The 71,467-nt window shown below is 33.7% G+C and overlaps 6 protein-coding genes, 1 long non-coding RNA gene and 2 pseudogenes across 9 annotated transcripts; 6 read left to right on the plus strand and 3 right to left on the minus strand.

Annotated features, from left to right (window-relative positions):
• Positions 1–1,020: 1,020 nt before the first annotated feature.
• LOC121223729 (probable receptor-like protein kinase At5g24010) lies at positions 1,021–4,306 on the plus strand. The gene has a single exon (XM_041105989.1). The coding sequence runs from the start codon at positions 1,105–1,107 to the stop codon at positions 3,736–3,738; it is 2,634 nt and encodes an 877-aa protein (XP_040961923.1). The 5' UTR covers positions 1,021–1,104; the 3' UTR covers positions 3,739–4,306.
• Positions 4,307–8,290: 3,984 nt separating this feature from the next.
• Positions 8,291–12,151, plus strand: LOC107912238 (probable receptor-like protein kinase At2g23200; annotated as a pseudogene).
• LOC107912239 (uncharacterized) lies at positions 12,092–13,257 on the minus strand. Its single transcript, XR_001688106.2, has 3 exons — positions 13,010–13,257; positions 12,601–12,740; positions 12,092–12,487 (listed from the first exon to the last, which is right to left on the minus strand). It is a non-coding gene; the product is annotated as an uncharacterized lncRNA (long non-coding RNA).
• A 2,845-nt stretch (positions 13,258–16,102) lies between these two features.
• LOC107912236 (chitinase 10) lies at positions 16,103–17,216 on the plus strand. The gene is made up of 2 exons (XM_016840318.2): positions 16,103–16,623; positions 16,726–17,216. The coding sequence occupies exons 1-2, from the start codon at positions 16,163–16,165 to the stop codon at positions 17,090–17,092; spliced, it is 828 nt and encodes a 275-aa protein (XP_016695807.2). The 5' UTR covers positions 16,103–16,162; the 3' UTR covers positions 17,093–17,216.
• Positions 17,217–17,648: 432 nt separating this feature from the next.
• Positions 17,649–18,938, minus strand: LOC107912237 (auxin-responsive protein IAA30). Its single transcript, XM_016840319.2, has 4 exons — positions 18,486–18,938; positions 18,202–18,395; positions 17,999–18,101; positions 17,649–17,882 (listed from the first exon to the last, which is right to left on the minus strand). Exons 1-4 carry the CDS (start codon positions 18,641–18,643, stop codon positions 17,825–17,827), a joined length of 513 nt encoding a protein of 170 aa, XP_016695808.1. The 5' UTR covers positions 18,644–18,938; the 3' UTR covers positions 17,649–17,824.
• A 2,355-nt stretch (positions 18,939–21,293) lies between these two features.
• On the minus strand, positions 21,294–25,427 carry LOC107912235 (protoporphyrinogen oxidase 1, chloroplastic). The gene is made up of 9 exons (XM_016840317.2): positions 24,650–25,427; positions 24,281–24,466; positions 24,063–24,147; positions 23,397–23,544; positions 23,247–23,327; positions 22,956–23,127; positions 22,300–22,459; positions 22,092–22,195; positions 21,294–21,811 (listed from the first exon to the last, which is right to left on the minus strand). The coding sequence occupies exons 1-9, from the start codon at positions 25,031–25,033 to the stop codon at positions 21,512–21,514; spliced, it is 1,620 nt and encodes a 539-aa protein (XP_016695806.1). The 5' UTR covers positions 25,034–25,427; the 3' UTR covers positions 21,294–21,511.
• Positions 25,428–26,280: 853 nt separating this feature from the next.
• Positions 26,281–26,582, plus strand: LOC121223142 (cold shock protein 2-like; annotated as a pseudogene).
• A 9,223-nt stretch (positions 26,583–35,805) lies between these two features.
• Positions 35,806–42,872, plus strand: LOC107912233 (meiosis-specific protein ASY3). Of its 3 annotated transcripts, none has more exons than XR_005921073.1 (11): positions 35,806–36,063; positions 36,479–36,720; positions 37,233–38,915; positions 39,004–39,163; positions 39,818–39,952; positions 40,042–40,114; positions 40,214–40,363; positions 40,437–40,495; positions 40,631–40,880; positions 41,090–41,224; positions 41,909–41,973. XR_005921073.1 is itself a non-coding variant. In XM_016840316.2 (11 exons), the coding sequence occupies exons 2-11, from the start codon at positions 36,688–36,690 to the stop codon at positions 42,501–42,503; spliced, it is 2,586 nt and encodes an 861-aa protein (XP_016695805.1). In that variant the 5' UTR covers positions 35,806–36,063; positions 36,479–36,687; the 3' UTR covers positions 42,504–42,872. The 3 variants fall into 3 exon arrangements, 1 of the variants encoding a protein (XP_016695805.1); XM_016840316.2 differs by lacking the exon at positions 40,631–40,880 and adding an exon at positions 42,438–42,872 and having other exon boundaries at positions 41,909–42,000; XR_001688105.2 differs by lacking the exon at positions 41,909–41,973 and having other exon boundaries at positions 40,631–40,765.
• Positions 42,873–58,050: 15,178 nt separating this feature from the next.
• LOC107912232 (uncharacterized) lies at positions 58,051–60,767 on the plus strand. The gene is made up of 6 exons (XM_016840315.2): positions 58,051–58,379; positions 58,485–59,472; positions 59,571–59,669; positions 59,756–59,821; positions 59,950–60,015; positions 60,106–60,767. The coding sequence occupies exons 1-6, from the start codon at positions 58,309–58,311 to the stop codon at positions 60,490–60,492; spliced, it is 1,677 nt and encodes a 558-aa protein (XP_016695804.1). The 5' UTR covers positions 58,051–58,308; the 3' UTR covers positions 60,493–60,767.
• The last annotated feature ends 10,700 nt before the right edge of the window (positions 60,768–71,467 follow it).

Raw genomic sequence — 71,467 nt, forward strand, 5'->3', positions numbered from 1 at the left:
CTCCTCCAGCTTCTATTTCTTGAATCTAACTTGATATTTTAGCTCCCCATAGTCTCCTTGTTATCTTTCTCTCTTGAGAGATATGAAAATTCTTTTGATTTCTAGGTGAAAATGATAAATTTTTGGTAGAATGACCAATTTGTAAAGAAAGCAAAACTTTCTTTCTTCTCTTCTCTTCTAACGTGAAATGCATGGAAAGATGGTGGGTTGGATGATTCTTCATCTTTCTTTTCTTATATATATATACTAAATCAAATACTAATAAAATAATAAAATATTATTTAAAAATTAAATTAAAATATTAATAAACTAATATTTATTTATTTAATTAATCTAAAATATCTCCAATATCATCATTGTTTTCTAGATTTCTCTCTCTTCTAATTGACCATTTTGCCCTTCATGATCTCTTAAAATTCCATCCTTGAGTCATCACTTAATTTGATAAAATTGTGATTTAGTCCCTTAAAATTATTGACTTTTTTCAATTTGGTCCTAATCTATCCATTTTCCTTAGTTTCTAAATCATTCCACCCTTAAAATATTTACACCATTGGTCCTTCAAATTTTTTATATTTACACTTTAACCCCTCAAATTTTGAGTATTTACTCTTGGGCAACAAATTTTTTCTTACTTTTGCGATTTAATCCTTTCTTGAACTAGTATGTCATAATATACTTCCCAATGTTGACATAACTCCAAAATTTCCCCTTTTTTTCGCTTTATTTCCTTATTTTATTATATCAAATATAATATCTTACTGTAAAAAAAATTTTGGGTATTACACAATAACTTCTATTAGTTGATAAAAAGAGCTTTCATATGTTCTGAAATGTGTGTCTTTTTGTAATCGATTTATGCTGTTCTTTTCTACCAAAAGAGAATTTGTGGTTAGAGTATACTAAAAGAAATGTAAAAAATAAAGAATTGCAATATGAACGCAATAACCCTAATCCTTTATTAAAGTTAAAGAAAGATAATCTTTTAGGTTTACATACCCTACTTCTTTATTAAAGTTAAAGAAAGATAATATTCCTTTTTAGACTGCCCCCACTAATAATTCATCAACTTTTAACTAGCTCCCAAATCTCAAGGAAATTGCAATGCTTTCTAACTTCCACACCAAAAAAGTGGAGATGAATTATCTCAATTTCCTTTATTCGGTTTCAATGTGTCTACTACCTTCTATTCTTACTTACACTTGCCTCCTTTACCATCTCATTCCTCCAATGGAAAAGCTTCAAAACCTCCTCCTCCTCCAGTTGTTGCTGCTTCTTCCCCTTTCATCAGCTTACATGCCTCCAGATAAGTACTTCATCAACTGTGGATCTAATTCTAACGTCTCAGGCAGCGGAGGTCGAAACTTTGTCGGTGACCTGAATTCCGGTGTTTCCTTCTTTGTGGGGCAAAGCAGCCCTGTCACTCATGCAAATCCTTCCTCATCTCAACTCTATCAATCCGCAAGAATCTATCGACGCCCTTCCTTTTACGAGTTTGTAATTAATGAGAGCGGCACCTACTTTGTACGTCTTCATTTCTTTGTTTCTTCATCTGATTCTAATCTAGCCACAGCTAAATTTAATGTCTCAGCTTCAGGATTTTGGCTATTATCAGACTTTACTCTCAAGAACAGTATTAGTTCACCTGTCATCAAAGACTTTTTGGTCACCATCAATGTAAAAAGATTTAGGATCTACTTCATACCTTCTCATGGATCAAACTTGGCTTTCGTAAACGCCATCGAAGTCTTTCTTGCCCCCGAGGATTTCATCCCCGATACCGCTTCTCGTGTTACTCCTGCAGGAAGTAGAATTTCTTTTGATGGTTTGCCTTCTCAGGTGTTGCATACACTCTTTAGGATTAATGTTGGAGGGCTTACCCTCACACCAGAAAATGATACATTGTGGAGGAACTGGATACCGGATGATAGTTTCTTGCTTAATCCAATGGCTGCAAGGAACAGTGACTTCTTCTCTGATTCACCTAACTATCGAGAAGGAGGAGCCACTGAATATACTGCCCCAAGCCCTGTGTATAGGACTGCAAAAGAAATGAATATAGATGAGAGCAGACAACTAAATTTCTTCAATGTTACGTGGAGTTTTAATGTGAGCAAGAGTTCTAGTCACTTCGTTCGGGTCCACTTTTGTGACATAATTAGTGTATCTCTTAATGTCATAATCTTCGATCTCTATATCTACAACAAGTTTAGTGCGAGGATTAATCCATATGATAAAATGGGTCAGTTGGCTACTCCATTTTACTATGATTTTGTGGTTGATTCTGATGAGTCCGGAATCATGAACATAAGTATCGGGCCTCGATCGGATTCTCAAAATCAAACTGCCTTTCTGAATGGGCTAGAGATAATGCAGTTAATGAAGAAATCGAATTTTGTTTCGTGGCCAGGGAAGCCTGAAAGTAATAGGACTAGTCTGTTTGCTATAGTTGGCTCCATTGGTGGGGGTTCATTTGTTATTATTTTGGTAGCAATAGTGCTTCTGAGTTTGAAAAGGAGAAAAGCAAAGCCTAGACAATCTTCAAGTTGGCCTTTCTCCGGGCCTTTCTATGCAAGAAGCAGTTCTTACAATAGAATGTCTGAAAAGACTTCCAATATGTTGCCTTCCAATTTAAACCTTGCTTTGAGATTATCATATCATGAAATTGAGCAATCAACCAAGAACTTCGATTCCAACTTGGTGATTGGGGAGGGTGGATTCGGAAAAGTCTATCAAGGAATGTTTCGTGGCATGAAAGTGGCTGTGAAAAGGAGTGAACCAGGACATGGCCAAGGCCTTTTAGAGTTCCAAACCGAGATAGTGGTCTTATCTCAAATTCGCCATCGTCATCTTGTTTCCTTAATCGGATATTGTGATGAAAGATTTGAAATGATACTGGTCTATGAATTCATGGAGCAAGGAACTCTTAGAGATCATCTCTATTATTCAACTGCCGATCTTGAGAAATCATACAGTGCACGTTCTGAATTCTCTTGGAAGCAAAGACTAGAAATTTGCATCGGTGCAGCTAAAGGCCTTAATTACCTGCACACAGGTGCAGCTGGAGGAATCATTCACCGTGATGTTAAGTCAACAAACATCTTGCTTGATGAACAATTTGTGGCCAAAGTTGCTGATTTCGGTCTTTCAAAATCAGGCATTCCTGATGTAGAACATAGCGTCGATGTAAAAGGTACCTTTGGTTATCTTGACCCTGAATACTTCATGTCTCTACAGTTGACAGATAAATCCGATGTGTATTCTTTCGGAGTTGTACTCCTAGAAGTCCTTTGTGCCAGGCCAGCGGTCATCAACTCGAACAGGAGGGAGGAAGTGAACTTAGCTGAATGGGGAATGTATTGGCTGAGGAAAGGTCAACTTGATAATATTATTGATCCAATACTAGTGGATACTATTAATCCCAACTCATTTAGGAAGTTTGCTGAAACAACAGAGAAGTGTTTGAAGGTATATGGTAGTGAAAGGCCAATCATGCGTGATGTTTTGTGGGACTTGGAATATGCATTGCAGCTTCAGCTTACTCCAATCAACAGAGGCCCGCTTGAAGATAGTATAACCAATGCTTCATTGGAATTTTCGATACCTGTTCTCCATCGATTACCGTCCAATAGCTTTCCAACTGTTGATGAAGACAACACTACTCTAGTATTTGATGATACTTCAGATGTAACTGCTAGTGAAGTATTCACAGAATTGAGGATTGGTGATTCTAGATAATCTCCACTGGTTTAAAGGAAAAACGCCATTTTTTTGGAAGAATTTCAGTGGTGTAGGACAATGGGAACCCCATCAATATACATGTTTCACTGCAGTAATACAAAGTAATTTCTCATGAGTGATGTACAAGCCCATTTTGCCCAGGCCCAAAAACTCACTTAAACCTACCCAAACCCAATTACAATACCCAAATAACCCATTACAGGCCCAAAACCCAAACCAACTAGATCTAGCCCAACAGTCCACAAACCCAATACCCATCAGCAGAAACAAGGATAGCAAAACAGTAACCTTAACCCTAGGTGCGCCGCACCTAGGGTCGTCCACTTGCCCTGCCACAGCCGCCACCGCCATGCCCACTTGCCACTGCTCACCTGCTCCGCCGCACATCAATCATCTGCAAAATGAAGGAAAACACGCAAGTAGAAACAAGAAAGAAAAAACAAAAATAAATCATGTATGTTTCAGCTATAAAAGCCTTGAAAATGCTTTGTTGTTTTGGGGGGTTACAAAAAAAAACAGAGGAGAAATAAAAAAAGCAATCGAATTTCTAAGGTGATTTTCCTTATGTTATTTATTTACTATTTTTTCTAATAATTTTACAAAGAAAAAAACAAAAAAGGTTAGGGTTTTACCTATTTTGGTGGCAGTGAAAGGAGAGAACCGAAAGGTTTTTTCTCACTTTCGGCCCGATTTGTTGAGATCTCGACATTTTTAGCCCCAAAACAGAACTCCTCGCGAAGAGGCGCTTAAAAGGGACACTTTTTATTTTCGCCAATCGCCGTACACAGCGGCATCGACAACAGCGACCGGCGGAGAGGGATTTGAAAGAGTGTTTTTGAAAAAAAAAACATTTTGAAAGACAGAAAAAATGAAATTTTTGGGAAATTTTTTGGGATATATAGGAGCGTGAAACGACGCCGTTTTGGCCCAGCTCCAAAACGCCCAAAATGACGTCGTTTTGCGTCAGACCCGATTACCGACCCGTCTACTCCAGGATCCGCTTGTTTTTTAAAACGGAAGGGCTAATTACGCTTTCAACCCTTCCGCTTTTAAATAATTTTGCAATCAAGTTCTTTTTGTTTTTAAATTCGCCCTGTAATTTATCTTGCTTTACAATCTGGTCCATTCCCAAACGCAATGTTTTGGAGGGTAGGAATATTTCTCATTTTGGTCCCTCTATTTTTACGCGCGTCACATTGGGGCTCTGATTCTTTTTTTTAATTTGGATCTTTAATTTTATTTCTTTCTCAATTTAATCCCTTTCGCGTTTTATTTTTAATTTGGGCTCTCAATTTTATTTTAACTTCATTTTAATACAGTTCTCATTTATTATCAATTCTTTTTTATATTTATATCTATATATATACATACATACATTTTCATAATATATATACGTACACGTATATATATTTTTTATAATTTATTTAATATATATATACATACTCATATTTTTTATATATATTTTATAATTTATATACATATCCATATATATATACATATATCTATATACATATTTTTTTTCACGAATATATATATACATACTTATATATTTTTTATAATTTTTATATACATATACGTGTATATGCATACTTACATATACTTTTATATTTAATAATTTTAAAATACATATAAATACATATATTTTTCATATTTTCATAATTTTATGTATATACATACATATATATTTCTCTTATATGTACACATATACTTTTATATTTTACAATTTTTATCTATTTTCTTTGTTGTTATTATTGATTCACTTGATGTTCATTTATTCATTTATCTACATATTCATTATTATTACTTTAAATGCTCTATTTTTTTACTTGTTTATTTGCTTGTTATTGTGTACATGATTGATTTGTTTTTTTATTTATCTTTTTATTATTTTTGTTTTGCTCATATTATTTTTACTTATATTATCATAATTGTTGTTCTGTCATGTATGATTTTTATTCAAATACAAAAAGAAAATTTTAAATTAAGGCAATATTTTGAGTTTGGAAATTCAAGAAAATGTGCCCTAATGTGCTGGGTTTTGATTTCTCGTTTAGCCAAATAGCCTAATATCCTTTTAAAATTTCAAAGTATGGATTTTGGAAACTATAAGGTGATCTTGGTTTCGAGAGTTTAAAGTATCGTATCCTAATGTGCTGAATGTTATATTCTTTCGAAACAAGAGAATCCTAAATTCCAACCCATATTATTCGAAATTTTTTTAGGATCGTATTTTTAAAATTCTTCAAAGTTTTCAATCTTCGACACTAAAGACACTAAATAATCAACTAGGTACTAATTTTGGGCGTTACGAGGGTGCTAATCCTTCCTCGTATGTAACCGACTCTCGAACCTGTTTTTCTAAATTTCGTGGACCAAAATCGTTGTCTTAATAAAACCAAATCATTTATTAAAAACAACCACTTTTTGAGGTGACCTGATCACACCTCATTAAAAAAGATTGGTGGCGACTCCCGTATTCGTTTCCTTTTTTCAAAATCCAAGTCGACCCCGTTTTATCAAAAAAATAGTGTCAACAAGTGATCTTGTTTTTAGTTTCGATATCAATCTTGTTGACACCATTTTTTGTAAAACGGGATCGGCTTGGATTTTTGAAAACAAAAACGAACATTAGAGTCGCCACCAATTTTTTTTTGATGAGGTGTGATCGGGTCACCTCGTAAAACAGTTGTTTTAAATAAACGGTTTAGATTTATTAAAATAATGCTTTTGGTCTGCAAAATTCAGAAAGATAGGTTCGGAAGTCAGTTACGTATGAGGAAGGATTAGCATCCTCGTAACGCCCAAAAATTAGTACCTAGTTGATTAATTAGTGTCTTAATATAAAAGATGTGCAAAGATTTTAAAATACGATCATTGTATTAAAAAACTTGTATAAATCAAATTAACCGTTAAAACCCTTTCATTTCAAAGAGAAAATGTTATACCTAATGAATTAGGGTATGATATTTCACCTCCTCAAAAAATGAGCTTGTCCGAAAACTAACGCAATAAAGTTTAAAAAGATATTCAATTGTTTAAGTCAGATAAAAAAATCGCAGCTCTCAATACGTTAGGGCACAATTTCTCAAAATTCTAAACATTGTCTATTGCCTTTATAATTTTTTTAAAAAAATTCTCATTTCAAGAAAACAACGTGTCATATCCAATGCGTTAGGACACAACGTATTAAATTCCCGATAATGAGCTTTTTATGTTTTTCTTATTAAAGAGCATTCTCGATTATTCAGATTCAATGAAAAAATTAAAACCCAATACATTAGGACTCAATCCTCTCAAATCTAAACACGAAATTTTGCTTATTTGAGAGTCGAAACTTATACGTCGAGATAAATTAATCTAACTTGAAATAGTAGAAATAAAACACGAGATTAACATGCGTACAAAGCAATATTGAATGCAATAGTATAAAAATAATACGAGCAACAAAAATAAAAATGAACGAATAAAAAGGACAAATTAATAACATGCAAAATAAAAAATATAATAAACAAGTAAGCTTAAAACATTCTTTTAAAATAATGATGAAAACATAAATAAATAAACAAATAAAGAGAATGAATAGAATTATAAAAAGATATATATGTATGTGTTTATGAAAAAAATAGGTATATAGATATATACAGATATGTATGTAAATAAAAAATACATACAAAAAATAACTATGTATATATATACGAATATAAATAAGTTATAAAAATATATATATGCATATATGTATATGTAAATTATAAAGTATGAAAAGGATATAAATATATATATATCAATCAAAGATGTGTATGTAGAATAAAAATAGCTTTCTACCATTTATATAGATATATAAATAAAATAGTATTGTGTAAAACTATTAGTGATTTTTAAACATAGAAGTATATAAAAATAAACCTTTCTTTAAAAATATATATTTATAAAATAAAATCATTAAAAATATATAGACAATATTGAATTAGTATAAAAACCTAGACTAATACATTATGAAATATAATATATGATAAAAGAGTTAAAATAATAGCACATAATAAAATAAAATAATGTATAAAAGGGGTAAACAAATATATAAATTAATACAACAATAATACTTACAATAATAATAATCATAATAATAATCTAATTAGTTAATAATAATAAAATAACAATGAAAAAGGGCTAAATTAGAAATAAATAAAATCTTAGGAGCGAAATCGGGAATAAACAAAGAAAAGAAAGGTCAAATTGAACGTGCGGTTAACGAGGAGGGGCCAAATGGGCAATAATCCCATCCTCCAAAAAGCATCGTTCCCTTAGAGATTGAATCGTGATAAAATAAAATTATTGGGCTTAATTAAAAGAAATAAAAACAATCAAAAGGATCTAATTGAAACAGTTGTAAAATTCGGAAGGACCAATATGGCTATTCTCCCAATTTAAAAGAAAACACGCGGATCCCTGGGTGTGGGTCGGGTCGCGCACGGGTCGCACAAAACGGCGCCGTTTTGGCACTAAAAGACCCTGAATGAAACGGTGCGATTTTGCAACACTATAAAAGCTAATTTTTTTTCAAAACTCATTTCTTCTTCTTTTTCAGAAAAAATACAAAGTATTCTCTCTACCCCGATCTACGGCCAAATAAACCAAAAAAAAGAGAAATCTTTGGATCTGCCTCCCCTTTTGCTGCGGCTTTTCGCCTAACCCCGAGGATTAAGTGGCCTTGCAGATCAAAGAGTGGGACACCGACAAACGGGTAAATATTTTGTTTTATTTTCTCTTTTAAGAATCAAAACAAATGGAAAAATATCATCTTTTTTGTTTAAACCCGATCTTTAGACCCTTTGGTATTCGATCCCCTGTTTCTTTTTTTCTCGTATGTAAAAAAAACAATAGATAAAAGGTAGAGTAAAAAAAACAAAATTAAAAAGAATTAAAATGCAAAATCCCAGTAAACCTTCTAAAGACTTCTCCGTTTTGGTGTTTTTTATTTTTTCTTCCTTTTTTATTTCTGGAAAAGACCCCTTTTTACAAAGTGAGGTTCGGCTCTTATAGCCGAAAATACAAGATTTTTCCTTTCTTTTGTTGCTTGTTTTCTTTTCTTTTGCGGGTTTTCTTTTGCGGGTGGAGCAGGTGGCTGAGCGGTGGCAAGTGGGCGGTGACCGACGTGACAGTGGCAGCTAGGGTTTGACCGTTCTTCTGTTTCTGATTTGATGTTGGGATTTGGGCTACTGTTAATCGGGCTTAGGGTTATTGGGTCGGGTATTGTAATTGGGCTTGGTTTTTAAATGTTTAGTTTTGGTTGTAATTGGGTTTTTGGGCCCTGGGTAAATTTGGGCTTGTACAAATCTGATAGTATGTTAATTTCTGCCAAATGGTTCCTGAAATGGTGATTGGAAGGTTACAACTATAAGTATAAATTATTGAAAGAATCTTAGAAGAATATAGTTTTGATGTGACCAGATTGCAAGAAGACAAATCGTCTTTATATACATTTAAGCTTACATCAGCATCACACTGTTTCTATTGACCAAGTAAATGCCTGTAAAGCCAGAAATGTCCTCTACCGAATGAACAAAGTCTATAATTACGAGGGCATTTAAGGCATTTCCCAATGCAACACGGCTTAGAATTTTCTCTGAGCCTGTTTTGGTTCATAAACGAATTCAGACTCCCTGTTGACTTATCTTCAATCCTTCAATAGGAATCATTGATTCACATAATGGAATTGTTTTGAAGAAACAAAGTTTAACCAAATACTGCAAATCAATGGGAAAGTTTCAGTGGGATAAACACCATGAGTCTTTAAGCCTTTTTCTTTATCTTGTCATTTTCTTCTCATATCAGCTGCCTTCTTCAGCATACACATTTCCAGACAAGTATTTCATCAACTGTGGATCAAACATCTCCGTAAACGTCAGTTCCCAGACCTTTGTCAGTGACTCGAATTCGGATGTTTCATTTACGGAACAAAATAGCTTTGTCACATACAACAGGCAGGCATCAGAAACACCACCTCTGTATCAAACTGCAAGAGTTTTTCGGAAGCAGTCTTCATATGAGTTCAAAATCAATACTAATGGCACTTACCTGGTACGCCTTCATTTCTCTAACTCAACTGATGTCTCAGATGCTATTTTCAATGTTTCAGCTTCAGGTTTTCTCCTCTTGCATGATTTCACTGTCCAAAAAATTGGCAGCTCCACTATAACAAAGGAATTCATTTTGAGCATTCCAATAGGCAAATTTTTAATCTACTTTGTACCGCAAGGATCTTCTTTCGCATTCATCAATGCCATCGAGGTCTTTCCGGCCCCTCCAGATTTCATTTCTGATGAGCCTACACAGATTAGTCGGACTGGAAATAGCAATGATTACAAAGGCCTGCTCTCTCAAGCATTACAGACGATTCATAGGATTAATGTTGGAGGCCCTACACTTACACCAGATAATGATACTTTGTTAAGAACATGGCTTCCTGATGATAGTTATCTGACCAATTCAGGCATTGCAAAGAATAGTGGAGTTTTCTCAGGTAGGCCTAATTATGATCTTGTTACCGATTTTAGTGCACCAGATCTAGTATACAGGACTTCCAAAGAGATGGCATCAAACGACTCCAATATAACCTGATCTTATGATGTAACCAGAGATGCTAGGCACTTGATTCGGGTTCATTTCTACGATGTTATTAGTGTATCACAGAATGTTTTAAGTTTTTTTCTCTATATAAATAGCAACTTCAGCCAGAACATTAACCCTTACCGAGAAGTGGGTAAACTGGAGACTCCATTTTTCATGGACTTTGTGGTTGATTCTGATGATTCAGGGTTCATAAACATCTCCATAGGGCCTGATAGTAATTCTATAGTTTAAAATGCTTTTCTAAATGGCGTTGAGATAATGGAAATGATGGGGAAATCTAATTTGGTCCCTGTAACACATAAGTCCAACAATATGTCTCCCTTCATTATTGGTGGTGTGGTCCTCGGAGGTCTTGTTCTTGTCTGCATCTTTGGAGGTCTATTGTTTATTGGACTGAGACGTAGGAAGCCAAAACCTGTTGAAACTTCAGAATGGTCACCATTACCTATATTTAAAGGAAGTTCTCATGGTAATTCCAAGACACCAAGCAAAGAGGGAACCATTACTGCTTCTCCTGTGCCTAACTTGAACCTTGGTTTAAGGATACCATTAGACGAGATTCAGTTGGCAACAAAAAACTTCGATAAGAAGTTGCAGATTGGTAAGGGTGGATTTGGGACTGTCTATCAAGGGACTCTCCGGAATGGCTTGAAAGTGGCTATGAAACGAAGTCAGCCAGGGTCAGGTCAAGGTCTACTGGAATTTCAGACGGAGATCATGGTTTTATCAAAAATTCGACATCGCCATCTTGGTTCTTTGATCGGATATTGTGATGAAAGGCTTGAGATGATACTTGTGTACGAGTTAATGGAGAAAGGAACTTTGAGGGATCACCTATATAACGCAAAACTACCTTGCTTGTCTTGGAAGCAAAGGCTCGATATTTGCATTGGTGCTGCAAGAGGACTTCATTACCTTCACAAAGGTGCATCTGGGGGCATCATTCACCGTGATGTCAAGTCGACAAACATCTTGCTCGATGAGAACCTTGTAGCCAAAGTAGCTGACTTTGGCCTTTCAAGATCAGGTCCTCCGGATCAATCTCATGTTAGCACAGGCATTAAAGGAACTTTTGGTTATCTTAATCCTGAGTACTTTAAAACACAACAGCTGACAGAGAAATCTGATGTTTATTCGTTCGGAGTGGTTCTTCTTGAGGTGCTCTATGCAAGGCCGGCTATCAATCCTGCACTCCCAAGAGAGCAAGTGAACCTAGCAGAATGGGGAATGCGTTGCAAGAACAAAGTATTGCTTGATCAGATTGTGGATCCATCCATAAGAGATCAGATCAATCCCAACTCATTAAGAAAATTTGCAGAGATAACAGAGAAATGTTTGCAAGAAGATGCCTGTGATAGGCCTGGCATGGGTGATGTGGCATGGGACTTGGAGTATGCGTTACAGCTCCAGCAAACAGCGGTTGTCCAAGAGCCACTCGAGGACAGTGCATCAAATGTTAACGGTATGCTATCGTTGCATGTTATCCAGCATTTACCTTCCATAAATATCGAATTTGAGGGAGATGATATGTCCATCATAAAGGAGGATGAATCTGACTCAGTCCCATCGGCAAGTGGAGTTTTCTCCCAATTGAAAATGGATGAAGCCAGATAAATCATTTGGTTTATAAAGCAAAGTTTCCCGGTGTAATGTTTTTTGTTCTACCCTATGTTTCACATCTGGAATTAAATTTGGCACTGCTTTCATAAGCAAGACATTTCAATTACAGTGTTTAAACTGCAAGATGTATAATATAATAATGTAACAACCATTTTCAAGATTACATGTTTACCAGACTAGATGGTTAAACTGTACACATGCCAGCTAGAAACACAACTTATATAACATATGTACCAATACTAGAGTCCTGAATATTACAAACCAGAAGGACAAAAGGAAAAAAATGAGCAACATAAATCAGAATGAGAGAGATTTGTACTAAAGACCAGGGCCTTTTCTGCTCGGTCCGGAAGCCGAAGTTGCCGCTTGCTACTCCTGCTTTGATAAAACCCAACCGCTGTGATCTTCAGCTGAATTTGAAGTCCTAACATATTTGATCTCGGGAACAGCTTCCTCACTTGCATCTCCAGTCATCTTTGTTGATCGAAGGGTTCTACAGCTGTAATACCCAATTTTAAGCCCGGGCCCAAATAAATAAACATCAAAAAAATAAAATAATAAACAGTCCATTTTTACATGTATGTGGCCCAATTATACTAACGGCCCAAATACCTAGCCCTAACAGCACACATCCGAAAAAACCTAGCCTTTTGCCCCAGCGCCGCACGTCAGCAAGGCTCCCTCGCACGCCTCCGCCGCAGACGAATCAGGCTACGTCGCCCCCGCACAACGCACGTTCTCCTCCAGTGCATCTGTAACAAACAACGAACAGCACTAAAATAACAGAAATATAGAAAAAGAGATTGTTTTTTACTCTGTAAAGATTCGGTTATAAAAACCGATGGACATCTGCAAACGTTTTTTTTTTACGCATATTGAAGAAAGAAAACAAAAAAATCGAGGCAGAAAAGTTTTTTTGATAGGTGATTTTCTTCGTCTTTTATTTCTTTCTCTTTTTTCTCTTTGATTTTTTTTTCTTGGTGCACCAAACGAAAATAAAAGAAAGAAGAGAGGTCCTTACCAACATAGGCGCGCCGTCGACATCCTGATTTGCTTCGTCTAAATCGAAGTTAAAAAGGGGGGGTTTCGGCATGAAGAGCAGAGGAGAGGATACAGCAGTTCTTGCGACTGCTGTTACTGAAAATGGAGTAGAATATCAGATTAGAGTTTGAAGTTGGCTTTCCTGAATTTGCTTCAAAACGACGTCGTTTAAGCTCAGTTCAAATAGCTTCAAAACGACGCTGTTTAAGAGGCGAGACCTGATGATCTGACCCGATACGAGAAAGAGGATCCGCGTGTTTTATACTGATGATTTATTTGCGCATTGAATCCTCCTATTTTCTCGATTTGTTTTGATTCAATCCCTTTCATTTTTTTAATTTTGGCCATATAAGTTTATCTTGTTTCCAATTTCATCCTCTTATCAGTTGAGGATACATATGTCCAAAACGATGCTGTTTTCAATTATCTGACCTGGTTTCCTAGACTGGTGCGCTTAATTGCTGCATTAGTCCCTTCAATTTCAAACAAATTACAAATCGGTGCCCTTTTATTTTATTTATTTTCAAATTTTCCCCAAACATTTGCTTTAGGACTAATTTAATCCTTTTTGTACATGTTTTTTTTTTAAATAATTGATTTGATATCATTTTTATTATTACTATTATTAATAATATTATTAGTATGGTATTTGTTTATAAAATTACATTTTTTTATATACAATATTTCATTCTATACATTATTTGTTTTAAGTAGAGGTGTCCATGGGCCGGGTCGGGTTGAATTTGGGCCGGGCCCAGAAAAAATTTTGGCCCGGGACCTAGGCCAGGGCCCAGCCCGAAATATGGGCTTGGAATTTTATCTAGGCCCGGCCCGACTCATTTTTCGCATTTCTTTTATATATAAATTTGACATGTTTGTATATATATATTATATTTTTTAATTCACTTTCGATATACTACTATGTTTTTATATGAAAATATTTTATATAATATAATACTATTTTATGTATATATGCATATATAATTTATATTGAATTATGTTTACTTTATATAAATATTATTGATTTCATATTATAGTAATTATTAACTATAAATTTTCTTTTATATATATATTTACATATTTTAAAAATTATTTTCATCCATATAGTTTATATTAAGTTATTTTCATTATATATATGCCATACATACTATATTGTTGGTTTTGTATTATTGTATATCTTTTTAGCTTCTTTGTATATAGGTGGCTTATTTCCTTTAAAAAAACTTTATTTTATTATAGTTTGTTTATTTCAACTTTTTTTTGTATATATAACAATTTTAAAATTTATTAAGAAAAGGGTTATAAAAACTTATTAACAGCATTAAAAAGTTATAAAAATTAGGAATATATATAAGAAAATTATAGAAAATTTTTAGTAGGTGAAAGGTTTGGATTTGATTTTAATGGAAAGCTTGAAATATGATGATGATTAGTTTAATGTTTGGTAACTTAAGATGAGTGATAGTAATGGTTTTATTTGAGGAGAGATGATATGAGGGAAGTCAATAAAAATAGATTGAGGTATGATGTAAGATATGTGTGAATGAAAACAATAATGAGTAATAATTTTTTATTAAAAATGTTTTTTTAAAATTATTAGAGATTATTAAAATATTATGTTATAAAAATTTTAGAACTTATGCTTTTATAGATTTTATAATTTTTTATTTTTAATAATTTTATATAATCTTTAAAAATAAATTTAAAAAGTCAATTATACCCTCTTAAAATAATAAAAAAATTAAGTAAGCCTTCCATCCCGTCAGCATTTTTCATATTAAATGCCAAGCTAGCCATCATATTATTATTTTTCACGTCTGTCTAGGGCTTCAACGAAAAATCATATTATAAGGACTGAATTAATTAAAGACTCAATTGATTGCTTTTGAACGAGGGATTTAATTGGTTTTTAAATTAGAGAGGCCCTTTACACCAAAAATATGGGCTGGGCTACCACTTTATAAAAGAAAAAGTTCCAACTTTAACATAAACTGTATTTGGACAACTTAATTAGTGTAGGGGCTACGTTTAAATCCATGGAGAAGTAGAATCATATTAGCCGCCCCTTTAAGGCCTCGTTTGTTGTGATTTTGAGAAATTATATCATATGATTTTGATTGAGATTTAAGTAATATTTGTTATTTTATGATATGAAATTATTGGTATGATTAGGGGAGAAAGTATTGTATGAAATTGTAATTTCACGTCATCTCTATCCATTTCTAATAGAAGAATAACAAATTAGATTTTTTCGGAAGAAATTTATCCCCCATTATCTCACTGGCTGACCTTAACCCTTGTTATTTTGAGGTCATATCTAATATTCAGAGTTTACCTCGATTTGGTACCGCTCTCGCGGCCCGTACCGAAACAGTACTTTACCTCTAAATGTCCAATCAACTGAGAACCAGCTAGCTATGGATGTCACTTAGTTTAGATTTTAACGACCAGGGGTTTTCTTTTTTCTCCAAAGTATTGTTCTTTTCCCTATTGACGAATGGTAACTTAAAAAAAACCTGTGATCATTAACGACTAATTCCAAACTCCCACCGAATTATTTTTAAAATATAGATTCCAGTACTAGTCAATATAACACCAAAAAATTGGTTGAATCACATATATAGTGGACCTTTATCACTGTGAATACATTTGACAGAGTCCTCCCAACCCCTTTTACCGATTACATTAACTTGGGTTAATTAGGCAGAATTAGGTTTCCCGCTACCCATCTTTTAATTTCACGATATATTGGAAAACGTAATGAATAGACATTAAGCTTCCCTAGCATTTACATGCTCAACCTGGAACTGGGAAGAAAGTCATCGTATGTCGACATTTCCACTACATAGAGAAATGAGGAATAATTAGTTGCATCAAACCTATCTCTGGAAGCGATTGGGTCAACTCTTTACATATTACGACCATCTCAAATGGATTGACATTGACTTGTCAAAATATGATTTTAATGATTATTTCTTTTAAGTTTAAAACAAAGTCAAAAGCTCGACATGGCTGGCTGGCTTGTTTATGGGGTTTAATAACCCCTCCATCTTGTCCGCATGTTCACATGGGACGTATAGTGTGTATAAATAATAGGAGCTGCCTTCATCATGTTCATACAACAAAAACGATTATGGAATCCTCTTCTCTTATTTCCTTCTCATTGCTCTTTTGCTTTAGTATACTATTCTTTGGTTCAAATGGAGTCGAAGCTCGAAGAGCCCCTCCGTCCATCTCTTATTTGATTAGTGAAAATCTGTTTAATTCCATATTTCTACACAAGGATGATAATGCATGCCCTGCAAGAAACTTTTACAATTACACCTTCTTTATTCAAGCCGCGAAATGCTTTCCAAGCTTTGGCAACACAGGTGATATAGCTACCCGAAAGCGTGAGATTGCAGCTTTTCTTGCTCAAATATCCCACGAGACCACCGGCGGATGGGCCACCGCACCTGACGGACCATACGCTTGGGGCTTGTGCTTCAAAGAGGAAATCAACCCTCAAAGCAACTACTGTGACTCTACCAACACACAATGGCCTTGCTACCCTGGCAAATCATACCATGGAAGAGGCCCCATTCAACTATCCTGGTAATGATATTGCATTTTGTGTGCGCACTGCGCGTGTGTTTTATTGGAAGCTATTAAGCCAAGGCAAGGTTTAACTGAATAGATTGGTGTTATTGATAACAGGAATTACAATTATGGACCAGCTGGGAAGGCAGTGGGTTTTGACGGGCTAAGGAACCCAGAAATAGTAGCCAACAACTCCTTGATCGCATTCAAAACCGGGCTTTGGTTCTGGATGACGGAGCAGAGCCCAAAGCCGTCTTGCCACGATGTCATGGTTGGTAAATATGTCCCGACGGAAGCCGACTTGGCAGCTAATCGGACGGCGGGATATGGGTTGGTAACCAACATAATCAACGGTGGGTTGGAGTGTGGAATACCCAACGATGCACGTGTAAATGACAGAATTGGATTCTTTGAGAGATATGCTCAGTTGTTTAAAGTTGATACAGGGCCTAACCTAGACTGTGCGAATCAAAAGCCGTTTTAACAAAAATGGGGTTCCCTACCTCTGTTTTCTTCTTGTATAATAAAACAGGGCAGTACTTGTTTGTTGTGACCTTGTGATACAATTGTAATTTCCATAATAATAGTAAATGTTTATTCTGACGGAAGAGCAAAGGGTTTTTCTCAATGGAATTTTCTTTTTGTTTTGTTTTAGGGTTGATTCTCTGTGAGATTTTATGAATAGATTATTCTAAAATCCGACGTTAATGATCAAGGCTGAAACATGCAGGCAAATAGCATGGTTATAAGAAGAAAACGTCAAAGCATAAACTGACAATGACGTTCGAATCAGCTAATTTATTTGGTGCAGCCACAGCTCAAGAACTAAAAGTTTCCAGGCCTTCACTCGCCTATTCCTTCTAAGTGGACTATTGGGCTGAAGAGAGAGGAATAGAAGACGATTCAAAGGACAACAAGCTAGTGAAGACTTTATTGTAAATACTAAATACTATTGAAGAGATTGTACACAAGAGACTTATAGGTAAGAATATTAAAAGGCTTTCCTTAAGTTAAAACATCACAATCCATCACCAATAAAAGATTTGCAACCAAAAGACAAGACTGGTGCTTGTTACTCAATCATTCTAGTATGTCCATGTTACATTTTTTTTTAGAAAAAACCCTAAACATATCTCACCATATATTTTCTGCCTACGCATCTCCTATTGATTTTCACTCCACCAAAAAGAAAAGAAAAGAAAAACAATTTTTTTTATCAAAGTTCAGCACTTGATCTACTTATCTTCAATCTCCTCACAACCGACAAGAACATCCTACAGTACATGCATAGATAGAACAGCTTCAGCTGTGGTGTACTATAAGGAATGACCATCATCACCATATATAAGACATAACAGAATTTTGACATATGTAAATGTTGTTTACTTACTGCCAAGGAACATCACCAACCATCATCCAATCCCCTTCCTTGTCTTCATATGTTAGTACATGATATTCCTCGAAATGATCACCATTCACCTCAGCCTCAGCCCCTGCATGGATTTGCCAAAACTTTTGTTCAGGGGGAAAAGAAAAAACAGCTGTTGCCTTTTTAACGAAGGAAACAAAAGAAGTAGAAAGATGAAACTTAACATATGAGGTTTGTATTAAACATATGTTCAAGAGTTTTTATCAGGTCACAGTAACTCCGGCGATCCAACAGGTCTACTTTTCTACCAATAGGAATTCCTTCCATGTAAACCTTGACATAAAAAGTAGCGCTGTTGCACTCATCTTGTTCGGCAAGCTCCAGCCTTAGCAGCGGCTTTATTGGCGATCTTTGCTTCCTGATATACATGTATACGTACCAATTTACCCAAAAACAAATGGTAGTGTTTCTTTTGAAGATGATGGTGAGTAAATAACTAAACACGCACCTTGCATAAAGAGGAGAGGTTGAAATGCTAAGACCAAGGCTAAGATCGGTGTTATGGTCCCTCTGCGAGGAGGAAGAAGCAGCAGTAGCAGTGCTTGAGGAATCAAAGTGGTTGCTGCTCCCTATAGAAGATGAACAATAACTAATTGCCCTTCTCATTTTCTGAGATGTGGGAACTAAGACCGAAGAACAAAAGCCACCACCTTTGGTTTAAATAACCAGAAAGAGAAGGAAATACTGTATATATAATGGAAAACAGTGGTAGTAAGTATTGGTAGAGAATCAAGAGAGGCAGTTCTTTCATATTCCTGGCCATGGTTGGGATGATATGTCGTCAGAGCAGCCGACATGTATACGTCTTATCTCATGATTTTAACTTTTTGTTTCTTGGGAGTTTAATTCAAGGAGGCTCCATGTGCGGGTTCTGCTTTGCGTTTGCTTCTCTTGTGTGCAAGTTCAAGGGTTCATGCACAACACACGGGTAATTTTATAGCCTTCCGCATTTATATTTAGTCACCACCTCATAGCATAAATGTTTGATTTTTCTTTTGATAAACCATATTTGAATTGAAATATTAGTAATTTTATATGGTAAACTAGTATTTATTATATAATTATTTTAATAAAATATAATTATTATTTATATTTTCCATAAAACAGAATTTAAAAGATATCATGATGAAGTTATGCATTCAAACTCCAATTGTTGTTCTTTTTAAAACAAAATCTTTTTCCCCACGTGGAAAGGGAACTCTTGTTTTACCTTAAAAATAAAAGGTTTGTTATCATCTTTGTGTATCTATCACGTTAATAATTAACTCTAAGAAAAAGGGGAACAAGAAAGATTGGCTTGCACCAAAAGAAACGCCTATTTTGCGAGAAAGAAACTACAGGAAGGAAGATCTAAGATGAGAAAAAGCAAAAGCTGATGTCCCCCACCATTTCTTGCCCAAATCCATGTTAGCTTCGAAGGGCCATGGGATGGGAAACCTTTTGTTTTACTGTTCCCTGCACTTGTTTTCTGTCCCTTTAAACACACTACTGTTAGAACCTAAAGGTTTTTTAACATGCCAACGAAATAGTGACATCTAAATTCGAATTTTAAAATTTCTAATATTATTTTAAAAAACTTTTTTCCTCATTTACAGTTAATTTGTGGGGGGTTTTTTAATCAAGTATTGTCGCTATTGCTTTATATTTCAGAATACAAAAATTGTCAAGGATAGGCAGGGGTGAGGGCATTATCCCATTTTAGGGATTGCGCTAAAACTTTTTCTTCCCTGGTTTTTTCCCTATAATTTTTTCAATGACTTTTATTTTGAAATTATTACTCCGTTTTTAAAGCGTCAATAAGTTTAGGTGCTTCATGAGCGATGACCAAAAAGAAAAAGAAAAAAAAAAGAAATCTGCCGCCCAGTCTCAGGCTAAACATGAAGCTTTCCTTAAAAACCTAACTAGAAATTTCCATGCAGAAGGGAACTTTGGGTGAGAAATAAAACACAAGGCATGTTCTTCTTGGCAATAATTTTAGAATGACTCCTCATTCGGCTCCCAAAAGAACAAACATTAAACAACAAAATTATACTTCAATTATATTAGTTTTCTCAAATTAGTATCTAAACTATTAGATTGTTACCTATTTTATCTAACTGTTAGCCCCATTAGAAAAAAAATTAATCAATCACAACTTGCCACGTATTACCAAATTTTCTTATATTTTCTTGTTGTCAAATAATTTTTATCTTACATTTTCTCATCAACCAAACAACTAACAAAAAATTGATTGCTTCATTGAACAAAGCTTCCATCATTTATTATCTTCAAGTTTCAACTACTTCTGTCATCTTTAAACTTTCAGTCTTCTTCTTTCTTCACCGTTTGTTTTGGGGTGTTTCCATTTTATAAGTTTTTTTTTTGTTACTGAAACGTTAATGAAATTAAAGGATTAGATACTAAAATGGCATTGACATTTGAATCTATTCAAAAGAATCGAGTTAAATAGCAATAATGAATCGATTCAAAAGAAATAGCAATGCTTTGGGTGCTCAAGCAAAGAAAAGAAAGAGAAGAAGAAAACGAGCCAAAAATTTTAGTTGAACAAATCTACAAATTGATCTCAATTACTTTTTCATTATTCAAAAACTGCTTCTTCTTTTTTTTAGGAATCTCCCTATCATTGTATGAAAGTGAAGATTTGACTTCTTCTTTTTTATGCATTCTCTTTAATTAAAGATCATTTTAGGTTTTCTACTTCATTGTATAAGGAAAGAATCTGGTGAAGAACGAAGAGGACTGGAAACTTGAAGATGATAGAAGTAATTAAAGCTTGAAGATGAGAAAATGTAAGAAAATTTGGTAAAAATTGTTTGATGAGAAAAAAATATAAGAAAATATGATAAAATCAACACTAAAACAAATGCTGTAGAATGAATAAAGTCTACGTGACAAGTTGTAATAAAAAAAATTTTCTAACGGGACTAACAGTTGAGGTAAAATGAGTAACAGTTGAATAATTTTATACCAGTTTTGACCAAAATAATTTAAGTACCAATTTGAAAAAACTAGTACAAGTTACGTACCATTTTGTTGTTTAAACCCAATTAAGGGACTTGGGTGTTAGGATTACATGAAACGGAAGAGACCAGCAGCAAGAATCCGCTATTCAAGAACCAACCTGTCAGCTTGACTGATCAAAGCAATTAGCCCTAACTCAAGCCCTTTCTAGAGGAACAGGAGCAACCTTGATAAACAGCATGTATGATCAACGGTAAAAGAGAATGTTAGGAAGATGAAATGTTTTGATACGTGATGCCTCAAATGCCTAGTATCGGTACTGATCATGGGATGAGAAAATTAACACTGCTATCGAGTATGATATTGCAACATGATATACAAATATGAAGTTCTAATGAAAACCCCAAAAAGTGGTCAAGGAACTAACAAAAAAAACCCTACCCAATTTTTTAGCTAAAGAGATACTATCCAATAACTGACTTCTACATTTGCAGCCTGACAAGAATTTCAATATTATTTGTATGCATATTGTGACAGGAATTCCTTCACTTCAGCTGCAACCTCGTAAGCACCTTCCACACACCGTCCTAATGCCACACCAGATACATAGTTGCCCCCAAGAAACAGTCCATGAAACCCAGAATCCCTGAGAGCCATTTTTGCACTATCAAGGAGATCCAAATGACCAACCAAGAACTGTGGAATGGCTTTTGGCCATACTCTTACACCCAAAACAAGAGGATCCTTTGCATTAGGATTTATAAGCATTTTTCTCAAATCACGATCAACTGCTTCTACAAGTTCCCCTTCAGTCTGCAGGAAAAATACAGCATCAGTAAGTATCATGCAAAATCATGGAAAACATTATTTGTAGGTTCATGTGACAAATCATAGTTAGTGAAAAAAATTTGGCCCTTCAATAATCTTGACCATCCTATATTTAAAGATTGCTGGCAGACCGGGTAATTATTCCATGATCATACAGGTCTTTAATACCCTCTAGAGGGATTACATCTACCACAATCTCTGTCCTTATCCAAAATTGTGTTGTCCTCAACAAAAACTCAAATTATAGATCTTAAAAGATGTCTACCTTGGACAAAATTCCAGTGTTGGTAGCTCCTCCTATGTAGTTCAAGAGCAACACCCTGCCAGATGGAGCTCGATTGGGGAAAAGTGATGAACTGTATATCGTCCCTGCAAGTTGTTTTGTTAATCAATCAAATTTCTAAAAGCGAACTTTTACTGCAAACAAATTCAGTATGATACTAGATATGTTACTTTAGGAAGAATGGAGTTACCTAAAGTTTCAATTCCTTGGCTGCGTGGGTGCAACTGGCCAAACCCCTTAAGTTCACCATCAATCAAACATTCTTTTCGAATGGCTTCTTTTGGATAGGAGACTGTGACTGATGCAACTGGAGGATAATAAAATTGGGATAATGCATCTGCAGCAGCAGCCTGCAAAGAGGACACAAAACTGGATCAGAGAAATAATAGTAAAACTCTGAAGTCAACTAAACTAGTTAAGAACAAGGCCTCAATAACTCTTTTAGAGAACAATTTCCTTCAGACATTTTCCCTTGTTGGGAAAGGTTACTTTTAGGTATTGAATACACATTACTAGTATACCAAGAAAGTATAGCAGATCCACAAACAACATAGAGTACATGGAACATTTTTCAAGAAAGTGGACTTGCACAAAGTAGAATATCTTCAATCATTCAGCATACTGACACACCACATAAAAGACGCCCAATTCAGTAGTCCAAGCTTGGCCAAGAGTGTGCTCTGTCAAATTTAGGAGAAGAACTATATAGATAGAGGCAGACGAACTTGCTTTTTAATAATTTAGCATCCTAGACATTGCAACATAAATGAGTGAATCCTCTATGCTAGATGCTAATAACATCTATAAAAAGTTGTCTAGCAAGGAGTAGGAAGATATGAAACATACCGAGAGAGGATGCAACAAGTTACTGGCAACATGGGATGGAATGGTCATTACAACACTTCTACTCTGAAGAGATACCATTCCTTCAGGTGTTTCAAATGTCAAGTTATACCCTCCATTGCCCAATTTGGTAATACTGGAAAGCTTCCAAGATAATTTTACATTGCTACCCAAACTGCCAACTCAAGACAACTAATTAGGACCCTCATTCCTGAAATGTAAAGATGGGCATAAAAGCATATTGACAATTTAGAACCACTACAGAGGCTATAGCTATTATAGAGACAAGGCCACCTGTTAGCAATTGCCTCAGGCAGCATGGTAAGTCCCTTCCTAAAAGATCCAACTGTTTGGCCCTTCGGTTTTGGCAGACGCCTGCAAGATAACTATTCAGGGTGATGGAAATAAATATCACGAAAGAAGCATCAGTATATTCAAAATTACGGGTCTCTGGGTGGCTTAGGTGTCTTATTTCTCTCCTGGATTGTCTTGAAAGTGCCACCAATGATGCTGCCACCAATCTCTTCTAGCTTCCATACTCTTCCAAATGCTGCTTTCATGCTTAATTTTGAAGGATCCCCTGCATAAACACCTGCAGCAATAACAACTTTTCAAGTATAACAATTGAGAAGTGGTTAAAGAAAACAAGACCTTAAATATCAGTCCTAGGTTCAAGAACTTCTTGATCAGAAAATGCTAAATTGAAGGTGGTTCACTATTGTACCAGTAATAAACTGAGGGTATAACTTATTGGTTGAAAATGTCTTAAGAAAAACAAAATATTAAGTACATCATTACAGATAAGTGAACACATAAAAAGAATGGAATCAACATGCATCTAAACAAGACCCCACGGAACTAACCCAAATATATATGTGATATAACAATGCAAATAAAACAGAGAAATGCCCCAAATATTTTATATGAAAGGACCAGTAGAGCCCGTAGATATTAAGGGCAATTAACAAGCCATGATGACAAGGTAATTTAGACTGAAAAGAATATAATAATTGGCGCTCGGCGCAGAAGTGATTAAATAACAAATGTTTCCTACAAGAAAAAACTTGAAAAAAAGAATAAATAATAGAGAATAAAGATATCAATCATCACCTGAACAAAATGGTTCAATAAAGCGTTCAAAAACCTCAGCACCAAGATTACGGCGCACAAACTCCTCCACCGATTCTTCATAACCCTGTCACCTTTGTCAAAATTCTGCTATATGAGAACCTTCAATATATACAAACATTATGCATATGCAACGTTATACTTTTGATGCATAACCAAATGAAAGAAAAAAGCTTATAAGAAAAGTAAAGTGGACAAACCGGAGGGGGAGGCCGAATGCCAATAGCCCCGAACCCAGCCCTAAGTTTTCCAGCAATGCTCATCAAATCAAAAAACGGCAAGTCGGTTGGCTTGGAGGGCACAGGCCTTAGTTTTCCCTCCCATAGTACAAATCGCGGTGCATTAGGGTCACCTAAAACCAAATCGTCCTTCAATCCACTATCCACCTACAACAATAAACACACATACACATTCATATGGACACTAACATAATTAGTGACCTGAAATTCCTGGTTTAATGAAGTGCGATTGAGCAGCAAAATATAAAACAAATCGCATAATTAATTACAGTAATACGAAAAGAATTACGAAAATGCAATTCGGGAAAATGTAGGTTAAGAGAAACCTACGGCCATGGTTAGAATAGGATCGGAGGGCTGAAAACTGTTGGGGCCTTCTTCCCACAGATATCCATCTCTCTCAACGGTAGTGATGTTGCCACCAACACGGTCTCTGGCCTCCGTCACAATCACATTGGAAGCGACGTCACGGTGCTTGGTGGCGAGAGCTTGAGCAATGCAAAGTCCACTGATACCACCTCCAACGATGACGCAATCCGCGATGGATGATTCTCCCCCGTCGATTTTAGATGAGGAAATCGTGGGACCCTCGGCGAGGGAGCATCGGAGCTTGAAAGGTTTACGAAAGCGGGGCGGATGCTGGTGGTGGGGTATGGAGAAAGGGGAAACGGAGGGCGAGGAACGGAGAAGAGAAAGGTCGATTAGAGCCGTCATGATTGGTGGTGGGGCCAGGCGAGCGAGAGGGATGGGAAGAAAAAGGCGCTGGAATTAAAATAACTAGCGATTGAAAGTTGAAAGTAGGGAGGTTGGCGAGATTGTGTTATCTTCAAGAGGAAATATCGAGTGTGATTACTCGCACCTCTGAGCTGGTAATCAGTCAAATTCTGTGAGTACCGGCGTACGTATTATGGAATTTGTCCTGTGGTTGTTAATGATTTTTTCAGAAGTTGAATTTGGTGGTGCTCGAGTCGACGATAAGATCGATCATAACTTTCAATTTTCCTTGTTAATCAGATCTGACTAGCTTTCATAATTTGAGTTAAGCACTTCAAAATGTTTTAGTCTCCCCTGCCTCGTTTAAAATGATAAAACGAAAATTTCTCGTGATGAAATGATTTTTAGTTATTATATTATGAAAATGAATTGATACAAGGGTAAACTATATTATTTACTCTGCTAAATTTCTTTTTACTTATTTACTTATAAAAATTTATAAAATATAATTTAATTATTTAATTTTATCTTTTCTTACAATCACGATGTGTCAGTTTTTAAAATTGGTATTATAATAATTTTAATTCTAAATATTTATGCATTAGGTAAATTTAGTCTTAATTTTAAAAAAATTAACCCTAAACATTTACATATAGTATAATTTGATCCTTTTTATAGTTTTTATTTCTTTGTAACCCTTCCACCTAAAAAACTAAAAAAATAAATTTATCAACTGAATTTGATCGAAAATATAGCAAAAATTGAAACACGAAAGAATCCAATACAATAAATTTCATTTTTTTCTTATTGTTTTAAATTCATTCCGTATACTTTAAACGTTTAAGAACTTAATGTCTCTCGATGTTGATTAACTCATTTTTTGTTTGGTAAACTATTAAAATAGTCACTCTCGTTTGCCTCAAGTTATATTTTAGTCACTTATGTTTAAAATGTTACGTTTTAGTCACTTACATTATCGTGTTGTAACATTTTAGTTACTGAACCGTTAATTATCGTTAACGGTGTAACGGTAAATTGATATGACACGTTAAATCATAATTTCAAATGAAATTTTTAGGTTATATTATACAATTAGTCCCTATATTTTTTATTTTGAGCATTTTTTTCTTTTATGTTCTTTTGACTTTCCTTTTTTAATTTTCCATTCTCTTCTACTTCTCCCTTTGTTTTCATCCCTTCTCTATTTCTTTTAACATAGTTTTTCTATGTTTTCCATTTGTTAAAACATTCGTTCTGAGGGTTACCGTAGCCTTGCTGATGGTGAAGAGGTCGAGTACGTTGTCAAGTCTTTTGAAGGTCGTCCCAAGGCTGTTGAGGTTACTGGCCCCAACGGCAACCCTGTTAGTTGCTCCTTCAAATTCGAACACAGTGGCGGCGGCGGCAGATCGGTGGAGGGGGAAGGAGAGGCGGATACGGTGGAAGTGGTGGAGGATGTTATAAGTGTGGTGAGATAGGCCATTTAGCATGGGAATGTAGGCAGGGTGGCGATGGTGGTGGAGGCAGATATGGCGGCAGCGGCGGTGCTTAAATGTGTCCTCGCAGTAGCCGCTAATTTTAACGAGGGGTTTAAATGTGTCATTCACATTTCTTCAATCCATTCCTTTTTCCTTTTCCGCTACTGTTTCTTTTGGTTTCATTATTGTCGTATTGTTTGCTTTTTATATTTTCTTTTTCCAATTTATGCAAAATGATTTCTCTTAGTCAATTTGTTTTTATTTTGAAGTTGGCAATAGTTGTAATGGGTGCTTTCGTAGTAGTGTTTATATAGATTAGTATCGATGGAAAAAACAACAATGAAGAATAAAATGATGTTAAAACTCACTGTCATCAAGTGTTTATATAGATATCATATAAATAATAAGAAAAAAAATTAAATTGTTCAAAAAAATAAAAGTATAGGTGTACAAAGCCCAAATTTGCCCCAGCCCAACAAACTAAATTAAACCCAAATACAAGCCCAGCAGACCTAAACCCACTACCTTAGAGCCCGATAAGCCCAAAAACCTTAAAAATTTTTGGGAAACCCTAGCCTCCAGGGTATCCTAGGCTGCCGCTCCCCTGCTGCTACCCATGTGCGCCCTCGGCGCGCACACCGCCCAAAGCCTGGCAGGCTTGCACCAAAACGACAAAAAGCCGTGAACTCCGCCCTCGTCAACGTCTCCAGCTGGCCAAACCTGCAAGAAAAAGGAAGAAATGACCACAAAGGCAAAGAAACAGACAACAGAGGAGCAGAAAAGATTTTTCTTTTGGTTATAAAGCCCAAGCAATGGGATTTCAAAGGGGGGATTTTTCTTTGATTTTTCTTTTTCCTTTTCGGCAAGAGCCAAGTTTACTGTAAAAGAAGAAGAGTTTTCTCTTCTTTCATTTTGGCTATGAACATTAAGGAAAATAAGAAAACAAAATAGATTTTTGAAGGTGACTTTTTCTCTTTTTTTTTTCATATTTGCGTTTCTGCTTGTTTATTTTATTTTACTTATTTTATTTTATCTTTTACATAAAAAAATAAGAAAACGGAAAAAGGAACTCACCGGGAGTCGCTCCGTCTTCTCGCCATCGGAGACTCATTCTTCGGTGACGGAACCGGTTGAAGAGAGGCACAACGGCCTTTTCCCCTTTGTTTTCGGTTGTTTTGAGGCTAGATCCGGGCTCAGGGGGTCGAGATCTAGAAAATAAGCTTTTTGCCTTCGCCAACCACCGTGTGCGGCGGCGCTGACGCCGGTGACCGGAGTCCGGCACGGTGGCCATTGGCCGGAGCCAAGATCAGAGGGAGGGGGGGCTAGAGAGAGTTTAGAGAATTTTTTTAAATGAATGGATGAAGAATGAAAATTTTTAAAAAAATTTGACTTAAATAGGGTCCATGAAACGGCGTCGTTTTGAGTTTCAGCACCAATAGCCAAAACGGCGTCGTTTAGCCCTTTAACCCGCGAGTCGACCCGACCCGCGACCCAGGGTCCGCGTGTTTTTGTGCGGGCGGGTTATTTGCTCGCGCAGTCCCTCCTATTTTGCGGCATGTTGCAATTTGGCCCTTTTTCACTATTTTCTTTTATTTTTTGATTTGGCCACAAAATTTCATTTTTATCTCGATTTGGTCCACTACAACGCAGCGTTTTGGGGCTTTGGTTTATTTACCCTATTGGTCCCCCATCTTTCAGCGCTCGTTACAATTTGGTCCTTCTTGTCTTCTTTATTTCGATTTCGCCCCGTTTTTTTCATTTTTATATCAATTTAGTCCGTGTTTTAGCAATCTTATTATTTTTTTAATTATTTTAATGTATTATCATTTATTATTATTATTATTACTATTATTATCATTATTAATTATTATTAGTTTTATTTTCCTTTTATTTATTTGTTACTATTATATTAATATATTAATTAGTTTTATATTATTTTCTAACTTTATTTTTATTCTATATAAATACATATATGCATTATGCATGTACATATTTTTATAATTCATTTAATATATACATACATACTCATATTTTTTATATTTTATAATTTATCTACATATCTATATATATATATCCATATACATTTTTTTCTTTCACGAATACATATATATATCTTTTTTATTTTCTTGCTTTATTTATTTATTTACATGTCTATTTTGATGCTTTAGTTTTTATTTGTTTATTTATTAATTATTGTGTATACATGATTGACTTGTCTTTTATATTTATTTATTTCATTTTTGATGATCGTTAGTATTATTCGTACTTACATTACCGAATTCATGATATTAACATCGTGTTTTATTTTTACTATTTTGCGTTAAATTGTCTTCGTTCAATGCATAAATTATGACTTTTTGAATAAACAAAATTTCGTGTTTAGATTTGATAAAGTCGTACCCTAACTTACTGGGTTTCGATTTTTGCAATAAATCTAAATGCCGAATCTTTTCAAACTCAAGTTTTTAAACGATCCCGGGAATTAAGAAAAGATCGTGTCCTAACTCACTGGGCATGATCTCTTTTCTAAACCCGAGATAATTAAATGTCTTTTTAAATAATTAAATTTTTTGGCATGTATTCTCGTATCGGGAATTCAATACGTTGTGTCCTAATGCATTGGATATGACATGTCGTTTTCTCGAGACGAGGATTTTTTTTTCTAAAAAATAATAAAGGCAATGTTTTGCGTTTGGAGATTCGAGAAAACGTGCCCTAATGTGCTGGGTTTCGTTTTTTTTCGTTCTATCAAATTGTCAAATATCCTTTTAAAATTTCGAAGTAAGGCAATGTTTTGCGTTTGGAAATTCAAGAAAATGTGCCCTAATGTGCTGGGTTTCGATTTCTCGTTTGACCAAATAGCCAAATATCCTCTTAAACCTTAATCCATGTTATTCAAGTGTTTTCTAGGATCGTATTTTCAATTTCTTTAAAGTTCTTAATTTTCGACACCAAGACATTAAGTAATCAACGAGGTACCAATTTTGGGCGTATCGAGGGTGCTAATCCTTCCTCGTGCGTAACCGACTCCCGAACTCATTTTTCTGAATTTCGTGGACCAAACTTGTTGTTTTAATAAAATCAAATCGTTTATTAAAAACAACAACTTTTCAAGGTGACCCGATCACACCTTATCAAAAAGGATAGGTGGCGACTCCCGTTTTCGTTTTCATTTTTCAAAACCCAAGTCGACCCCGTTTTGTCAAAAAAATGGTGTCAACAATAGGGTTTAGTTTTAACAAATGAAATGTAACACCCCTTACCCGTATTCAATACCGGAATAGGGTACGAGGCATTACCAAAACACATGCACTTGCAAACGTATTTAACCGAGTTATAAAATTTCATTTAAATTAAAACTTTCAAAATAATTAACATGCTTCTATAACTTTTCACAGTATATCCTCAAAATGTTATAATCATAATAATTAGGGCTTACGAGACCCGATACATACTCATGCAATTCAATACTTCATTTCCATTTCCCTCAATTCGCAATTTCTCATGCTCACGATTTAGATCATATCACTAGCAATTTCCATTTAATTCACGTACAATTCAATGACATCAAGTTCAACACTAATACGTATTTACCATTTAACTCATGTTTATTGATTATACCATTCAATAACACATTTATGAAATTCTCAATTTTGCAACGAAAATATCATTTTAGCTTGAATAACAACATCGTCCTGATATAAATACACTACCACTTATCCATTTACTTTAATTCTTTTGGGCCCATTTGTCACTTACCATCCTTAATCAAATTAGGGAACGGTTACGAAAAATTGAGTACTTCACTTTCACTTTGCCATAGTATAACTATGGTCTTACATATGATCACTTATCACTTGTCCCTGATCAGATAAGTGTAGCTAGGCTACCACTTATCACTTTGTCACTTGATCAGATAATAGTAGCTAAGGCTACCACTTATCACTTTCTCACTTGATCAGATAAGTGTAGCTAAGGCTAACACTTATCACTTTGTCACTTGATCAGATAAGTATAGCACTTATCACTTTTTCACTTGATCAGATAAGTGTAGCTAAAGCTACCACTTATCACTTTGTCTCTTGATCAGATAAGTGTAGCACTTATCACTTTTTCACTTGATCAGATAAGTGTAGCTAATGCTACCACTTATCACTTTATCACTTGATCAGAAGTACTCAAATCCGGCGTTCCGCTCAATTTGATCATTTATTCATATATCAGGCTTACCAACATGTGTTAATTCATAAACCATTCATGACATTATTTCATGCCACATCATATATTGAATATACCATACACACATACTATGAAACTTTATTTTCACACATGAGTTTAAACCATGACCAATAATGCACAAATATAAGTATAATTCATATTTCATCGTTTATCAATTAAAATCAAGCATATGACCAATTATACACAAATCATTCATATATTTCCCAATTTTCCTCCTCCTCCTCTCCATTCCACATCCTTAATGTGTATAACACACTTAAACAACATTAGCTATAATTTCACTATTCACTCACATGTATATTTAAAACTGTTTATCCGAGTCAGAGTCACTAAATTATTTTTATCCGGAGCTAAAGAGCTCCAAATTAAGATCCGTTAATTTTTCCTGAAACTAGACTCACATATCTTCATATCACAAAATTTTCAGAATTTTTGGTTCAGCCAAATAGTATATTTTATTCTTTAAAGTTTCCCCTGTTTCGCTGTCTGACAGTTCCGACCACTCTTCACTAAAAATTAATTATCTCATTGTAAAGAATTTGGATGATGTTTTCGTTTGTTTCTTATAAAAATAGACTCATTAAGGATTCTAACCATATAAATTATAACTCATAATAATTTTTTTACTATTTTTAATGATTTTCCAAAGTCAGAACAGGGGAACCCGAATTCATTGTAACCTTGTCTCACAAAATCTATTATATCTCATGATTTACAATTTCATTGCTCACACCATTTCTTTTATAAGAAACTAGACTCAATAAGCTTTAGTTTCATATTTTATTCATCCTCTAATTCAATCTTTACAATTTTTGGTGATTTTTCAAAGTTACACTACTGCTGCTGTCCAAAACTGCTTTAGTGCAAAATGTTGATTTCCATTTTGCCCCAAATTTCATAGTTTATACAATTCGGTCCTTTCTCAATTAACCCCTCAATTAATCTAATTTTCTCAATTAATACTTTACCTAGACATTATAAGTTGTTACTCAACTATTGAAATCCAGAATTTCCACATATAACTCTATCTTCAAACTCTTTTACTATTAGGTCCCAAACATTCACTTTCTATTCAATTCTTTCAATAAAATCAGCATATGAACAATTTAAAGCTCTAATTTCATGATAAATCATCATATAATTCCAGCACATATTCATATCAACTTTCAACTTCTTTCATAAAATCAAAAACTAATGAATTTAACAAGTGGGCCTAGTTGTAAAAGTCATACAAATACAAAAATTTCAAGAAATAGTCAATAATTGAACTTACTTGTAATAAAAATATGAAGAACCAGCTTGAAGAAGCCCTTCCATGGTGTTTTAGCTGATGAGAATTCAGAAAAATGAAGAGAAATCTAGATAATTCCTCTTTGGTCCTAACTTTATTAAGCAAATTTTGCAATATTCCAATTTTGCCCTTAATTCTTCTCACTTTCTTGCTGATTTCATGCATTTGCCGTCCAGCCCAAATAGACCTTGGGTCTATTTGCCTTTTAAGCCCTCTTCCTTTTATCATTTAAGCTATTTAATCGTTTCCCAAAATTTTGCATTTGTTACAATTTAGTCCTTTTTGCTCAATTAATTATCGGAACTTTAAAATTTCTTAACGAAACTTTAATACTAACTTTTTAACACTCCATAAATATTTATAAAAATTTATAAATATTTATGGCTTGGTTTAAAATCCCCGAGGTCTTGATACCTCATTTCGATTCTAATTATTTTAATATTTATTTCTAGTGCACTATTCACTATTTCAAAATTTTTTCTAACTTCACATTTAACTTATACTTACTAAATTAATAATATTTTCTACCCATTTGTCAAATTTAGTGATCTTGAATCACCGTTCCGACACCTCTGAAAATTCAAGCCATTACATTTTTTTTCTCGTCGGATTTGTGGTCCCGAAACCACTGTTCCGACTAGGCCTAAAATCGGGCTATTACATGAAAAATATAGAAAATTTACATTAAGAGAAATGGAGAATGGAGGAAAACAAAATGAGAAACAGAAGAAAATGGAAAATGAAGAAAAAATAAAGAAAGTTAAAAGAACATAAAAGGAAAAAAAATTAAATTGTTCAAAATGAAAAAATATAGGGACCAATTGTATAATTTAACCTAAAATTTTCATTTGAAATGATGATTTAACTTGCCACGTCAACTTACCGTTACACTGTTAACAACAATTAACGACTTAGTGACTAAAACGTTACAACCCGATGATGTAAGTGACTAAAACGTAACATTTCAAACATAAGTGACTAAAATGTAATTTGAGGCAAACAAAAGTGACTATTTTGGTAGTTTACTTTTTTTTGTTAGCCTAATATGACCATTATAGATAAAACAAATCAATGATTTTTTTTAATTTAATTTCTGTCCACATGTATATCATATCTCAAATGATATAAGTCAGTACAAACCAAAAGTTACACTAAAAAGAAAAGTAAAGTTAAGAATTGTTTGGACAACACAGAGTGATTGAATGAAAGTGTAATTACAAAAAATTGTAATTCCCTAGACATGTTTAGCTGATAGGGTGTAATTACATTGTAATTCTCTATGTCATGTTTGGTAGTACAAATTGTAATTACATAGTTACATAATTTATATTGTTTAAAAAATACTAATTATTATAAAAAATTATTAGCATGATAAAAATAATTTATAAGCAAGTAACAAAAATTAAAATAAAATACTCATATGCATTATATTAGTCTAAAAAAGTAGTTGATAAAATGATACTAATAAAATAACAAGAAAAATAAACATTAGATGCAATTTTATCTAATTGTTTTGGTACATATCTATATGATTATTCGCTCCTTAGCATTTAACATAAGCTTACTATCATCATCTATTAGTCTTTGGCTGGGTTTATCATTATCTAAATTTGAATCTGCATCATTAAGATCATCAAGATTTCCTTCTTCCATGTGCTCTATAAAGTATAGATCATCTCAATTCCACTTATAATTGAAGTTGGCCAAACCACCTAAGCTCTAGGTCCAATGTGAGTAGGATCATTAAGCCATGCTTCATAACTGGAAAAATAAGCATTGTGGAAATACATGTTGCTTAGCCAAAGAAAGATGATGGAGAGTTAACCAAAATGGGCACTAAATATTTTGCGAGAGATCTCCTCCAAATAACTGGTATGGCTATTGAAATCGTGAGCATCAACATGTAGGTTCTAGATCCAAGTGGTAGTAGTAGATCCCTTAGCTATTGTTCTTGAGAAGTGGCTTGGTCTAACCTATTTCTCGAAAGAAGTTGTTACGAGATTCTTATCTACCAAAATTATGAAATATGCAACATGCTAGTATAAAACATTTTTTCATGCTATATTAAGGTAAAGTTGTTAATACGAGAAATATTTTCCTAGAACGAAAAATATATTTTCAACCACATTTTAAAGTCTTGAATGTTTTAAATTAAAGAATTTACGAGTTGTTTATGGTGTTCCTGCTTGGCACCATTATCTCAAATAGTATCATACCCCACAATACGGTATAAGAAAACATTTTCTATTTGCATAATCAACATCGACCTTATAATATTTGAGTTAACAATTCAAGTAGTTTGTAGCTTTAATTATAAAAACTTATATAAATTTAATTTGGAAAAACACTTATATTAAGTTATATGCCTTTTTATAATAAGTAAATTAAATTAAAAATATAAAATTTATAATATATATAACCTTTATAAACTTTCATAACACTTATTATAAATAATATAATTTTTTGTCATAATTTTAGAAAATTATTTTTTATAAATAAATTATGATAAAAAACTATAATATTTTTTTATGAATAAGTATATTTATATTTATAATATATAACAAGGATACATAAATAAATTATGTCTATACTTGATAATAACTTTTATAAATAAATATATTATAACATTTTTATAACAATTAAAAAATAAATTTTTTGACCATAACTTTAGAATTTTTTTAGAATTTAAATAATATATATTTTTGTTATAACTTTATAAATACACAAATTATTTTTATAATATATATATATTTGCTATAACCATTCTAAACACTTATATGTGTTTATACTTATAATATAATTTTTATAACTTGCATAAAATAATTTTTTAAAAGTAGTTTTGAATGCAATTAGCTGTTAATTATTTTAATTCTCATCCTTCTTTCAAAGAATTGAAAAGTATAATTATAAACAATTACACTCAAATCAAATTATTATGTGATTTTCCCAACACTACTCAAATCTAATTATTATGATGCTTTTTCAAGAAACAAAATTTACAAACCAATACAGATATCAATGTAAAATTGGCTTCTTTAATATAAACTCGATTAAACAAAACATCAACGTATGAAGAAATGAGTAGTTGGAAAGTTAGGAAGAAATGGAGGCTTGCACCAATTGTATATAAGATTGACGGTTAAAGACAAGTTTTCAGTAGTGTAAATTGAGTTTTGTACGCAGGAGTACTAACCAGGCTGCAGACTGGATTGCATCCAGGTATAAAAAGGATATGTGTATTGATAACAGTGGGAATTTGGTCTTCATTCTTGATAAGGATGGTTTACCGGCGCCTCCTCAGAATGTTTGATTCTTTGGTATAGGAGAAGCTTGTTGTCTTTCTCTAGTGTACTTGGTTGTGGTGAGAGTTTAATCTGTTACTGCGTGTTGTTTTCTCTTGGTAATTTTCCAATACTGTGTACCGTTGATGTTTGATGATCAATAAATTCTGATTCTTTCTAGCCAAAAAAGAAAAAAAATCAAAGTAAATTTTAATTCTGAATCTTGATATTTTGTGTCGATAATCAGTAATCCCATTTGCGGAGATAAATTAGAATACAATGCAAAATTTGAAGGAAATAAAAGAATAGGATGATAAATTGGAATTTTGTTATGATAATATAACAGATTTTCACGGAGGGGATGAAATCTGTTAGGTGGGCCGCCCCATCACCCGTTGGGCATCTAAACCTCGGTTGTAATAAGAAAAGGATTACAGGGACAGTCTAGACAATTGACTGGCCTCAGAAACATGCGCATTACGCACCAAGCACACGATAATACTTCCCAATACGTTGCAATTTTGGCGTTTCCAGTTCCAAGAAGCTCACAACAAGACATAGATTTCCCTTTTCCCGCTTCTTTTCCTCATTTGCAGAAATTTACTCGAAAACTGACCATTTCCCCCCCTCTCACCCTACGAGTATTACTCTGCCAGTCCACTTTTCTCTTCGCTTCTTTCAACTGTCGTTCAAAGTCGCCGAGCAAAATCGAAAATCCAGCGCACTTTAATTATCCGCTGAAAAGTGAGCCGTCATCTCTCTCAATTTCAATTATTCTCGGATCGGATATCCTTCTAAATGTTATTTCACGTTTTCTTTTAGATCTAAATTTAATTATGTTGTGAATCTATGGCGGTGATCTCTCATTTTTTTTTCGGATTATGACTTTCACCTTTTTCCTTGATTTTACCCCATACTTTTTTTTTATCTTTCTTATACTGTTTTGATTCAAATTTATGCTGTTGATTTTTCTTTTCTTCTAGTTTTACTGTTCATGATTTTTATTGTGATTGTGAACAATTAGAGTTGAATCATTCGCGTTGTATATTTTTTCTGGTTTTCTTGTAGTATGGGATGATTGATTTTGAGTTAAATATCTATATTTTTTTTATGATTTCCTTTGAGACCTGATGATTTGGTGCTTCTTCCTTTGCTCTAGGGTTTGTTTGGTTGGAAGGAGAGAACAAAATCAGAGAAAAAACAGCTAAAAGCTTGGCATCTCACGAGAAAATAGAGAGATCTCCTAAGATTATATCTCGAACGGAGTTGAACCATGAATTTGAAATTTGTATTTTCTCAATTGCTCACCCTACAAGTTGCTTCTAGTAGCAGTGTCTGAATTGTGCATTTCAAGAGAAAATTGTGAGAATGGCAGTAGACGTGAGGCAAAGCTTACGAGAAGTAAGTAGGAAAAAGTTTCAGTTTCTTAAGCTTCATTTTCCTTTTATTGAACCATCTCGCCTCTTTCTTGCTCCAATGGTTTGTACTCAATAATTTACAGATTTGCAGTTTTTGTTGCTAGAGGGCCTGCTTATCATAAGTTTTATTGGATTAACATGTTAGTTTTAGAATATCTATTATTTTCTTTAAATAGTACATGATGGTACTTAAATAGTACTTAATTAGTTCTGCTGTTCTTTTCAATTACGTGCATTGTTTTTCATGAGTAGATTATTTTCCAGTTATTGCCGTTTGTAGGTCTTGTTTTCCTGGAATGTCTAAGTTACTTCATTTTGACACTTTTGAATACTATTTTAATTTTAATTGGTTTAATTTATAGTTTATAGAGCAAAATTTATAACAGTGAACTGGTATTCTTGTTACTGCATTAAGATTCCAGTAAATTACAGCAACTCCAATAACTGCTGCAAGAAAGTTAGTGTCTGATGCCTAGCAACTTTTTTCCCTTTCAGGATCAGATGAGTGACTGTCGAAGTTATGGCAGCAATTTTCATCCATCCAGCCAATCTAGAAAGATTTCGATAGGAGTTATGGTAGATTATTTAGCTAAGAGAAAACCTGGATGCACCAAGGAAGATCAGGATAAACGGGCGAATGCAGAAAGAATCAAACCTAGCATTGGAATTTCCTTAGAGGGAAAAAACAAAGGGCACGCTGTCACAACTTCTGAGGGGAAGCAAACTGAAGATGCTGGGCAGGTGAAATCTCCATGGATTACTCCCAGATCCTTGCATAGAAAGGCTCTTGCTCCAGAGACTGCCTCTTTACGGGAAGAAACTTCCAACCCAAGACAGACGACACTTAATATAGTGGAGGATGTGCCAGAAACATATTCAGCTCCTTGTTCTCCAAACCAAAACTTTAATGCACATAATGTTGGTAGCAAGCAGAATAATTTTGGCCTCATTAATGGCTTTGCCTACCAAAGGAAAGTCTGGAAGGATGGCAAATCACAGAGGGTGGAGGAGTTAAATTTTGCAAATGCATCGAAAGGTAAAGTGGAGTTAAAGCACAAGGCAGGTAAAACTCAAAACATACAATCTGAAACTTTGAAACAGAAGCTGCAGGAGCTGTTTGGCACTGTTTCTTCACCAAAAAGTCTGCAATCTAGTTTACAGTCTCATAAGGTCACTGCCAATAATTCAAAACAAGAGAGAAGTGCTGATCATGTGGTGGACACAGCTGTAAAGCCGAGACAAAATTCAGTTACTGTAGCAATTGTTTCAGACAATCCTAATAAGACTGTTAAGAGGCCAGTAACCTGTCCCTTGATCCAAAAGCGATCTCCCGCAAAAGTGAAGTTTTCCAACACTAAAATTGGGTTATCCTCCAAGCAGAAACATGGAGATAACATCTTCTCTTTTGGTGAAGGAAGATCTGCAAAGCTAGATGGTACTGTCAATGGTGGTTCATTGTTGCCCCGGAAAAGGAAAACTGCAAAGAAAAGTTCTAAAATTGATCCACACCAGGTCTGTTTTCCTGAAGAAAACGCTGCAGATGAGATTAAGCAAACAACATATAGGACTGAAACTCCACCGCCTGCAAAGCTAGCTGGTACTGTCAATGGTGGTTCATTGTTGCCCCAGAAAAAGGGAACTGAGAAGAAAAGTTCTAAAATTGATCCACATCAGTTCTGTTTTCCTGAAGAAAACAATGCAGATGAGATTAAGCAAACAACATATAGGATTGAAACTCCACTTCCTGCAGAGAAGACTTCTATACTTGGTAATAAGATCGAAAGCCTTCCTGACTCCTATAGTGAGAAGGGGAGGGAAAACTTTGAGAAGGTTCAAGAAAAGGACACTTTTCATTCTCCATTGATCAATGAGACACACCGGCAGAGTAATTTTGACAATTCACCAGAAAAAGGGGATAAACAAGAAGATGAGGGAAATACATCCTTGAGGAATTTTTTACAAACACAAGATGATTTCCAAAGTCCAACTTTTGGATTCAAAACACCTATTCTAAATACTTCTGCGAGCCCAACACCAAAAACTGTTGAGATAGAGCAAGGTACTTGCAGTCCTGTACCCTTTGAGAGAGGACTTACCATTGGAAATTTTAGGAGCTTCAGGACATTCAAAACTTCTGGACCTTTTAGCACTAAATCCAATGCAGAAGCTCAGTCACCTGTATCCTTAACTAATCTTTCAGGATTCTGATATGGGAGTTGAATTTATATATCTAGACTTGAGTTTGTGCTTCCTTATTGAGTTCCAGGAAGATACAGTGAAGTATACTAATTCTTCCCTCAGGGAGCCAATGCCTGGTAAGGAAACAATTGATGCAGTAAATGAGCATTCTGAATCATCATCGACATCAGAACAGCAGTGGTCAGGGAACTTTGAAGAAGGATCACCCATTATTAAAAACTATGACTGTAAGTATATAAAATGCTCCTCTGAAACACAATATATGCATTTCTCCTAACATTTATTAGGGAACTCCATTTGGGATATGACTTACCGGTAATTACTTCTAAATAATAAATTAATTGGACGAGAAGAGTTCATATGTGCCCTTCTGGCTCACATGCTAGACATTCTACCTGATTTATTACTGCTGACTGACTCATTATCAGTTGTTGCATTTTCCATAATTAGAAAGATTGGAAAGTTGCAGTTCAATTTTGGCCTCTTTCTTGATATCACACCCTCTGCATATGTCTTTATAATTGAACGTTTGTATTCTCTCTAGGGAAACTGTTTAGAGCAAAAATCATATCATAAAACTACTTAACCTTTGGGATTGCTGTTAGTTATTTTAATATCGTGCCATGAACGATTAAACTATTAAATTCATGGTAACTTATCCTTTGGAGAAGAATTTTTGGTAACCTGTCCCAAAATTGCTCCAAGTTTTCTTAGGCTACTTGGCTGTGTTTCTCAATATACATGCTTAATTAACTTCACATGCTCAACCCACTGTTCATTGTGTATGGTGTATGCATCAGCATAGATTCTTCTTTTCTGATTTCTAAATTCTCCTTCTTAATGGATACTCCTTTGATTCTTTATCCGATGATGTTGTCAAGGTCACAGAGAAAATCTGATCTCACCAGAGACTGTTATTTCTGACAAACCAAATTTCGTGCATTGCCCCATCAAACGGCTTCGAAATGAAGATGTCAAACTTAGTCAATTCAGTCCCACCTCATCCTCCCCAAAAGGCACCACTTCTTAACATTTGAACATCTACTGCTCTTCTTACCAACCCATAGCTTTCTTTCTAAAGTAGTTCTTCTCTATTTTTCTTCAGAAGGGGGAGGAATTGGAGAAAGCTATTGGTTCCAGGAACACTTGGAACAAGACCAAGAAGATGAATTGACAAGGTCCTCATTTATATCTAAACAAAGATTAAGTAATACCTGCTGTTAGTATATGTGGACCATCTTCTTGATTGAGTTGACTTTTGCTTGGTTATGTTTCAGGGCTATTACATTGTTACCTTTGGCTTTAGAAACATTTAAATGCAAAATAGACTCATCTACTACAAAGAAGTCCACTGAGATTTTGATGTCCATTTCTGAGGAGATGAAGTCAATGTTGCTGAATGCTGAGGCTCAGATTGAATCTGATGTGTATGTATTTAAAGCTGAAAGCTTTGCTTACCCAACATTTTGATACTTAAGCTTTGTTTTCATAATCTTTCAGAGGGAAATTGACTGGTCTCAGTAAAACAAAAAGGAAACGCCTGGAAACAAGATTGCAAGGTGACATTTTTTTTATTAACTAATTAGCTTGATTGACCTTAATAAGATTCCCTTGGCTCCTATTTGTATTGAAAAAGTTCTTATATGTATCATGAACTAAACTATTTGTTTATTTTACCAATCTCGATGTTACAGATTGAGAGCCCCAAATACGTGCCTTTCTACTTGTAGTTCACTGGTCTGGCACAATGAGCTACATTTAGCCTTGGTGTTTGAATGTCTACTTTGGTAGCACACATATGTGCCAATGGATTAAGCATGACATACAAGGTTTTGTATCAGAGGCATGCTATTAACATGCAGTCATGTTTTTATTGAGAACGCACATGCATTTACCAAAAGGCATGTATGGGGATCCTACTTTCTGTGAGAAACATGATTACTGGTATATGGTGGAAAGCAAGTGATGCTAGTGTATCCGTGCTAACACAGTTTGACCTTTCTTTTCTTTTCATTTGCACTTGTATTATAATAACCTTGAGACAGGAGTGCTATCGGTCTTATGGATTCTCTTATTTTATATTTATCTTAGTAAATTTAACTGTCAAGGAGGCATTGATGATTTTCTTTTTGATTTGCTTTATTTTCTCACAGAGCAACAAGAACTATTGAAGCTGATACTTGAAAAGTTCAAGGAGGATATTCATCGTCATCTGTTGGATTGCAGTAGTATCCTTGAAGGGATGGAAGCTCACCAAAATGAACTAAAGGGAATCATGAAGAAACAAAGTATGACAACTTTTAATTATTTTGAATAAATTCCTTAACTATGACTGCGTTATTGCATATTGTTTTTGTAGATGTTTCCTTTTTGCTTAAGCAAAAATGTGACTCCATTTGCCCCATTACAAGACAGCATGCTTTCCTTGCCACTGACACCTGGTGGTGAAGCTATTTCCATTGAACTTTTCGTTGGTGGTTATGAAGTAATTTTATGTGGGATATTTCTTGGGACATCTGGGATTCATTGGGATATTGATTGATTCTTAATGCATGGCTATTTCGTTTTTACATAAATTACTTTTATTTCAGTGTTTCTTGGATATGACCTCATCTAGGGTATTGCGATGCATCTCAATTATGAACATTGGTCTAAAGGATTAATAAAGACCATGGTGTTCTAGGTCCCATTAACACTTACGTTTCGAAAACTCAGCATTAGTGGTTGCATTCAGGAATATAGTATTTATGAATTTCATCGCCATATTCTCATATTTTAAAAACTGGCTGCACTGCAACATTAAACCGCTTACTTAGATTTAGAAGCAGCTAACAGTTCATTTGAAATTAGAATTCGATGTATAGTCATAGAATTATGTTTGAGTTTGACAGTCTTTAGTGCATATATATAGATAGTATTATGATTAAACAATATTGTGCATTTTGAATGCCTGATGTATAGTCATATTACAGAAGTGTCACACCAGAAGCTTCTCATGCATGCGGAAGAAACAGCTAAAATCCAACTCAGTAATGCTGAAAAAAGAATCAAAGCTGTCCGTGAGGCAAGTTTTTTGTTTCTGTTTATATTAGCGCTAGCTTTTCCACAATTCAGGCACATGTGTAATCCACATATTACGTTGGGCACCCACTGCCCAAATGCTTGGTTCTGGAAATATGGTGATACGGTTACCAAACCTTGGCGAGTAGGTTTAGATATATTAAATGGGTGCCACTAGACTGTAAGATTTGTGTGGGCTTGGTAATCTATGCCCTTGGGTATACAGCACGCTTTTATATGGAGTTTCATCACTAAGTACTGATGGTTAACAAGTTTATGCTGGAATCTATCAGTTGCTACCCACTTTCTGCTGAGTCCTCATACTTGGGATATTCTTCATAGACCATTCATTTTTAGCACTCAAATTCTTCATTTGTGTTTTATAACTGAATGTTTTATACCCTGAATAACATACATGTTTATCGTCCTGATTTAATGCAGTCGGCGAGGGAAAAGATGCTCCAGCTGAAACATGTAATAGCTGAGTGCTTGAACGGTATATGCTAAACTGAGAGGCCTGAAGATTGACTTGACATCCTATGACATAAGAAGTTTGACTTGGAAAATTTTGCATGTCCATATATTTTCCTAATACCTTATTCTACTTTAGCTCCTTGATTATTCACTTTAGTTTACCCAATAGAATTAGAACCTTATCTGTAATAGTGGACAATCACTTTTTGTTTGCATGGACTGTACTTCCGTTCTTGATGCCTATGGTGCTGGAGTAGTGATAGATTTTTATTCTTTTAGATAAAAAATGTAAAGAATCTCTGTGACTACGGATAATTAGATTTATGGCCCGCAATGATGAGACTTTTCCTCCCAAGCATTTTTAGAGGATTTTGAATGCAGAAAGCATTTTGGAGATTCCAATATTGATTATAAGTACATTATATCTGTAGTAACTCTTTTGTTGGCTTTTATCTGCGAACTGAGATGGAGCCACTGGTATTTTGGTCGGTTATCTTTCCAAGATCATCGTAAATGAAGGAAAACGATGGTACAATTTTCTTTGTTGTAATGTTGTTTGCCACTGCATATTTGCAGACATTAGCGGGAGCGATAATCCCGGTGATCTTATCCTTGGCATTATACTTGTTGTGTTGAATTATTTAACTTAAAAAGTATGTTTGTGTCCAGGGGCCGGTTATGGAGTTAGTTTCTTCATATTTCACGCTATTCCACCACTCCTTTTTCTATGCCCCACCATCCGCTGTTCGGTGTGATATAACAAAACTAATTTGCCATTCTGGTCTTTTTCATCAGCATGGGTGATGGGACCAAAGAAAAAAGCAAACCCAAATAAAATAAAATAAAATAGAAGACAATATGGTCTTTTATTTGGCGGAACACTGTTGCAAGAGACCAGGTGAGGAAATTTCTGGGGTTTCTCAGGCAGACACGCCAGTCTTGAAAACGAAAGGCTTCGAAAATCGGGCGCATTGAATATGGAATTAGGTTCTCCAATTGACATGCATTTAATGTTGGTTGAGTTTGGGGCTTTCATCGTAGTATGATTGTGGGGGCCTGAGACCCTCCTTAGCACTGTCGCTCTCTATCTATCTGTCTGTTTTCTCCTAGAGGATTGGTTGGTCACGGTTTTGCTTCGTCGACCCTGTTAATTTCTGCCTGAAAGACGAAAATTTCCACCAAAAGAAAAAGGAATAGAAAAAAAAGAAGAAGAAAAGTACAAGGCAAGAAAACATAGGGGCACGTGAACCATAGGGTTGATCACGTGATGTACACGCTTTTTTCTTCAATATTTGTTCAGTTCTACCATGCGATGCGAGGGGAGGATTTGATTAGATGCTAGTGAGCGCGACTAACTATAGAAATGGGTTATTGGAGGGCGGTGGCTCCACTTGGGACTGTGGCTACTCCTGGTCCTGACCCCCCATCCACGTGAGTGAGTGTCATAGATTCCTTGGTGGGGCTCCCCCAAATATGTTGGCCTATGTCTTCGTCACGTTTTGAACCTTCGTTTTCCATTTCAAGATGATGAAGATAATGAAAATGATCGCCACTGTTCGTTCATTGGCATTCTTCTTATTCATGCTGATTGTCAACTGAATTACCATTTTGGTGTGGCTTTCAATTAATCACCTACTAACTGTCAACTCAATCACCATTTTGGTGTGGCTTTCAATTAATCAATTAATGTATTAATGCTTCATCCAACCCTTCTTGACCCAGCAACTTGCACTCCATTCTTTTTTTAGACATTCCATTCTTTTAACTTTTGATTTGGTGATATTTTTAGGATTGATGTATTAATTGGGGTTAGAATTTTGTAGTTAATTTTATATTAGGGTTTAATGGGGAAATTACCAATAAAAGTCCCTTTATTTTCAAAATTATCGAAATGGGCCAATTTCCCCCAAAACGCGTCCACGTTAGCGCGTTGTCAGGGGATAAAGCAGGAAAACGCTTCATTTTCCTATTTTTTAGGGTTAGGGTTTTTTATAATTAGGGTTAGGGCCTGGGGTTTTTGAGTTTTTAGATTTTAAGGTTTTAAGAAAAAAATTAAATAAATGAGGGTTTACGGTTTCTTAATTAAATTAATTATTAATTTTAAAAAATTAGATTAGGGTTTAGTGTTTATGGTTTTAAGGAAAAAATCAAATAAATTAGGGTTTAGGGTTACTTGAGTAAATTAATTAAAATTGCATAAATGAAAAAAAATATTAAATAATATTTAAAAATTAAATTTAACACTTACCATTTTCATTTGTTCGACGGATATGTGTTTATCATCGAGACGAATTAATTCTCCGGCCATTGCTAACACGATCAAATTTTTTTATTTAAAAAAATAAATTCAAAAAAAAATAGAGCTTTTTCGAAAAAAAATTAAAGAGAGCTTTGAGAGGAATTTGAGAGAATATTAAAAGATTGAAGATGGAAAGGATTTAAGTGTGAAAAAAATGAAAGGGGGGCCTATAGTTTTTTTTTACCGTTGGGGGGTTACCAACAGTAAAAAAATAGCCGTTGGTACTGTAGCAGACACGGGGAAAACGCTTCCTCAAGGAAGCACTTTGTCCACGTGGACACAAAGCACGCCCTCAAGGAAGCGTTTTCTGTCCACGTGGACAAAGCGCTTTCTTGAGGAAGCATTTTCTTGCTTTATCTCCTGACAACGCGCTGACGTGGACGCGTTTTTGGGGGAAATGACCCATTTCGGTAATTAATTCAGGACCTGACCCATTTCGGTAATTTTAAAAATAAAAGGATTTTATTGGTAAATTGCTCGGGTTTAATTTTTTTTCAAGTTAATTTTTGAACTTAAAAATTATTTATACATTGGAGCTTAAACTTTTTTTTTATTCAAATTAGTCTCTAAATTTAACAATTACATCCATATTGAGACTTGAACATTTTTTTTCGAAATAAAAAGGTTAAGTGTAAGAATGAACTTAGATTGAATAAATTCAATCTTAAATATAAAAACATTAAAATCGGCTAAATTTAACCCAATATAGAAATCATTACAATGTGGAGGCTTAAAAAATGGATTAACCCATGTAAATTTATTTTATCTTACAAGAAAAAAGAAATCTGTTTGGACACTTTAAAGTTTTCGGGTACAAGTATATATGGAAAAGTCAAAGAATAAAATATACCCTTAGATACTTGCAAATATGTATCTACTTAGATTCTCATCTAATATTTTATTTGGAAAGCTTTAAAGTATATATTATTTGGAAAATTTTTCCTACCCAAAAATGCAAAATATATTCACCTATTCTTTATAATTTTAGAGTTTAATTCCTATACTTTTATTTTTAAATTTTTTAGATTTTAAAATTCAGATCTAACTGTTAATACTGTTAAAGTTGTTTTATTAAATTCATATTCATTATAATATCATTTTTCTAGTTACATTGTTGTCAACAGAGTAAATTTTTTATTTTAAAACGTTACATCAATACAATGATAAATAATTGTAGTGCATTTTCTAGAGGCAATCACGATGCATAATCCATTATTTTTAATGCAACTTAGTATTAGTTAAATGTTAGGTAACCAGTACGTCGATATTTGCTTACATTTTGTTTTGCGTGCAAAAGACGTTGGAAACAAATACAAATGATATTAATGTGAATAATAGAATCTTATTAAATCAATCTATTTGAAAAATTATAAATACAAATGATGAATAAATTACACTTAGAACACTAAATCCTAACAACCACATTTATCTGCCATCACCGTCTCTAGCACCATATTATACACCGCTTGTAATGAAACACATTATGGTTTGTGGCATGCATTCGGCATGACGTTCTCGATGATTTGCCTTTTTTACATTTGTAATTATATTTTATGTATTTTATTCATTTAATTCAGTAAACTTATAATTTATTCTAAATGTATTTTGTTTGTTTAATTCATTTGAGAAATACTCAATTTTTTTTGTTATCTATAATATTATTTAAATTTCTAACTGAATTTGAGTTATAAGTCAACTAGGCACTAACTCAATAAGGAAAATTCTAAAAATTTCGTTTCGTTTTTAAAATATGTTAAGTTGTTCAATGACACTTTAGTCTTTTATTTAAAAAAGAAAATAAAAAATTTACTTAGAATGGGATTCGAACTTATACAATTTTCATTAAAAAAAACTTAATTTTACCTCTCAACTAAATCCTTAAGGTACTATATTTCATACATTTTATTATTATGCATGTAGACACTAAATTCAATCCGGATCTAAAAAAATCAAATTTTTCTGATCGAATTGGACTGTTTAAAAATTGGGTGATTTTAAAAGTGGCCTGCTCTCTGTAGCATGTATATGTTTGCTATCCGTATCATGTTTTTGTAATTTATGTTTATTTCATTGTTTTCTAGTTTCTATGGTTTTCATCGGTGTTCTTTACTAGTTTTGTTTTCGACATGGAAAAATAAATTGAGAGTCTTAGCATAGAGGATAGAGAAGAAGAAGAATGGTTTCTTCCCATTGATGTTGAATTGCGAAAATCAGTTTCCGAGCTTTGTTTGGTAGGATATTTTCAAACGGCGAGTATGGTGCACTTCTCGATTATGAGAAACACGATGGCTAACCTTTGGCACCCTTTGAGACGAGTTTAGATATCAGATTTGGGAGAAAAATGCTATTTGTTCAAAATTTTTCATGAGTTGGATATTGAGCAAGATTAATGGGCTCCATAGACTTTTAATAACCATTTATTATTTTTTTCACCGTTTATAGGAAGATGAAGAGCCGATGGAGGTTTCTCTTATTTTCTCATCGTTTTGGATTCAAGCTCACGATCTCCCACTGGGTTTTTTTTTAGAAAATATTGCGAAACAATTTGGTGATTTTGTTGGAAAGTTCATAGAATATGATACAAAACAGTTGAATTGAGGGATGAAAAATTTTCTTTGAATCCGAGTGCAGATAGATGTCTGAAGGCCTTTGAAGCGAAGAAAGAAAATTATGATCTCTCAATCGAAATTTACTTATGTGCAATTTCGGTATGAAAGATTAATCCTTTTTTGTTTCTTGTATAGATGTCTAGGTCATGGAGATAATTTTTTTCCAATCAAACTTAATCAAGTTATGAAAGAAATAAATATGGGTTGGGACTTGTCTTTGAGGGCATTAACAAGAAAAGCTACAAGTGTGAATAGTTTTAGCTCCGTGAGGAAGAATATGCAATTTGGGAAAAGTGTGATATGAGGCAGAATTCAAGGGATGTGATAAGTAGAGAATGAGGGAAATCAATAAATTCCATATTAGGATTTAATTTGAAAGGATTCAAAAATCAAGCTGATAAAGTTAAGGCGGGATCCTCTAGTGGGATAGATCGGGCCGATATGGAGAAGGACATGGAAGATAGCCTGTTTGAAAGTAGGGATGGGAAGAAAAGGCTCATGTCTGAAAATATGGTTTTTAGCGTTTCCGTTTTTGTAGATTCATTAAGGTCCACTAATGAGCGGATTATTGCTCAAGTACAACAAAGATTGGCGGCTGTCAATAGGCAAGCAGACCGGGAGTAATGAAACTCTTAAGTTGGAATGTCCGCGGACTGGAGAACTTATGGACTATTAGAAGGCTTCAACATATGTTAAAGAAATATTATTCCCAAATTGTCTTCTTCATGGAGACGAAGTTAAATAGCCCTCGAATGGAAATGTTGCATAAAAGATGTGGGTTTTAAACTGGTATTGTGTTTCCAGCTGAAGGAACACAGTGAGGTATATTTTTAGCTTGGAAATAAGGTATCAAGGTTTAACTTTGAAGTTATTCGAAAAATTATATTGATGTGATCATTAAAGAAGAGGGCGAAAGTCTTGAATGGAGGATAACAGGGTTTTACGGGGCACCGATATTTGTAACAAAGAGGAAACGTGGAATATCTTGAGGTAGTTAGGAATGGATTAAAACTATCTGTGGATGGTTTATGGGGACTTCAATGAAATATCGTATGCTTATGAAAAAAATGAGTACCAAGAGAAGAGAGACGAATGGATAAATTTCGCATGGTGCTTGAAGAATGTTCTGTAGTGAATGTTGGATATTTGGGATCTTGGTTCACGTGGGAGAAGGGAAACCTTTCGAATACGAATATTAGAGAAAGGCTCAATAAAGGTGTTGCTAACGTTGAGTAGATGGCTTTGTTTCTTGATTTTTCGATTAGTTATTTACCTCACTCTTTCTCGGATCATTGTCTATTATATATTCAAACAATTCAAAAAGATGTAAGGCGAATAAAGAAAATTTTCTGTATTAAGGCTTAGTGGATTTTAGAGGAAACATGTGAAGGGGTAGCCCGAAGATTATGGGAGGTAAGTTCAGGTAATGCAATGGAGAAATTGACTATATTGCAAAGTTGGATTATTTAAACAATTAGGATAGGGATGAGGAAACGCTTGCAGAATTATTGGAAGTCAAGTTGCACCTTAATTCAAAAATCGAGAAAGAAAAGTTTTATTGGAAACAAGGGGCATGTGCAAATTGGTTACATAAAGAGGATAAAAATACGATGTTTTTTCATAACTTTGCTTCTCAACGTCGATGAATGAATAAAATTCGTAGTCTGCAATATGAGAATGTAGGGCGACTTCGAAGGGTGGAGCGATAAAGAAGATTGCACAAAATTATTTTCATGAACTTTTTATCATAAAAGGTACTGAAAACCCGAATCATATTCTTTCGAGAGTAAAGAGGTGTATCACTGAAAGCATGAATAATATGATAACTGCAGAATATAAGGAGGAGGAATTATATATGGTGTTGAAAGGAATAAGACCAACAAAGGCATTGGGAACAGATGGATACCCAACACTATTTTTCTAAAAGTTTTGGCATATTTTGGGACGGGATGTCAGCTCTTACTGTCTGGAAATCCTAAATCGAGGTATGTCATTGGAACCCATTAATATTACAAATATTGTATTGATCCCAAATATTTCCCACCCGAAAAATTTAACAAACTTCCATCTTATAAGTTTATGTATAGTTATTTATAAAACGATCCCTAAGACTGTTGCTAATAGACTTTAAAAAATTTTGGACCTTTGTATTGATGAAGCGTAAAGTGTGTTTGTTCCTAGGCTTTTGATAACTGATAATATATTGCTTGGCTATGAGATTTTACACACTTTAAAAGAAAAAGGACGAGTCGAAAGGGTTTTTTGGCTTTAAAGTTGGATATGAGTAAAGCCTATGACCGGGTTGAATGGACTTTTCTTAAGAGGATCATGTCAAAATTGGGTTTTGATGAAAAGAGGATAGACTTCATTATGCAATGAATTTCCACAATATCCTACACAATAATTATTAATGGGGAAGCGGGAGAGGTGTTTCATCCAACGAATGGGCTGCATCAAGGAGACCCATTGAGCCCTTATTTATTTCTGTTATGTGGTAAAGGCTTGTCCTCTTTAATAAGATTAGCTCAAGAGGAAAGTTTATTGAAAGGGGTTAAGGTTTGTCGTAGAGGTCCTCAGATAATGCATATTATATTTGCAGACGATCGTATTTTATTTGGGGAGGCAAATAAGAATGGGGCCAATGTTCTCAAAAACATTCTGAAGGAGTATGAAGGGTGCAGTGGACAATATGTCAATTTTGAGAAGTCTACAGGTTTTTATAGTTCAAATGTTAACGATCGAGAAAGAAATTTACTAGCAAATATTCTTGGGGTTAGGAGTTTTGAAAATTCAAAAAAATATTTAGGGCTTCCCAGCATTGTGGGACGAGCAAAACGTGGGGTGCTCCAAGCTTTAAATGACCGCATTTGTAACACCCCCTAACCCTAAACCGTCGCCGGAACAGGGTTACGAGGCATTACCGGACATACCAAGCAATTTACAAATAATTCTTAAATAAATAACCAACCTATTAAAATAATTCATAAATTGTTATAAATTTTACTAATTGATTTCATTCATTTTTAGAAAAATTTCGGCATCATTTCTGCTTATTTTTACATCAAACCCCCTGCAATTTAAAATCATAACATTTTCAAATAAAATCAGATCAACCAATTCATGTCACATTCTCATTTTCTATTCTAAATTCCTTCTAATCAAACTCAATCGATATAATATCAATTTAAATTTAACAAGGTAATAAATAAATCAAAATAGATAAACTTCTTTCATTATAAATCTTAAACTTATAATACTAACATTTTAACCATTTATAATAAAACATAATAACCTTTATACACACCCTATGTACATGCCACATTACCCAAAGGAAAATATATATCACCAAAGTTATGCTGAAGTCGGGATTAGTCTGGATGCTGAACCGGGACCTTTGACTTCTATCGACCTGCGCACGGAAACAACCGTACGCTGAGTATTTCATACTCAGTGGTATTACCATAATTCAAATTATAACAATAATAAACATGTAATGCATAATTCGTATATACAATTTAAATTCAATATCTCAACAGTAACAATTCATCAACCAATATCATATATCCACAATTTGAGTTTGAACAAATCATGAACCTTAGGTTCATTTCTCAATCTCATTTCACATTTCAATTCACAATTCAACTTTTTCATATCATTTCAATAGCTCATTTGACCAACTAGTTCGGTTTATCATTTCATCATTTACCCTATTAACAAAACTCGGGCTTTGGCGGATACACAGATCCAACCAAACACACCAGAATGGCACCCAGTGCCTCATCGGATAGTTCGAAGCAATAGTTGACACCCAGTGTCTCATCGGCCAAGCTGAAGAAAGTTGGTACCCAGTACCTCATCAAATCTATCCGAAGAAATATTGTGACACCCAGTGTCTCATCGACTCGAGGTCGAAGTATCCCTGAACTCTTCCAATCCTATGGCATGCCAACTATATCCGACTCAGCCCGACTAGTTAATAGGGTATCTAAATCACATATATTCTCAATTCAATCACAATTCCTCACATTTTCAATTCAATCATTTTTCCACCTTTCAATCAATAATTATTTCACAAATTTACACATTTTCACAACTCAATACATTTTCATACAATTTAATACCATTCACAATTCGATTCAAATTCATTTCCCGCTTTCAATCAACAAACAATTCAAATATTAATTCATATCAACTATTCAATTTAATTCCCACTCATAATAATAATACTAATAATAATACTAATACTAATATTAATACTTACCTCACATTTCATTTACTAGACACATAAATTAAAATTTAGTATTTAATAATAAATAACTTGAATTATAGTAATACAAACCGTGAATCTCCCGCTTTAGTCCTCGATAGCTTTCCCTTTTCCTTTTGATGCCGATGCCTCGGGTTCTTTGTTAGCTACGAAAATAATAATAATTTATACTATTAATTTCAACACTAATTATGATAAATAATTAAATTTCTATTCAATTTCTTCATTATTCTCAATTTAATCCTAACTAAATCCACTTACTTTCCTAATTCAATTCACACTCTATTTCTATTCAAATTTCATCCAACTTAAATTTAACTATTAAAATTTCAGCATATTTTCCTAATTTCAAATTTTCCCCAATTTAGTCCCTAACACATAAAACTTATAGTTTCTTTTATAATTTAATCCTTTTATCAATTCTAACTTGAAATTTATTCAATTAAATCCCTAATTCAACAATTTATTCAACATGAATCATGCTTAAAAAAAAACTATAAACTTCCAAAATATCAACTTAATTTCATCAAAACTTTGTTTTAAAACTTCTAAATCATCAAAACTAAATAAAAAGGGCTTAATTGACTTACCAAATTAACTCCAAGCTTTAAAATCTATTTTCCCCTTTTTCTTTTTTTTTTCTTTCTTCCCCTGTTTCGTTTGCTTCTCTGTTTCTTTGTTCTTTCTATTCTGTTTCTTTTCTTTTGTTTTTATTTCTTTACTTTCTTTTATTTACTTTATTGTTTTAATTATAACAATATAATAATATATTTACTTAATTAATAAGTAATATATTTTATTCTTAAATACATATGTTTATTATTATTACACATGTATTTACCAACACCACCCACTTATCTATCATCATCACTATACATTTGTCCTTATTTAATTTATTTCTTAATATAATATTTATAATATAATTAATTTAATAATATACTTTATAATTAATTTATATATTATATAAATAAATAATATAAATATCTAAGATTTTTCCCATGTATTGCCGCCTATTCTTAAGCCATTGGCTTATTTACCTATTTAGTCCCTTTTATTTTCTTTTGATTTATAATTAGACTTTTACCCTTTATTCATTTTAATCCTTTTTCTTAATTACTCTTAATTAAGCTAAATTCACCTTTCTAAAACCTAATTAAATACACAACTAGTCTAGTAAATATTTCTAATAATTATTTTCAGACTCAGTTTACTAAGACGGAGGCCCGATATTATACTTTTCCGACGCCCGTGAATTTTGGGTCATTACAGCATTAAAAGTAAAATTGATAGTTGGAGCACCAAGTTTTTATTACAGGGAAATAAAAGAGGTTTATATAAAATCCATATTGCAAGCAATTCTGACATATTCTATGTATTGTTTTCCTCTCCTAAAATCTCTTTTCGTGGGAATGGAAAATCTTATGGGAAAGTTTTAGTGGCAAAAAGTCATAAGAAACGTGGGATTTGTTGGTGTGAATAGAGACAATCGTGCAAACTAAAAGAAAATAGAGCTCTTGACTTTAGGAGCTTAACCGAGTTTAATTTAGCACTATTAGCAAAACAAGGATAGCGATTAACTTGTTATCCTAATTCCTTCCTTGCGCATACCTGTAATACCCAAATTTTGCCCGGCCCGAGCCCAAGTAAAACCAAAATATAAAATAGATATATATAAAATAAATAAAATGTTCAGTTTTTTATTACAATAGTAGGCCCAAAATAGCCCAATCCAAATTTCCTAATACCTAACCTAGTCAGCCCAATACACCACCTAATTACATACCAGAAATTAAATAACCAAACCCAAAATACATAAAATCAAACTCGAGCCCAAAATACTCTAACCCAGTTTACATGGCCCGATTCCAAGTGAAACCCTAGCATTCAGCAGCTTTCTGCCCTTCACTGCAGCCAAACCAGATCCCCGCGTGTGCTGCGCCTCCGTGCCAAGTCCGCGCGTGTACATCTCCAGGCTGGCCTTGTACCTGCAACAACCAAAACAAACGAAACCAAGCAGCAAAACAAAGAGAAAAACGAAAAAAGGAGTGACAAAAAGAAAATAGGAAAAGATGGCAGAGAAAAATAGATGTATTTTGATTTATTTATTTATTTTTCTTTTCGATTCGGCTATATAAGGTAATTTCTTAACGTTTGTAAGGGTTTTTTTTTTACACATGGAGATTGTATCAAAAATTCTAAAAAAAGCAATAGAAAAAAAAGTAATTTCTTAAAGGTGATTTCGAGTTTCTTTTCTCTGGTTCTTTTATAATTTTCTGATCCTTTTTCTTTTCTTTTTATTTATTGTTTGAGAAAGGGAAACGGAAGGAAAGTGAAGGATTTTACCTTTGTTGCGAAGCCGAGTCCTCGCCCTCTTCGTCGTAATCGGAGATCGGGTGTGGGATCGGAGAGCCTTCGAGCAGCTGAGTCTGAAACGGCGCATGAAGGGGAAGGGATTAGTTTTTTTTAGGGTTGATTTGTGAGTTTCAAATGTCTGCTGATTTTAGGCTTAATTTAGCCTTTATTTTGACTAAAGAAACAACGTCGTTCAGAGCCTGAGCAGTGGCCATGATACGCCGCCGTTTAGCGACATACCCGATGACCCGATCCAACCGCGGCTAGATCCGCGCATTTTGGTATAGAGAGGGATAATTGCGGGCTAAGTCCTTCTTATTTTGCTCTATGTTTCAATTCGATCCTTTTAATTTCTTTAATTTTGAGCAGCATAATTTGTTGTTGATTTCATCTGGGTCCATGTTACTGCGCAGCGTTTTGGGAAGCAGGATATTTCCCACTCGGCGCCCCATATTATTTGCGCATTGCATAGTGGCCCTTATTTTGCTTATTTATACTATTTCTCGATTAATTTCGTTTTAGTTGCAATTTAGTCCTCTTTTTGTGTTATTTGCTTCTTTTTGATTAGTTTAATATTTTCATTATTATTGTTATTATTATTATTACTCATATTATTATTGATACTATTATATTTAGTTATATTTTTCTTTACCTATTTTTATATATATATTGCTATATACTATTATTTACACGAAGTTTTTTTCATTCCATATGCATAACTTATTTAAATTAATAAATATATTATTTTATGTATTTGATTTTCTTTTTTCATATAATATTTATTTTAAAATTTATTTAGATACTATTATTTTATGTAGTGTTTATTTTTAACTATATTTTTGATTTATTTCAAATTTTCACGTACATAAATATTATTTATTTTAAATCTATAATTTTCATTCTTTCATATTTCTTAAATTATTTTAAGAGCTTGTGCAATTTCATTTGTGTTAATTTTTTTGGTATTTTGATTGACTTTAGATTCATTAGTCTTTGAATGTTAGCATAATATATGGTATGAGATTATTGCTCTTATGCGTATTGTATTGCTTATATGTATTTATTAATTATTCGTAGTTCATTAGAATACATTTCGGTTCACAAATTATCGTTTCGTATTGTATATTGTTAATCCATTGCGCTTTATTCGTTCAAAAGTTTCGTTTAATATCATTCAAGTATCGAGAACATTTTTATTCAAAATTTTTTCAAAAATAACGCAATACTCGAAATTTGGAATCCTCGAGAGAATTGAGCCCTAACGTATTGGGTTCCAATTTTCCTCGTTGAATCTAAATAATTGAAAATTTTCTTTAATCAAAACACATAAATAAAAACTCATTCTCGGAAATTCGATACGTCGTGTCCTAATGTATTGGATGTGACATGTCGTTTTCTCGAAATGAAGATTTTAAAAAAAAAATAAGGGCAATATTCAATGCTAGGAATTTTGAGGAATCGTGCCCTAACGTATTGGGTTTCGGTTTTTCATCTGACTTAAGATAATTGAATATCCCTTTTTAACTTCACTACAAGAGTTTTGAAAATCAAAAGACAAGCTTATTCTCGAGGACTAAAAATGTCGTGTCCTAATGTATTGGGCATGAAATTTTATTACTCTGAGACGATAAGGTCTTTTAGCATTCGCCTCGATTTATCCAAGCATCTTTTATAAAATCAACATTAATAAAATGGAAAGGATCGTATTTTAAAATCTTTTCAAATTCTCGACACTAAGACGTTAAACAATCAATTCGGTACCAATTTTGGGCGTTATGAGGGTGCTAACCCTTCCTCGTGCATAACTGACTCCCGAACCTATTTTCTCAAAATTCGTAGACCTAAAATCGTTTTCAAGGTGATCTAATCACACCTCTTTAAAAGATCGGTGGCGACTCCAATTTTCGTTTTTAAGTCGACTACTAAACTTTTTTGTTTTTCAAAAAAAAGGTGGTTTCGACAATACCCTAAAGGAAAAAAAATTTATCTATTGACAGATTTTATTAATGCAGGTTTAAGTAATTTGCCTTCTTATACCTGGCAAAGTGTGTGGGATACCAAGGGTCTCCTACAGGTGGGCTTGTGCTGGCAGGTGAGTATAAGGACTTCTATCTCGATAATGGAAGATGCTTGGGTACTGGGAAGTGTGGACTACAAAATACAAGATTTAATTAGTCTATAGGATATTAAGTTAGTAGCTGATTTGATAGAGCTTATTATTAAAAGATGGATAGTTGATCTAATTACCAATACCTTTAGTTAAAGGGATGTAGAAAGAATTCTTCGTATTCCATTGGCACGATGTCCATACAATGAACATAGGGTATGGAAAGGTAAAGCATCGGGCGAGTACTCTGTTCGTAGTGGTTACAAGCTTCTAGTACAATGACTCACAAATCTTAATGCTAGTTATAATTAGAACACGAGAGAGAATCTTTATAAGAAAATATGGCTACTGAATCAACCACTAAAAATAAAAATTATAACATGGAGAATAGCCTGTAATTTTCTTCCTACATTTAATAATCTACGTCACAAAAGGCTGATTGGAACGACAGTTTGTACTAGATGCAAAGAGGAAACAGAAACAACAAAACATGTGATGCATGACTGTCAAATTACAAAGGAGGTAGAAACAACAGAACATGTGTTTCAAACTATTGCAGACATGGGAAATAGAGAATGAATTGCCTATATTTTTAACAGAATTTGAAAAATCAGTGTAGAGTATTTGTATGTGCTCTAAGGGCAATTTGGATGGACATAAAAAAATGGGTGCACGAAAGTGAGAAAAAAGATGGATTAGTCACTGAAAACTTTATTAAGAATTATCTTAAGGAGTTGGATAATCTAAGCAATAAGTTACCGGAGAAGAGGGAGGTGACTGAGTAATGGAAGACACCGAAAAACCCATGCGTTAAGTTAAATTTTGATGTTGCATATAGAAATCAAGAAAAGAGGTCATGTTCTAGTATTGTTATTAGGGATTCAAGAGGATATGTGATAGACTCGAAAATAGTGATTAACGAAAACATACTTTAGGCGTTTGCGACTAAAGCGTTGGCTTGCATCCAAGCAATGTTGATGGATTTGAATCTAGGTATAAGGGTGATGGAGGTCGAAGAGGATTTACTGACTGTGGTAAAGAAGGCTCAGATGGATGAGGAAGATAGATCTGAAATCTCGGCCTACATAAAGGATGCAAAGAGTTTAAGTAAAGAATTTCATACAACTAATGGATAAAAAAGGATGGAACAAACTTATCTAATGAATGGAGTGCCCAGCTTTGCTAACGCGGTGGTGTAAATTGACCAACGATGATAGAGACTCCGGATTGAGGGGAACAAACTTATCTAATGATAATGCATATTTTATTACCTTCACCAATTATATATCTTTATTATTATTTAAGCTCTTGACTGAATTGGTGTCACCAACTTAGTTAAGAAAATTAAATATATCTTTTCGTAATTAAAGTAAGTTAATATTATACGAGTGTATTTTAATCTTTTTATTTTTTAAAAACCTAATAAAAATTTTACATGTGCTATTTACAACAACAACACATTAATTTTTCCATTAAATGTTCAAAATTTTATTTTAATATTATATTTTACATTTTAATTATATCGTGCATATTCTATTACTTCCATTAATTGCAAAAACATTATGATAAACTTTATAGTGCATTTAGCCCTTCCCTAACCCGGACAATACGTTACAGAGGATTCGAACTCACGCCCTCCTATAGTGATAACAATATTGATACCAAATGAATAAAAACTTAATTGACAATATTTTATTTAAGATAAATAATATTATATTTTAAAATAAGTATCATCCTCGATATCTTTTTATTAAATAGTCAGGATTGAACGGTGAATATTCTAATAAGTAAAAACGGACTATTTCGTAAAAAAGAAAAAAGGTTTTTGTAATGTTTTTTCTTTTGGCAGTAAATGATAATGGTTCAAAAATCCTATCTTTTTAGGTAGTGGGGCACAAAATGTGGGCCAAGAACATATTTAAAGGTTAGTGACAACCTTCAATGTTGTGGATGCCTCATCGTCTTATCACTACTGTTTTATAAATATTTTTCTTAAGAATTCCACTCATTCTATTTTGCAGTATTTGATTTGATGTTCTTAACTCAGTGTCGAGTGTTCTTGGTCTAGGTTTAACTTAGTAAGGCTACGTATTCAACTGCAACACCAAAAGGAGTAAATTAAGGACGGGTTAACCGTTGAACTTCTCGGGTTCTCTTTTTTTTTTTTTAAGTAACTCGAAACGCATTCTGGATATCATCCTCCAATGGCAGAAAAACAGACCCCTGAATCAATCCCTCGCAGGATCACAACCCTCTTCCCTAATTTATCATCCATGTATGTATATATATATTTCAAGCTATAACAATGTATTTTCAAGGTGTTTCTTCTGACAGTTTTCTTCTTTAGGTTATTAATGAAGGTTCCTAAATTCTAATGCAGGTGTGATCCAAATTTCGTGGAGCACGCATGGGAGAATGATCAAAATCTGATTCGAGGTTTGTCGTCGAAGATACCTAAAAAGAATTTCCCAGGCTCTGGTTATTTTTCTCAATCTTCTAAGGCTCGAATTCAACATGAAGGAGAAACCCCTACGGTGAATACATCAAAGCACGGGGTTGCAGATTCCACTAGTACGTATGGCGATCCCTTATCCAGTATCACTAAAACGAATCGCCTTAATCATCATCATCATGAGAATTACATAACTTCTCTGCAAACTGGGTACCGGGAACTACTATTCGAGGATGGTTTCAATGTTGCCTTGGAAGCCGACCAAAAATGCTACGATCAGCAACTCCTAGATTCCAATATTGTTCCTACAAACAAATACAAGAATTTTAAACAAAGCAACGTGCTGGACGTGCCCGAGCTCGTACACGAGATTCCTCAACAAACTATGAATAACGATAGCCAACTACCACAGCCACAACCCGAAACTTGTATTCCATTTATGAGATCAAAGGACAAATATTCAAGGATCGATGAGAAAAGTGAGAGGGCGAACTTTTCCATCTTCTTAAACTCTCCAGCTCTTCCTAAATCCAACCAGATTCCATGCTGTGGTGTAACAATACCAAGGAGCACTTCAGGTTTAGCTGTTGAAGAAGATGATGATTTAGAAGCCAACGCCAGATCTATTCCTTTCGCAAAAGAAGCAAAATCCATGAAGCCAATATTACCAGATTATGAGCCTGAAAAGGAGTGGGTTGTTCCTGATGAGCAGTCCGAAGCCGTTGGCTTTAACGATAATATGAGGCTTCCTTCTTCTAGGGTTGGTGGTACATCCTCAGGCTTGGCACCAAATACAATCATGAAAGGAAAAGTTGTCGAGCAAAAGGTTGCATCGTCTTCAGTGTGCTCGCGTGGGGCTTCAAATTGTCCAGTTAACACTTTTGAAAGGAGATACGAAGATACTGATCTCAGTGATGTATGTAAAGCTTTCACAGATATTTTTCAATTAGCTTTAATTAAATCGACAGCTTTTTAACTGATTCCAAGCTTAAAGGGTGCTCGTATATGGTGCAGAATGATGAATTGGAAGAAGCTCATGAGACGACAAAAGCAACGCCAAGCAAAGGCTCTAAGAGAAAGAGAAAATCTGAACTTCACAAGCTATGTGAAAGGGTATGCACAGCCAACCATTAAAAACAAAAACAAAAGTAATTTAGTACTTTGAAAAAGCAAACTAAAATCTGATTTTTGGGTCACAGAGGCGAAGGGATAAAATCAATGAAAAGATGCGTGCATTGCAAGAGCTCATTCCCAATTGTAATAAGGTCAGCAAATTATCCTTCATCACGCTGTCATCTCCTTAATAACGAAGGCTTAATAATTTGTTCCAAAGTTTCGACAATTATCTACCTGGATCTTCCTCTTGATTGCTCTTTGTGACTGGTTTTTTTAGGTGGATAAAGCTTCAATGCTTGATGAAGCAATTGATTACTTGAAAACGCTTCAGCTCCAAGTCCAGGTAAATCAGTTGTTCGATTACTGTATAAAACATGGTTTCTTTTAGGTGTCAAATAAGACCTTTAACAATGGGATCTTGGATTTGGAACAGATGATGTCAATGGGAACTGCTGGCGTTTATATGCCTCCAATGATGTTACCAGCTTCGTCAATGCAACATATAAATGCACGACAATTGGGTGGTTATTCTCCCATGGCCATGGGAATGGGAATGCAAATGGGTCTAGGCTGCACCACAGCAACACAATTTCCATCCGTAACTTCACTAATGCCTGGGATCATGCAAGCTAGATTTAACATGCTTGGCCTCCCTCGCCAAGTTTTATTAATGTCGCGTTCACCTTTCGCATCCTTGGCTGCAACATTTCCCCCACAATCGGTCCGAACCTCTTCCGTTTCTCAAGCTCTTGCCGCTGTTCCTCTGACTACATCAAAGGATTCAAACCCAGCACTTCAACTAAAAACAAGAAATGCTTAATGAAGAGATAGCAACTCAATTTGTAAAAAGTTTGAAAGACTCCCTCAGGTCTCCCCACTCACGTCAGACTGACCACCTGCCCATTTTTTATAATTTCATTTTCCTATCTTGATTTGTAAGTAGATTTACGTAAAATTTCAACTAAGAATAAAAGTTAGAAAGAATAGAACAACATATAATAATTCCTATGGGGTTTTTTTTCGGATATATTATGGTTGAAGTCTAATTGAAAGGTAGCAATGCATACAAGTACGGAGGAAAACTAATTAATTTTATCTCCCTTATTTATATCGATTATTTACATTTTTAAAATTTATATTTATAATCAATCATATAATATATGCTTTAACACATTTAGAAAAAAGGTTCAACTTTCATCAAATATTTTTAATACAGTTATCATATAGTATTTTCACAATTTAAAAGAGCCAGGATTAATTTTTTTTTTCATATAGGGTTGAATTTCCCTCTTAAATTATAATATAAGCTTAAAAAGAGTAAGCTTTAATCGTAAAAAAAAAAATTAATTTTTTAAAATGTAAATAATAAAGTTAATGAAAGGAAATTTAATTCAACAAACTAAAATCTTATAATTTCACTTTTGAAGAAACCCAATAATATCATGCCACATCATATTTTTTAGAATGTATAAATAATATAATATATCAAGAAACTTCAAAATTTAAAATTAATTAGTCTACGATATGATTATTTAACTTTGCTTAGAGTTTGTTATAACGACAGTTAGAACGAAAAAGGTTGCGTAATGAAAACAAGAAGAGAAAAAGCAACACAACCAAATTTTTTTTACATAGTTCAAACATAATGGTCTTATGTCTGTGAAGCCTCGTTCAGACCTTTTATTCAATCACCAATTGATTCAATAGTAAGCTTTCCTTATTAGCTAAAGCTCTCAATTTCTTCTCCAAGCAAGTGTATGTGTCACGGGGTTAGACTTTTAGTTTTACAATTCGTGTGGTCTTAGGTGTTTCTTTCGTTTCAAATATGCCTAAGTTAGCCTAATTCCCACAAAGTGATGATTCTCACAGAATTTCTCCAAAGCACCAATTTATATAATAGGAGCAACACAAGCCAAAAGAATATTCAAAGGAACAAAATAGCAACAGAAAAACAATGCACGGGTGATGCGGTCCTTGAAAGCACCAAAAATATCCTATCCTTAAAAAGAATAGTAAAAGGGAAGTAAGGTCAAATCCTCAGGGACTGGATTTGCACAATATCTTGTCTCGTGAAATTCCAGGCAGAATCTTGCCTAAGAAAACCTGCGTTCCTGTAAAAAAATAAGAAAATAACAGAATTAAAGGTTTGGATCTTGAAATGAAAAATAAAATAAAACAGAATTAAGAATATTGAATCGAAAATTCGAGAAATTAAAAATAGAGTTGAGCGAAAGGAAATTCTTATGGGAGGTTCTAGCCTCTAGTTGTCTCGTTCCGCCTTAGGTTCAATCATCGGCTTTAGATGATCCTTCCCAAACCGAATAAGCCAGTTATAGTGGAAGAGAACGCCTACGACCACCAGCTCCAAGGATTTAGACTTACAATTTAGTGAAACTTGACTCTAGCCAACAATCGCTTCTGTGGGATCATCTTATGCTAGATCAACGCTTCTCAATGGCGAATCCTGCGCCATTTTGTCTCTTGGGCTCGCAAACCTCTAACGCAGTAAGCTAACAAACCGACTATGCAACCTTCCCAAAACATACAAAGCGACCGCCTTTGCATACGTTGAAAAGCTTACTTCTTAAGGGACATAGACGAAAGCGTCAGCCCCGTAGTGCGGAGAAATGAAGAATTCTCGGTGAGGAGGCTAAGTACAGACTCTAAGCCTCAAGAACCCTTTTTAGAGAATATCTAAAATCTTCGGCTAAATGAGTTTAGTGACTCATGGTTGTGGTGGAAAAGAAAATAAATAAAATAAAAATGGAGATTTTATTGAAAGGAAATATGAGAAGAACAAAAGCCTAAACTTTTGGGGAGAGAGTGTTTACAAAAAAGATGGATGCCTTTTGAGTCACTTCACCCCGTATTTATAGTACTAGGGGAGATAGTCTAATCCTACTTAAACTCCCAAAAGATAAATACATTTAATTGAAGATAAATAAAGATAAATAAAATAAAATCCTAAAATTAAATAATCCTTAATAATTATCTTAATATTAATTATCCTAATATAATTAAAATAGAGTCTGATAGAATAAAATCTCTTCTTTTTTCATTTCAACCCTTGTTTCCTCCATGCTTGCACTTTTGGCACCAACTTTTCATTGTGTCGCACATTGGCCCATTTTATCTCTAAATTCACGCTTTTGGCCCTTAATTTTGCTTTGCCTCAAATTTAGTCCCTATGAGATAAAAGATCATAAATAGCTCAAATTAGCAGGATCATAATCAGAATAAATACATAAAAATACGTTATTCTAGAGTGTTATCAACGAGAGGTGTTTAAATAATTGCTCTCAAAGAATTCTATTATTCTAAGATACAATGGATAATTTACAATTAAAGAGGAGGCTCTCTATTTATAGTTGAGCTCCCTTAAATCCAACGGTCTAGCTAAATTTACATTGACGAATGAAATGAAGTGTATCCCTACAATTATGGGATTTATAAGATTTATACAATCAAATCAAATATAATTTTATTAGATATTATTCCCCTCAATCTTCTCGGATTAGTTTTCCTTTTTACCAAGGTAGCCTAATTTTCCATATTTGCTTTATTGGGCCACCCAGGCTTCTCCATTAGTTCTTTGAATCAGGCCAATTCTCGTGGGTCAAATGATCCTCATCTAACTGATAGACCTCTATGGGATACATTTTGTGTGATGGTCATGGGCTTTGAATTGCGACCCGTGACATTCTCCCCCACCCATTCTCGCAACGCCCTCGTTGCACTCTCGAAATGGCACTGACTTGATTCACCTCAAAACTTTCTCGACACCTTAGCTCTTTCCCGACTAGTCTCATTATCAGGTCGTCCCGCCTATTGGAACTTTTACCTCGGCTTCTGTTGCTTGTCTCGATGCATACCTGGTAAAGCATAGATCTAATATCTGCAATATAAGCTCTTATCTCTTGATACATGCACGAATGGGGTGAAATTTATTAGATATCAATCATCAAAACTGCCAATTTTCAGGCTTGGGAAATCAGCAGACTTGCGACAACTTTTTGGATTGGATCCTGGCATTTTTGGGTTGAGATGTCTCATGGCGTTTGAAGATCTATCTCTTAGCTTCGAAACCCATTTTGAATCACTCGATTTTGAGTTCGGGAGCTCAAGTTATGGCCGTTTTAGTGAAAACTGCGCGAGCAGAATTCCTGAACGGGATTATGACGGGAATTACAAATTTCGGGCTTTTAATTCGAGTTTAAATCATATTGGGTTCGGGTTTTAGACTTAATTTTTATTATATATGAGCCCAATATTATATTTTTCAGATCTTATTATTTTATTTCAAATTTTTTATAATTATTAAGTATTTTAAGTTATTTAGAAGTTTTATGTTAACAAGAAAATTTAGTTTAAAACTATCTCTTATTTAGATTAAATTAGAGTTCTAGTATACTCAAGAGTTTCATTTAGATTTATTTAGCTAGCCTATATGTAGGCCTTGGCATTGTACACAATTAATTCAATTGATTATTATTCTATTTCTCTTTTGAGTTAATAAATTCTCTCTAGGTTTTTCTTTTTAGGAATTTCTCTTGAGTTTCTTTTAAAAGAGTTTTAACAATCTTTTTAGATTGTGGGGATCATCTTCAAATTTTTTTCTTGCCAAGGTTTCTATCTTGGAGGGAAAATTAGAGCCGCTTGAAGGGGATTGTGGATTCTTTGTGTTTCCAAGGCTTCTTAGGACTTTTACACGCCATGTTCTATCTTTCCATTTATCTTCTTTATTCGCTTCATTAATATTTGATTTATTATTTTATTTTAGTTATTTATTTTAATTGTTTTATTTGACTTGGATTCAATTTCGTTTCAGGTTGTGTTAAAATCTAAATTTCTTTCCAAACGTCTAGAGCCCTAAGTCAAATCCGCGATTTTGACAAACTTTACGATTCGCTTTCACGTTCATCCATCTCATCATTTATCATCTCTGGTCTCTCTATCTTGTTGTTTTTGAAGTTTCCTCACCACTGATAAAGCATCCCCTTGAATCTCCATCGTCAATATCCTTAAATCTAGCCCCATCTTGATAGCTTGCAGACATGCTATCGCTTCAACTGCAAACGGAGTAGCTATATTGTCATGCAGGCGTATTTTTGAACACAACACCATTCCATTTGACTCTTTAATCACGATACCTGGACAAAATCTATTCCCTTGCCTATTGAAAGTAGCGCCAAAATTTATTTTTGGAGACGACCTTTTCGGTTTCAATATAGTGCAAGCAAGCTCAATTCCACTTGAAAAAATTAAAAAAAACTTTTAATTTCGAGTTACTTGAATCGAGTTTTTCATTTTTCAAATCAACTTGAATAAGTAATTTAGTTTTTCGACTTCGAGTTGAGTTGAATTTTTACAACTCGAATAAAGTAAATAAGAATTTGATGTAAATACCCCTTAAATTTCTGTCAATTTTGAAAATAAGTAAATTAGTCATTATTAAAAAAGAATGACAAAAAATTAAAATAATTGTAAAAAATAAATATTAAAATTTCTAAAAAAATATTTAAAAATTTGTGAAAATTAAAAAATATTAAATTCTAAAAATTTCTATAAAAATGTTAAATTTTTTAAAAAAATTGAAAATGATGAATTTCAGACCTTAAACAAATACATTGCCAAAATTAAACTATCTCATTTTTCTGTTGTTTTTGTTTGAGAGAAATTTCAAATGTATATAATCTCAAATTTATGTGCTTTATTGAAATTTAATTATATTGTCAACAAAATTTTAATTTGACCTATTTAATTATTTTTAATTAAAAAATATTTAATTTGAATTTAATTTAACTAGATTTATTTTAAAAAAATCAAATTAAACTAAAACGATAAAATGAAATTCACTAATTCGATTAAGTCGAAATTACTCCTGATATGATGAAACTTGACGTATAATAAAATCAAATTATGGGTAAGCGGAGGGACAGAAGAGCTTGTGCAACTTAAAATCCAGTGATTCTTCTTGCATGGGCTTCTCGAATTGGCTTAATCCAATGCTCCAATCACTGTACCTTTAACTAGGAGGGCCCCTTTTTCAGCAACATCAATAATAGTTGTATGAATGAAGCAAAATGCACTGCAGTAGGTTGCTGTTCTTTTTCATGGAATTACATAACCAGGGATAATGACACGAATGACTCCTTTAGTTTAGAGTTTATTCTAATGTGATGCCTTTACTTTTAAAATATTCAATTTAATACTTGAAAATTTATTCCATTAATCAATTAGGTACTCGACCCTAACCGCATTAGTTTTTTTTTTTTGTGTGTGACGTGGCACAGGAGCCAATCAACAGAAGACATACATCCTTTTATTGACTATTAATCGAGTAGTTTAGGGGCATGTGAACAATAAATCCATTTTATTTCTTTTCTTTCCAATGACAAAAGAACCGGACCAAAAGTTTAACTAATCAAACCTTGATTGGTTCAATGTATCGTATAAAACAACTTTAAATGTGGTACCGAAAGAAATAAGTTTAAATGAATATTAAAAGCCCAAAATGCTAAAATAGACTAAAGGATCATAGCAGGGGCCCAAATATAGTTTATTTGTAAAATATTGCTAAATATTTAATCTAAAAGTTATATAATATAATTTTTAAATATTTTTATTTAATTTTGAATGGATTTTTTAAATACAAATGTCCAGAATTAAGTATATCTCCTCCCGACCCTTAAATAGGAGGATACATGCATTTCATCGCGCTTAAACTCACTTCCTCTTGCGTAGACAACAATATTTATGCCAATCCACATGTAGTTCATGCTAAATTTTTTGAATTTTTATGAACATTTTATAATTTTTTGAATTTCAATTGTTTTTAAAAAAATATTTATTAACATGTAGTGGCATATAAGTAGAGGTGATCATGGGTTAGGCTACTTGGCCTGACCCGACAGCCCATCCGAAAAATGGGAGGGTTCGGGTAAAAATATAGGCCCGAAATATGGGTTTGGGCAAAAAAATGAGACTCGTTTAAAAAATGGGCCAGGCCTCAGGTAAGAATTTTTTGGCCCAGGCTCGGCCCGAATTATATATTAAATATATATTTTTATTTTTATTTTTATTTTTAATCAAATATACTTTTTATTAAATATATATATTTTATACTTTTAATCCGAATTATATATTAAATATTTTTATTTTTTTATTTTTAATTGAACCTGACCCGGCCCGGCCCATAATCACCTCTACATATAAGTACACATGGACTATCATATAGGTTGTCACACCAACATCATTAAAAAATAATATTTTAGTCAACATTTCTGTTTAAAAAATAATTTAAATCTTTTTTGAAAGATTAAGTGTCAAATTTAACTCAAAAAAGGAATAAAGGCCAACTTGACAAAAAATGTAAATATTGAGGGCTAAATTTGACATTATGCTTTTGAAATTATAAAAATATCTTTTTAATCTAATGATAAAGAAATTTTAAAAATAAATTTATTTCTTCAATTAGATATATATTAATTTTAAAATATATAATAATTCTTATATTAAAATAGATAAATAGTTAAATGGCATAATGAAAATATTTTTTGGCCTTTCAACTTTATAAAAAAAAGTTATTTTAACCCTTCATTTAATATTTCGTCTTTTTAACTCTTTAACTCCAATTTTTTGTCAAATCACTCCAAAATGAATGGAAAAGTTAACATTCGTTAACTTTGCTGATGTGGCATACACATGAATTTTTAGCAGTATGCCATGTTAGCATTTAATTAATTTTTAAAATTTAAAAATATTAAAAATATTTTTTATATGTTTATATTTTTTTAATACTTTTTAATTTAAAAAAATTAATTTTTTAGGCTTTTTAAATTTAAAAAAATTATTAATTGCTGATGTGATATTCACATAGTAATCCACGTGTATGCCACATCAGAAAGCTAAACTTTTTCATCTATTTTGGGGTGATTTGACTAACAACACAAGTTTAGGGCTAAAAAAGACGAAAATTTAAATGGAAGGCTAAAATAAATTTTTTTATAAAGTTAAAGAACTAAATAAATTATTATGCCTAGTTAAAATCAATTAATTAAAGTATAGAATTATCCCTTCATTATTTAGGATATATAAAATATAAATTTTAAAAATTTTGAATTTGATAGTTTATTTTTTAGATAAGTAAAAATATAAATTTAAAATTTAAAATTTAAAATTAAATTGGTTATCTATAAATATTTTTATTTTAATACAAAACTTTTTTTAAATTTTAAATATATACATAGTATGTGTTTATTACTTAGGTTATATAAAAAATAATTTTTAAATTTCATAGTGTACATTTTTAAATAAATAATATGTTAATTTTGAAATGAAATTAATTATGTAATTTATTTAATTTTAAAATAAAACTTTTTCAATTTCTAACGTGGCCTCGTCAGTGCCCTAAATCCCAAGCATTCCCCCAAAAAAAACAACAACAAAATCAACAAGCATTGTAGATCCATCGAATGTTCTGAACGATCCACCAATCAACCTACATCCACTAAACAAACTTACAATTGGGCTTCAAAATTATCATCGGTGAGTGATGATTGTACATCACCATCTTCATATGGTATCAATGGGACTCAAACTTCCCTATTTGTTGCTCATTTCGTTTTCCAGACCAAATGAAGAAAGAAGAATTGATGGCAAATTGATGGCGCTTCACTTGGATTTGTAGTCAGACGACTAAGAGTGGTTCATGTCTTGAAGGTTTTTTTTATTTTTTTTGGGGGGGGGGGTGGGGTGGGGGTTGGTTTCAAAAATTGCTCATATTTTGTGATGACAAAAATGCATCTCATGTGGATTAAGTTTAGAGCATCTCTAAGACATGAGGTAAGTTTATTGGGTTGCGATGACAAAATTGCGTGTTTGTGTGTGTCTAAGTTGTTTTCTCACAGATTCTGACGAGTCCATCAATCATCAATGGTTTCACTCAACTTTTTTCATCCTGAATCCATGAGCTGAGGGTTCATATATTATCATCAGGCATATTAACAACAGTTACTTATTGGGTTTGCAGTCCATTTGCCAATTAGTCGTTGATCCCGTTTACCAACTTCAATATAAAGTTGCAAAATTCCCAATGTTAACTTCTATTACAGTACATTTACTTAATTACAATGCAAAATTCGAACTTTGCCCACAATGGAGATTGAAGCACAGATCATAGCATCCGAAATAACCAGCAATAGGCATTTGGTTAGCGATAGTATATTATTATGAAACTAGTTGTTGACACAGACTCCTTACTTTTATGTTGAGGGCAGGCAACAAACTAACGTCTGTAACTCTTGTCTACTGCATAATTCGCTATTCAACTGCACTTCATCATCTTTACAGCAATTCCTTCCACTGGATCACACATCTCCAAATATCTGTGAATTCTGGTATACTAAAAGGGAAATGAAAGAATATAATTAGAATCCAATCCTTCACTGCCTGGAAAATGTGTTGAACTTAAATGAAACCTTGTATTTATTTCATTTGTAGTACTATCGGCAAAGAAAGAACCCTTATGTGATACATGCAAGAATGGGGTGAAATTTATTAGATTTCAATCATCAAAACTGCCAATTTTCAGGCTTAGGAAATCAGCAGATTTACAACGACTTTTTGGATGGGATTTTGGCATTTTTGGGTTGAGATGTCTCATGGCGTTTGAAGATCTATCTCTTAACCTCGAAACGCATTTTGAATCACTCGATTTTGAGTTTAATAGCTCAAATTATGACCGCTTTAGTGAAAACTGCGCGAGCAAAATTTCTAAATGGGAGTATAACGGGAATTACGAATTTCGGGCTTTTAATTCGAGTTTAAATCATATTGAGTTCGAGTTTTAGACTTAATTTTTATTATATATGAGCCCAATATTATATTTGTCAAATCTTATTATTTTATTATTATTTTATTCTGATTTTTTTTTATAATTATTAAGTATTTTAAGTTATTTAGGAGTTTTATGTTAACAAGAAAATTTAGTTTAAAACTACTTCTTGTTTAGATTAAATTAGAATTCTAGTATAATTAAGAGTTTTATGTAGATTTATTTAGCTAGCCTATATATAGGCCTTTGCATTGTACACAATTCATTCAATTGATTATTATTCTATTTCTCTTTTGAGTTAATAAATTCTCTCTGGGTTTTTCTTTTCAAGAACTTCTCTTGAGTTTCATTTAGAAGAATTTTAACAATCTTTTTAGATTGTGGGGATCAACTTCAAATTTTTTCTTACCAATGTTTCTATCTTGAAGGGAAATTAGAGCTGCTTGAAGGGTTGTGGATTCTTCGTGTTTCCAAGTCTTCTTAGGACTTCTACATGTCACGTTCTATCTTTCCATTTATCTTCTTTATTCGCTTCTTTAATATTTGATTTATTATTTTATTTTAGTTATTTATTTTAATTGTTTTATCTAACTTGGATTCAATTTCGTTTTAGGTTGTGTCAAAATCTAAGTTTCTTTCCGAACATTTAGAGCCCTAAGTCAAATCAACAACTTTGACAAACTTTACGATCCACTTTCGTGTTCATCCTTCTCATCCTTTATTATTTTGTATCAAATTTGAGTGTTTTAGGTGTTCTTTTTATTTTTATAAAATGATTTTTAGAAACAGTCTCAAAACAATTTTTTTTACCCCGACAATTTTTGAAAAAAAATATTTTTCAATGGGTAAATGATTTTAAAATAATCTGAAATTTTACATACTATTTCTTGGCACTATTTTAGAGTATAAAAAAATATTTCTCACAAAAAAATGATAAAAAAGTACAAAAAAATAAAACACGAAAAAAAATAAAAATATATTCTGTGGGTTGAATTTTGTGCCGAAACTTTCTAGATCAGATCTACATTATTTGAGGAGGCTTCAGTTTAATTTTCGTGATTTTTGGAAACCAGGAACACGTCAAACGAAGTTTGTCAAGTTGTGTAGGACTCAATTTATGCCCGGGCCCAAAATTAAATAACCTATGTACAACAGGCCTAAAACGGCCCAAATTCTAAAAAAACCTAGAAGGCCCATTGGAGCCCAAAAATCAAGCAAGCACCAGGGGACCCTAGGGTTCCCTCCCCTCTCGCGCCGTTCCCCCCTTTTTCAGGCCACCCGAGGTGCTTCGTTCCGAGGTCTGCCTCCCCTTTGCACCGAAAATGGCAAGGTCACCTCCGTTGACCTTGCCTAACCCTCCAAAACAAAGCCAAAAGAGGACAGAAACACAGAAAGAAAAAGAGAGAACATTTGTAATCGGCTATAAAGCCTGAAGAAAAATGCAATCTTTACACACAACAAGAGAATACAAAACAGAAAGATCAATCAAAGCATCAAAGGTTGATATTTTTCTTCGAGCCTCTGTTTCTTTTTTTGATTTTATTTTCCTTTTTGCGCACTGTTGTAGATAAGAATAATAACAAATTAAATATAGAAAAGGGGTTTTGAAACGTACCTGAGATTCGGCCACAAGCCACCGTCGGAGATCTTCTCCGTTCGTCGGGGTCACGAAAGCCTTTAGGGTTTTGTTCGGACCATGACCGAAAAGACGGTGAGGCCGAAAGGTCACCTTTTATTTAGGGTTTATTTATTTATTTATTTTTAAAAAAAAAAGGAAAAAAGGGGAACCCTTCTCTAAAAACTGATTTTGGGCCTTCCGGCACGGCGGAGCTACGGCAGTGTGTGGCGAAGCCACCGTGCAAGCTCGCCGGCGGTATAGGCCGGGCTTGAAAGCCTAGAGAGAAGGCGAGAGAAAAAAGGGAGAGTTTACTTCTTTTTTAGAAATGGGGCTAAAAAAAAA

Source organism: Gossypium hirsutum, chromosome D11, assembly GCF_007990345.1.
Source record: "Gossypium hirsutum isolate 1008001.06 chromosome D11, Gossypium_hirsutum_v2.1, whole genome shotgun sequence".
In the NCBI taxonomy this organism is placed as follows: Eukaryota; Viridiplantae; Streptophyta; class Magnoliopsida; order Malvales; family Malvaceae; genus Gossypium; species Gossypium hirsutum.

Excerpts from the sequence above, each read along its gene's own strand:
- LOC121223729 (XM_041105989.1), top strand. The coding sequence starts at position 1,105 with ATGCTTTCTAACTTCCACACCAAAAAAGTGGAGATGAATTATCTCAAT.
- LOC107912236 (XM_016840318.2), top strand. The coding sequence starts at position 16,163 with ATGGAATCCTCTTCTCTTATTTCCTTCTCATTGCTCTTTTGCTTTAGT. Across the intron at positions 16,624-16,725 it reads GGCCCCATTCAACTATCCTG|GAATTACAATTATGGACCAG; the intron begins GTAATGATATTG and ends TATTGATAACAG.
- LOC107912237 (XM_016840319.2), bottom strand. The coding sequence starts at position 18,643 with ATGAGAAGGGCAATTAGTTATTGTTCATCTTCTATAGGGAGCAGCAAC. Across the intron at positions 18,396-18,485 it reads ACCTCTCCTCTTTATGCAAG|GAAGCAAAGATCGCCAATAA; the intron begins GTGCGTGTTTAG and ends CATGTATATCAG. Across the intron at positions 17,883-17,998 it reads GTTGGTGATGTTCCTTGGCA|GATGTTCTTGTCGGTTGTGA; the intron begins GTAAGTAAACAA and ends CATGTACTGTAG.
- LOC107912235 (XM_016840317.2), bottom strand. The coding sequence starts at position 25,033 with ATGACGGCTCTAATCGACCTTTCTCTTCTCCGTTCCTCGCCCTCCGTT. Across the intron at positions 23,328-23,396 it reads CCTAAGCCACCCAGAGACCC|GCGTCTGCCAAAACCGAAGG; the intron begins GTAATTTTGAAT and ends GTTATCTTGCAG. Across the intron at positions 21,812-22,091 it reads ACACTGGAATTTTGTCCAAG|ACTGAAGGGGAACTTGTAGA; the intron begins GTAGACATCTTT and ends TTTTTCCTGCAG.
- LOC107912233 (XM_016840316.2), top strand. The coding sequence starts at position 36,688 with ATGGCAGTAGACGTGAGGCAAAGCTTACGAGAA. Across the intron at positions 39,164-39,817 it reads CATTATTAAAAACTATGACT|GTCACAGAGAAAATCTGATC; the intron begins GTAAGTATATAA and ends GATGTTGTCAAG. Across the intron at positions 40,496-41,089 it reads CCTGGAAACAAGATTGCAAG|AGCAACAAGAACTATTGAAG; the intron begins GTGACATTTTTT and ends ATTTTCTCACAG.
- LOC107912232 (XM_016840315.2), top strand. The coding sequence starts at position 58,309 with ATGGCAGAAAAACAGACCCCTGAATCAATCCCTCGCAGGATCACAACC. Across the intron at positions 59,473-59,570 it reads AAGATACTGATCTCAGTGAT|AATGATGAATTGGAAGAAGC; the intron begins GTATGTAAAGCT and ends TATATGGTGCAG. Across the intron at positions 60,016-60,105 it reads CGCTTCAGCTCCAAGTCCAG|ATGATGTCAATGGGAACTGC; the intron begins GTAAATCAGTTG and ends GATTTGGAACAG.